We start from the raw sequence: 72,089 nt of genomic DNA, 5'->3' as shown, positions 1-72,089 counted from the left end.
CTGGCTGGCAATCCCTGCATGTTCATTGGCTCTGTAAAGAGCGCCAAACATGCAGGGCGGAGACCCGAGCTCCCGCCCGAGTAACCCGGAAATGCTCGGTGCTCGCCGAACATCCCGAGTAGCGTGATGCTCGGGCGAGTACCGAGCAGTGTCGAGCATGTTCGCTCAACACTAATTAAGACATACAGCAGAATTTTCTCCTGCAAATCCTGAACGTGTGGACATTGTCTTAGTCCCTATCCTGTGGTCCCCCAATTCATTAAAACTACTCGATAGCATCATAATGAATTTGGGGGTGGGAGGAGACATTATCAGGTACTTAACATCCTCTGCCACCTCCCAATTCATTACAAGTCCCTGACAGCATCTTCTCCCACCTTTCAATTCATTATAAAGTGTCATATGCACCTTACCCCCTCGTCTCCCACTACCCAATAAATTTTAAGTCCCTGATAGCTTCTCCCCCATGACACTGTCAGGGACTTGGCACCCTCCTCCACCACACAATTCATTTTACATCCATATCTAACGTTCTCCTCCCCTTCCCTCTGTTCATAAGTCCATCATAAGTCCCCCTTACTCCCATCCCAAATCCCCCGTCCCTCATTGTCCACTCCCCCACATCCCATCATTGTCCTCTCCCCCGCATACCATCATTGTCCTCTCCCCACTCTCATCATTGTCTTCTCTCCCACCCCATCATTGTCTTCTCTCTCACCCCATCATTGTCTTCTCTACCACCCCATCATTGTCCTCTCCCCACCTCCATCATTGTCCTCTCCCTCACATCCATCATTGTCCTCTTCCCACTCCCATCATTGTCCCCTCCCCCACCATTGTCCTCTCCCCCACCTCCATCATTGTCCTCTCCCCCACATCCATCATTGTCCTCTCCCCAGTATACTGTAAAAAAAAAAACACACTCACCTCTCTGTGTCCGTTCCCCCACAGCATCGCTTTTTCTTCGTTGCTGGCAAATTTCTAAATGACACAGGCATGCGCTGCATTCTGACGTCATTAAGCCGTTTGCACCTGTGTCACTGAGAAAGCGCCGGGCAGGAAGCTGAGGGCAATCTGGCCATGGGCTCTACGGAGTCTTAGGCATCGAGCAACAGGCCAGATTCCCCTCATTATTACTACACTGCAAGGGTCCCCTCCACCTCCAGGCCCCGGAGCAGCTTCACCAGCTATATGTCCGCCTCTGTATGAATTGTGGCATGGCGATAACGCTTTAGCACCCTCCTCCACCACCCAATTCATTTTACATCCATATCTAATGTCCTCCTTCCTCTGTTCATAAGTCCATTATAAATCTCCCTTACTCCCATCCTAATCTCCCACCCCTCGTTGTCCTCTGCCCCACATCATCATTGCTCTCTTCCCACTCCCACTATTGTCCTCTCCCCACCCCCATCATTATCCTATCCCACACATCCCATCATTGTCTTCTCCCCCACATCCCATCATTGTCCTCTCCCCCACCCCATTATTGTCTTTTTCCCCGCCCCATCATCGACCTCTGCCCTGCTCCCATCATTGTCCGCTTCCCACTTCCATCATTACCCTCTCCCCAACCCCATCATTGTCCTCTCCTCACTCCCATTATTGTCCTCTCCTTCACATCCCATCACTGTCCTTTCTCCACTCCCATCATTGTCTTTTCCCCCACTTCCATCATTGTCCTCTCCCCAGTATATTGGGGGAAAAACACATCTCTCCGTCCGTTCCCCTGCAGCATCACTTCTTTTTTCATCACCAACAATTTTGTAAATTAGACAGGCGCTGCATGCTGACGTCTTCAAGCCACGCGCCTCTGTGTCACTGAGAAAGCGCCGGGCAGGAAGCTGAGGATGGGATCCTGTAGCTCTGCTGGCATTTTCTCTTGTAGGCAGTGGAGCTGCAGGATCATTAGCTGCCCAGCACGCCGCACATGATGAGGGCAATCTGGCCTTTGGCTCTATGGAGCCTCGGGCACAAGCAACAGGCCCGATTCCCCTCATTATTACCATGCTGCAAGGGCCCCCTCCACCTCCAGGCCCCAGTGCAGCTGCATCGGCTATATGAATGAATTGTGGGATGAGGATAATAGCATTAGTCCTTACTGGTAATTCGGTTTCTATAAGCCTTCCACGACAGCTTTGGAGGATGTTGTCCACACCCTATTGGGGGACAGGAACATAGAGAGTTTAAAAGCCCCTCCCCACCGTCAATCCCCAGTGTTTACCAAGATCACCTGGAAAAAGGGTTACCTGACAGTTATATGGAATCCATAGGGAGGGAAATTCGTGCTGTCGTGGAAGGCTTCTAGAAACCGAATTACCGGTAGGGACTAATTCTATTTTCTCAATACGCCTTCCACGACAGCATTGGAGGAATACCAACAATATTTTATTAGGGAGGGACAATAGCTTGTAGGACTTTCCTACCAAAGGCTAAATCCCTAGTGGATGGTAAGTCTAATCTATAATGTTTAGAAAACGTATGAAGGGAAGACCATGTAGCCGCCCTGCAAATCTGCTCAGTAGAAGCGCCGGCTCTTTCGGCCCATGAAGTTGATGTGGATCTGGTAGAATGAGCCTTTAAGGCAATCGGTGGATTCATTTGTTGGTTATTATAGGCTTCCCCAATTGCCTTTTTGATCCAGTTTGCTATAGTGGATTTAGCTGCCTTCCTTCCTCTGTTCTGCCCTGAGTGCTGTATAAATAGGTTCCCATCCAATCTCCAAGACTCAGTTTGTTGAAGATAATAAAGGACAGCTCTGCGGACATCTAGGACGTGGAACTCTGCTTCCTTTGGATTGGAAGGTTTCTGTCAGAAGGAGGGAAGAATGATTTCCTGGGAACGATGGAAATCCGAAACTACCTTTGGGAGAAAGGAAGGGTCCAGGCGAAGCGTAATTCTATCTTCGGTCACATTCATGTAAGGTTCTCTGATAGAAAGGGCCTGTAGTTTTCCTACTTATGAGAGTCTTATGAGAGAGAGTCTGTATTGTGCTAGAGGATAGAGGCTCAAAGGGAGAGAAGGTTAAACCCTTGAGTACCACATTTAGATCCCAGAATGGGACCTGAGACTGAATTCTTGGGTGAAGTCTGAGTGCTAAAGTTATGAATCTCTTGATCCACCTATGAGAGGCCAAATCTTGGTCGAATATGGAACTTAGGGCTGAAATCTGCACCTTAAGAGTGCTGGGTTTGAGACCCAACTCCAATCCACTCTGTAGAAAATCAAGGATCCGAGCAATGTTGGGATGTGAGGTATCAGGAATATCCGGGGCGTACCATGATAGGAATTTTTTCCATATTTTGCCGTATATCGCATTGGTTACTGGCTTCCTACTCTGTTGAAGAGTTTTTATAACTTCTTCCGAGAGACCTTTGGATCTTAAGATCTCGGCTTCAGTAACCAGGCTGCCAGGTTTAGCCACTGAGGATTGGGATGGAACAGGGGCCCTTGAGAGAGAAGGTTGTTGACTTGTGGTAGTATCCCCGGACTCTCTAGGCAGAGTTCTGTGATGGCCCCAAACCAAGGCCTTTTGGGCCACAGAGGGGCCACCAGAATTGTTGCCACTCTCTCTAACCTGACTATCTGGATGGTTCTTGCTATCAGCGGTATTGCAGGAAACGCATAGACCAGCTTGAATTGCCAGGGATGGGCTAGTGCTTCCAAATTCATGGCATTGTCTCGCCTGTCCAATGAAAAGAAAAGGGGAAGTTTTGCGTTTAACCGACTGGCAAAGAGATCTACCTCGAGGAGACCGCATTTTGCTACTAGCGACTGGAAAATCTGAGGATTCAGGCTCCATTCTCCTGGCTGGATATCTTTCCTGCTTAGAAAGTCTGCTTGAACGTTGTTTGAGCCTTTCAGGTGGATTGCTGAAAGTGATAGGAGATGTTGTTCTGCTCACAAAAATATTCAGCCTGCAATCTGCTTTAGGCTGTGTACCTTCATACCTCCTTGATGATAAAGGAAGGCAACTGTAGTCACGTTGTCCGAGAGAATCTTGATGTGAGAACCCTGGATTAGGTTGACTGCCGCTCTGAGCGTTTTTTCTACCACCATTAGCTCCCTGAAGTTGGAAGATCTGGCACTGATCTCGGGACTCCATCTGCCGTGAAAGGGAATCTGGGCCACCATAGCTCCCCAGCCTCGTAAACTGGCGTCGGTAGTCACTGTACTTAGTGGGTCCTGGGTCCAAGAAATCCCCCTCTGAAGATTTCGGGAGCTTAGCCACCAAGAAAGAGAAGCTTTTATCTGACCGGGGGTCCTGAACCGTTTGTTTAGTGAGTCCCTTTGTTCCAGGATCTTAGGATATGATCCTGGAGGGGCCTTGAGTGACCTGGGCCCACAACACTGACTGGATACAGGCTGTCATAGACCCCAATACAGACATTGTCACTCTCAATGTTGGATTCTCTTGGTGTCTGAAATTTGAGATTGTGGATCTGAGAGCTGTCTGATGCTCCAATGGTAGAAAGGACATCTGTTTGTTGGAGTCCAGTAAGACACCAAGGAACTTCCTCCTTAATGAAGGGAGGAGTTCCGACTTTTTTAGGTTTGGAACCCAACCTAATGACCGAAGGGTTTTTAAAGTTGTAGAGACGTGAAGATTGAGAGTTGCTACTGAAGGAGCGACAATCAACATGTCGTCCAAGAATGGAATTATGCAGATGCCCCGTTTCTGGATGAGTGCAATGACTTCTGCCATAATCTTCGTAAACACCCGGGGTGCTGAAGAGATGCCGAAGGGCAGTACGTTGTACTGGTAATGAACTGATATATTGTCCCTGAGGACGGCAAACCTCAGGAACTTCCTGTGGGATGGATGAATCGGCACATGGTAGTACGCATCTTTTAAATCTATGGTCGCCATGACGAAGTCTTTCCCTATTAGGGGAATAGTTGATTTTATAGACTCCATATTGAATTGTCTGTATTTGATGCGATGGTTTAGGGACTTCAGGTTGATTATGATGCGTTTGGTCCCTGATGGTTTCCGTATTAGGAATATTTTTGAGTAGTGACCCGTCCCCTCCCGGCCAGGGGAAACCAGAGACACCACTCCCAAATCCAGAAGGTTTTTTAGGGCGACCGATAGGAGTTCCTGAGCCCCCCGAGAAGGAAGGGACGTGACCCTCAGGATCTGAGGGGGGTGACTCTCGAATTCCAGTAGAAGACCCTCCTCGATGGTATTGAGGATCCACTGGCAGGAAGATATTGCCCGCCACTGGGGAAAGAAATTCGAGAGACGCTCCCCTACATGGACCAAGTCATTGCCTGTCCTGCTGCTGGTGTTGTTGCTGGGGTACAAGGATGTTGCGGCCCTTGCCGCCTTTAGGATAGCTCCAGCGTCCAGATTTTCCCTTTCCTCTATACTGTGAGGGGTGACTTTGGGAAGGCCGAAAGGAACGTTTCTTAGCCTGTTTCTGTTCGGGAAGGGTTTTCTTCCTGTCTGAGGCCTTTTCCAGGATTTCATCAAGGGCTGGGCCAAATACATATATTTTCCTTGGAATGGAATGGAACAGAGCTTAACTTTAGAGGTGACGTCCCCACGCCACGTTTTGAGCCATAGTGCACGGCGAGCAGTATTGAACAGGACAGCTGCTCTGACCGCGATCCGGACTGACTCAGCCGAGGCGTCCACTAAGAAACCTGTTGCTTTTTGAAGGAGAGGGATGGAGTCAAGCAGGTCTGCCCTGGCTGTGCCCTGAGATAGATGTTCCTCCAGTTGTGTCAGCCATTTGAAGAGGGATCTGGCCACACAAGTCGAGGAAATATTGACTTTGAGAGAGGCAGAGGAGGTTTCCCATGATTTTTTAAGGACACTTTCCATTTTGCAGTCCAAAGGATCCTTTAATTGGGACGAGTCCTCAAAGGGAAGTGAGGTTTTCATAACTACCCTAGCCACCAGGATGTCCACCTTAGGGACTTCCCACTCAAATCCTTCACCCTCTAACGGAAACCTATGTTTTAATTCCGAAGGGGTGGTGAGACGATTTTCCGGGGATTCCCATTTTTGTCGGATGAGATCTCTACCTCATGGACTGGAAAACCAGTCTGCTTTTTTGTTTTAAGGCCCCTAAACATCTCGTCCTGAACAGAACAGGGAACCTCCACTTCCTCCAGCCCCATAGTGCCTCTAACTGCGTCCAGTAGTTCCTCTAAGTTGTCCGAGGAAAAATAATATCTACCGGTTTCTACTTTTTTGGCAGGCCCTACGGATGCCAATTCCTCAAAATCATCAGAGGCTGAGCTACTAGCGTCCATAGAGACCACATCTGAAACTAATTCTTGAATTTTTCTCTTCTTAGGGGGGAGGGCCTGGACGAGGAATAGACAGGTAGGGCAGCAAAGGTAGCTTGGACCTCCTGTCTAACAACCTGGACCTCCTGTTTAACGAGTGATCTGAGCTCCTCGGTCAGTGAGGGGTTTTCTTCTCTAATTATTTTATCCGTACAGGGCTGACACAACTTCTTCTTATAGGATGAGGACAGCTTTTTTGTACAGATGCCACTTCTACGGGGCTGGTCTTTATCCTTCTTAGAAGCGGGGGCCTTGTCTTCCTAAGAAAGGGGAAGAGAAGGGAACCCATGTGAATAGAAGGAGGGGAGATCTAGTGTCATCTAAAAAAGGAGGCCGAGATAACCCCATAGTGACCACCCAGGTACTACTCACTGTAGCCGAGGGCATGCTGGGCTTTGCAGATGCAGGGGTACTGGACCTGTCACCTTCCATAGTGGGAATATGGTGGGAATAGCCTTACCTTTTGGTGTCTTCAGGCGGGTTTTAAATAAAAAAAAACGTGCCTCCCAGCTAGGGACCTCAGTCCCCTCCCCTTTCCGGTCACATAAGGGCCAATCCAGGGTTGGTATGGGCCTTGATGGTCCTGGACAAACATTCAGTGTCCCACGTGGAACGCTCTGCCGGAGCCATGGGACCCGCAGTGATGTCACCCGGCACACACGCCCAAACCGCCCGTCGGCTCACGAGCGCCCCACCACACATCTCAGGCCGGAGCGTCAGGGCCCGCAGCGACGTCACTTCCGGCGCGCGCGCGGGGAAGCCCCGTGCGCGGGGCGACGTCCGCGCTCCCCAGGCCGCCAGGAAAGAGGAGATGCCGGAGAGCAGGAGCGGCCTCCGGCATGAACGATCCCCTGGCTAGCTTTACCCTCTGTGGGGCGCAGGAAGCTAGGGTGGTCCCAAGAGGGAGCAGCGTGGAGAGAGCACCCCAACTGACCACTGCCCGGCAACACAGGTAAAAAATACAGTGCTGCCCTGCCGGCCCGACAGCACTGCAGGATCTCTCTATGCCCCAAGGGGGACCGGAAAACACTGGGGATTGACGGTGGGGAGAGGCTTTTAAATTCTCTATGTTCCTGTCCCCCAATAGGGCGTGGACAACAGCCTCCAATGCTGTCGTGGAAGGCTTATTGAGAAAATGCTATTAGGGATTTAGCACCCTTCTCCACCACCACCTTCATTTGACATCCATATCTAGTGTCCTTCTCCCCTCCCCCTGTTCATAAGTCCATTAAAAGTCCCCTTTACTCCTGTCCCAATCTCCCACCCCATTATTATCCTCTCCCCCACTTCCATTATTGTCCTCCCCCCACTCCCATCATTGTCCTCTCCCCCCACTCCCTTCATTGTCCTCTCTCCCACCTCTATCATTCTTCTTTCCCCTGAGTGTTGGGGAAAGAAAACCTCTGTTCGTTCCCCCGCAGCATTGCTTCTTTCTTTGTCACCGGCAACTTTCTAAATGACACAGGCGCGTGCTGCATGCTAACGTCATCAACCCGCGTGCGCCTGTGTCACTGAGAACGCATCGGGTAGGAAGCTGAGGACGGGATCCTGCAGCTCTGCTGCCATTTTTTCTTGAAGGCAGAGGAGCTGCAGGATCGCTCCCTGCCCAGCACGCCGCACATGATGAGGGCAATCTGGCCATGGGCCCCACGGAGCCTCAGGCACCGAGCAACAGGCCAGATTGCCCTCATTATTACCGCCCTGCAAGGGCCCCCCTCCACCTCTAGGTCGCGGTGCTGCTGCACAGGCTATATGTCCGCCCCTGCATTTAGTGTCCAAATCCACTGCTGCGCTGGCCAAAACTTGTATTCAAAATACAAATGAGGTGTCCTGTGCATCTTCGGCATGGCTGAGCTGTTCTTTGCACCTTCCCATCTATTTGTTATCCAACCCTCCTCAGTCTTCTGTAGAGCCCGAGCTGTCAATCAAGAAAGAGAAGGGCAGTGATCTTGGCATTCTGGTATCTTTGTAATGTCATGGTCTGTTTTTTAAACCCTTTTGTGAGATCTTGCACGTTTCGTAGAATTTACAGGAAATGTCATAACAGGTTTAAATTACGGTAATAATGTAAAAGCTGTACGCTTCCTTTTCATAATGGATGAAAACGACTAATAGAAATGCTGGAACCTAATAGAAATGTGTAAACTTCAGAATAGAAAATACATTTAAAAATTAATAGCAAAGTAAACTGAAGATATCCGAACATCTGCCAATGTTTTATAAGCAATTTAAGTATCATCGAGCTCCATCTGCTGTGGGTATAATGAAAATACAGCTGCATTACTGATGTCACATTCAATATTAACAGACCTATTATATCAGATGCAATTTTTCTCAATATAGCATTAAAGCATTTTTTCTATTACAGAACACATTGTTTCCTTCAATACCAAAGCTTAATTTGCGATTAAAACTCGTCATTAAGCTACATAAAGCATTCAAATATCACTACATTCGCAGGGACACAAACATATAATGACTCTGTTCAGCTTTCAAGTAGAAAAAAAGGTATAATATGGTGCCCATAGAAGTAGTGTATGCCTCAAATTTCATATGTTTAATTCTCCATGAGAAATGTGGCATTTTGAAATATCTCCAAAATATGGCACTGCATGCAGCACTTATCGGTGTGTATGAAGCTCAATGCTACTCATAATTGTCCAGGTTCTTTCTGGTCTACATGGGCTAAGTTCACACACATGAGTATGTTACAGACTTTTGGCATAAATGTACAGTTAAACCAAGGAGAATGAGATTTAAAAAACCCTATAATTTAATGCCAAACTACAAATTTGTAAATCTACATGATCTACTTTGCTGTTTTCATCCAATTAATAAAAATAGGTGAAATTATTGCAGCTTTTATTGTTATTATTATTTATTTTTAGAGCACCATTGATTTCATGGTGCTGTACAAGGAGTTACATACAAGATACAAATATAAAATATGGTGAACAAACTAACAATTGCACACTGGTACAGAAGAGAGAGGGCCCTGCCCTTGCAGGCTTACATAATGGGAAATGAGACAGGAGGTTATGAGGTTGTAGCAGCTTCGATGGTAGTGGTGAGGTGGCAGGGGATCATTGCAGGCTGTAAAGCTTTCTTGAAGAGGTGGGTTTTCAAGTTCCCGTCTGAAAGTTCAGAGTGTGGCGGATAATCGGATGTGTTGAGGCACAGAATTCCAGAGAATGGAGTATACAAGGGTGAGGAATGTATGAGTGTGGAGGAGAGAAGGAGGTCTTAGGAGGACTGAAGGTTGCGTGTTGAAAGATGTCGGGAGATCAGTTCGGAGATATATGGAGGAAACAGAATATGGACAGCGTTGTAGGTCAGCTTTCGTCGTTTGAACTGGATATCTTGGGGAATTGAAAGCCAATGAAGGGATTTGCAGAGGAGAGAATCAGAGGAGTAGCATGGAGAGAGGTGGAGTAGTCGGGCAGCAGAGTTAAGGATGGACTGGAGAGGTGCGAGAATGTCAGCAGGGAGACCACAGAGGAGGATATTGCAGTAACTGAGGCGGGAGATGAGGGCATGCACTAACATTTTACTAGCTTCAAGGTTGAGGAAAGGATGGCTTTAGGAAATATTTTTGAGTTGAAGGCAAGAGCTTGGATGTGTGGTTTGAAAGACAGCACAAAGCCAAAGGTTACTCCGAGGCAGTGGACTTCCGTTACTGCGGAAAGCGTGTTGTCATTTATTGTGATATAGATTGGGTAGGGGGGGTAGATGAGATGGAGGAAAGATGATCAGTTCAGATTTGTCCACATTGAGTTTTAGGAAGTGAGAGGAGAAGGAGGATATGGCTGATAGACACTCTGGGATTCTGGACAGCAAAGAGGTGACATCTGGGCCCGAGTGGTAGATCTGAGTGTCATCAGTGTATAGGTGGTAATGGTAGCCATGGGACTTTATGAGCTGTCTCAGGCCAAAGGTATAGATTGAGATGAGTAGGGGACCCAGGACAGAGCCTTGAGGGACACCAACAGAGAGAGGGTGGGATGAGGTCGTATGGGAGTGGGAGATGCTAAATGGCGGTTAGATGGGTATGAGGAGATCCAGGAGAGGGAAAGTTCTTTGACGCCAAGGGAAGAGAGTATTTGTAGTAGGAGGGAGTGGTCGACTGTGTCGAAGGCAGAGGACAGATTTAGAAGGAGTATAGAGAATTGCCGGTTAGCTTTGGAAGTAAGTCATTAGTAATTTTGGTTGGGGCACTTTCAGTGTAGTGGTGGTTCGGATGGAAGCCGGACTACAGGTTATCAAAGAGTGAGTTAGATGACAGGTGGGTGGAAAGGTCGGCATGGACATGTTGTTTGACGAGTTTGGAGACGAACGGGAACAGTGATCTGGGAATGTAAAGGTTGGGTCAAGTGATGGTTTCTTCAGTATAAGTGTGATTGTGGCATGTTTGAAAACAGAAGGGAAGGCACCGGAAGTTAACGACAGGTTGAAGAGATGGGTTATGGCCGGGATAAGCTTGGTGGTGAGGTTGGGGAGGAGGTGATATGACATGAGGTCAAGTGCACAAGTGGTGAAGAGGGATTTGGAGAGGAGATGAGAAAGCTCTCCTTCAGTGATAGAGGGGAGGAAGATTATGGGGGAGGGGCAGTGGTCTGTTATAAGTAGGGGTTGTGCAGTAAAGACTTGCCTTGTTTGGTCGATCTTATTTTGAAATGTGCAGCAAAGTCTTCTGCAGAGATGAAGGTGTTCAGAGGCAGCGGTTGTCAATGAATGAGAGAGTTGACTGTTGAGTAAATGTTTGGGGTTGTGGTATAAGGAAGATACAAAGGTTGTGAAGTAGAGCTGTTTAGCAGAGGTGAGGGCTGACTTTAATGTGAAATGTGAATGAGAAAAATGTTGCTTTTTTTAAATGAGGTGAAGTCTTCTTGCAAGTGTTTTCTTCCAGAGCGGCACCGCAACCCTGGGCACTTGCCAAAGCTTTTAAGTGTGGTTGTTGTGCCAGGGTTGTCTATTGATTGGTCACATTCTGCCATGCACAAGAGGGGCGACCATCTCAATAGCTGATGAGAGTATAACATTCTAGAAAATGGTGGCTGTGTTTGTGTCATGAATTGAAGGACAACGATAGAATAGAATCAGAGAGTATGTGAATGGCTAGATGTGCGAGGTTTCTGCGAGAGTGCGTTAGTTACTGGTCATGGGGGGCAAGGGTGAAGGATAGGGGATGAGAAAGTGAGTAGATAGTGGTCGGATAGGGGGGAGTGGTGAGGTTAGATGGGGAGCAGAAGCGGGTGAAGAGAAGGTATAATGTATGTCCGTTCATGTGGGTGGCTGCGGAGGACCACTGGATAAGACCAAAGGATGAAGCAAGCGACAGGAGTTTGAAGGCTGCTGACTGGCAGATGTCAGTGTGGATGTTGAAGTCATCCATGATGATGGTGTGAATGTCAGCACAGAGAGAGTGTAGCAGCCAGATGGAGTGGTCAGCAAAGGCAGGTACCGGACTGGGGGATGGTATAGGACGGCAACTTGTAGGTTAGAAGGAGGGTAGATGTTACGGGTCCAGGTGGTGGAACCTCTGTGCTTCAGTGCAAGGAGGGACCAGAGGGGTGTGACTAAGTGCCTACTCGGCCTGACCAATGTCGCACGGCGGCTCAATCGACTCCGTGAACCAGGGAGGGACCGAGCAGGGGGACCAGGTGCCAATCTGGGACCGACCTTGTGTGAGAGCAGGTGACTCCCACGGGTCAGATGGCAGGAACTGACCGATACAGCGGATGAGCACAGCAGGAAGGCTGACGGGTGGTCCGGGTATATAAGCAGGCTGGTTCGGCAGATAGCCAGACGGGTGCTCCGGGTAGGCGAGCTGGCGCGCACGACAGGTAACAGGCAGGTGCTCCAGGTAGGCTGGCTGGCGGAAATGACAGGTAACTGGCAGGTGCTTCCAGGTAAGCAGGCAACTGACAGGTGCTTCCAGGTAAGCAGGCTGGCAGGCAGAACTATAGACAGGCTGGCGGGCTGGACTGTAGACAGACTGGCGAGCAGGACTGACAGGCAGCGGGACCTGAGGGCTGAAGCAAGTGTTAGCACACAGAACAACAACCTTGCACAGGCACCTCCATTTTGGAGGAGGTGCCTTATATAGGAGAAGTCCTCCGGCCATTGGCTGGGGACTCTTTAGGATGGCGCACGCGGCCCCTTTAAGAGGGAGGGAGCACGCGCCCTAAGCATAGTGCCCGGGAAGCTGCGTGCCACAGCAACAGGGGAGCGGGAGTACGCCGGACTTGGACCGCGGCAGTGAGGGGAACGGCGTCTCTGCCAGACAGGAGGCAGAGACGCCGATGCTACAGTAGATGCTGACAGAATGTACTTAAAAGAGAGGATGAGGTAGTGTAGAGGTGGGATGGGGTTTAAGGTGCAGTTGTTAGACAGAAGACCCACTCCACCACTGTGTCTATTACCAGGGTGAGGAATATGGGTGAATTGAAGGCCACCGTAACACAGTACAGCAGGTGGGGCCACGTCGGAGGGTGTCAGCCATGTTTCGGTGAGGCTGACAGAACGGGCGCTCCAAAATGCTTCAGAAAAAGGGAGCTGTGGAGTGGGGGTCAAAGGAATGTTGCAGAAACTGCGGTAGGCTCCAGGAAGTGGGGAGTGATAGGAGGGAGAATTAATGGGGCATACCAGCTGTGAAGGTCCAGGATTGAGAGATATATTGCCAGGAGTGAGGAGAACAGAGAGAAGAGGTGGGAGAAGGAGAGTGGCTGGCTTGTTTTGTGTTGTAATAGGAGGGATGTGAGGTTGAGGAGCAAGTCTGCAGATGAGGTCAGATGGGGAGGTAAGAGGGAAGATGAGATAATTATTTGTTTGGAGAATGCTGGGGTTTTGGGATAGGGAAGGAGAGTTAGGATTAGTGGAGCAAAAACTGTAAGGGCATATGCAAGCATTGTGAAAGTATTTGTGGGAAAATAAGTAGGGGCAATCAGTAAACAGGTCTAGCTCTTACCTTATGGTCACTTCTGGGACATTTCTGGTATATTCTGCTGTGCACTTAAAATCTGCACTTGAAGATGCGTTCAGCGATCGAGCTTTTAGTATTATGGGAGATGGGGGCATTTTTCCACTCTTAATATGGCTTTAGGGTAAGAGTTGAGCAAGATTCTCAGGGTACTACTCCAGCAGCTCCATCAGAAATCTATGGCTATTGGACCAAAGATTTGTAAAACTCTTCCTGTCTGCTGGAATCCTCAGACGCTTTTTGCAATTAGTAAGCCAGGCAAAACATCATGTGTGCATCACACTGCAATAATTATGTCATTCTGGGCCTACTAATCCGAGGACGCGCTGGGGATGGCGCAGGTAGAAAAAAGTTTTCAGAACTCTTGGCCAGTGTCTATGGACTACTAACATAGTAGCTGGACCATTGTCTTGCAAATATTTTATGCAACTCTATTTAGGATGCATGTGAATAGCAAATGGGAAATGGAGACCATATATACACTGAGAAGTGACAGCTAAACAAACTTTGTTAGGTATTATTAAGCTGGATATTTAGATACCAGGGGAGGAGTCCTGAGGAGATAATTTGCATATTCCCACTGCATTTTGGGGTAAGTGAAGAGTCTCCGCGAGCTCAAAGAACACTGGATTTTGGCTGTTGGAGCTGAAAAGAGGACATCGGTAAACCAGGGGAGGAGTCCTGAGGAGATAATTTGCATATTCCCACTGCATTTTGGGGTAAGTGAAGAGTCTCCGCGAGCTCAAAGAACACTGGATTTTGGCTGTTGGAGCTGAAAAGAGGACATCGGTAAACCAGGGGAGGAGTCCTGAGGAGATAATTTGCATATTCCCACTGCATTTTGGGGTAAGTGAAGAGTCTCCGCGAGCTCAAAGAACACTGGATTTTGGCTGTTGGAGCTGAAAAGAGGACATCGGTAAACCAGGGGAGGAGTCCTGAGGAGATAATTTGCATATTCCCACTGCATTTTGGGGTAAGTGAAGAGTCTCCGCGAGCTCAAAGAACACTGGATTTTGGCTGTTGGAGCTGAAAAGAGGACATCGGTAAACCAGGGGAGGAGTCCTGAGGAGATAATTTGCATATTCCCACTGCATTTTGGGGTAAGTGAAGAGTCTCCGCGAGCTCAAAGAACACTGGATTTTGGCTGTTGGAGCTGAAAAGAGGACATCGGTAAACCAGGGGAGGAGTCCTGAGGAGATAATTTGCATATTCCCACTGCATTTTGGGGTAAGTGAAGAGTCTCCGCGAGCTCAAAGAACACTGGATTTTGGCTGTTGGAGCTGAAAAGAGGACATCGGTAAACCAGGGGAGGAGTCCTGAGGAGATAATTTGCATATTCCCACTGCATTTTGGGGTAAGTGAAGAGTCTCCGCGAGCTCAAAGAACACTGGATTTTGGCTGTTGGAGCTGAAAAGAGGACATCGGTAAACCAGGGGAGGAGTCCTGAGGAGATAATTTGCATATTCCCACTGCATTTTGGGGTAAGTGAAGAGTCTCCGCGAGCTCAAAGAACACTGGATTTTGGCTGTTGGAGCTGAAAAGAGGACATCGGTAAACCAGGGGAGGAGTCCTGAGGAGATAATTTGCATATTCCCACTGCATTTTGGGGTAAGTGAAGAGTCTCCGCGAGCTCAAAGAACACTGGATTTTGGCTGTTGGAGCTGAAAAGAGGACATCGGTAAACCAGGGGAGGAGTCCTGAGGAGATAATTTGCATATTCCCACTGCATTTTGGGGTAAGTGAAGAGTCTCCGCGAGCTCAAAGAACACTGGATTTTGGCTGTTGGAGCTGAAAAGAGGACATCGGTAAACCAGGGGAGGAGTCCTGAGGAGATAATTTGCATATTCCCACTGCATTTTGGGGTAAGTGAAGAGTCTCCGCGAGCTCAAAGAACACTGGATTTTGGCTGTTGGAGCTGAAAAGAGGACATCGGTAAACCAGGGGAGGAGTCCTGAGGAGATAATTTGCATATTCCCACTGCATTTTGGGGTAAGTGAAGAGTCTCCGCGAGCTCAAAGAACACTGGATTTTGGCTGTTGGAGCTGAAAAGAGGACATCGGTAAACCAGGGGAGGAGTCCTGAGGAGATAATTTGCATATTCCCACTGCATTTTGGGGTAAGTGAAGAGTCTCCGCGAGCTCAAAGAACACTGGATTTTGGCTGTTGGAGCTGAAAAGAGGACATCGGTAAACCAGGGGAGGAGTCCTGAGGAGATAATTTGCATATTCCCACTGCATTTTGGGGTAAGTGAAGAGTCTCCGCGAGCTCAAAGAACACTGGATTTTGGCTGTTGGAGCTGAAAAGAGGACATCGGTAAACCAGGGGAGGAGTCCTGAGGAGATAATTTGCATATTCCCACTGCATTTTGGGGTAAGTGAAGAGTCTCCGCGAGCTCAAAGAACACTGGATTTTGGCTGTTGGAGCTGAAAAGAGGACATCGGTAAACCAGGGGAGGAGTCCTGAGGAGATAATTTGCATATTCCCACTGCATTTTGGGGTAAGTGAAGAGTCTCCGCGAGCTCAAAGAACACTGGATTTTGGCTGTTGGAGCTGAAAAGAGGACATCGGTAAACCGCGCGCCTTACGGCGCGCGCATTTTTAAGCTTTTTTTTTAAGCCTTTTTCACTGTTTTCAGAACATTAACAATAAGAACATGGAAGAGTCCAGGAGCCATTTGGTGAGCTGCATATCCTGCTACATGTTCACAGACTTGCCAGTGGAAAAGCCAAACTTCACATGCCAGAAATGCAAGCTTGTGTCCCTGTTGGAGGAAAAGTTGCGAAATCTAGAAGAGAGGTTAACTACGTTGAAAATCATTAAGGAAGGTGAAGAGTTCTTAGACAGAGCAGAATTATCTCTTCATGATTCAGAAAGAGAAGAAATTCGAACTGCACCTGACGAAACAGAGGAATGGAAGCATGTGACCCACAGAAGCAGGAGGATCGAGAGGCAGTCAGCACCCATACTGCTCAGGAACCAGTACCAGGCTCTCACGCAGGAGAACCATGAAGAAATACAGCAAAATAAGACTTTGCCAGCAATGAATAACCTTGTAAGCCCTCAGAATCCTCCTGGATGGAGAAAGAAGAATGTTGTGAAGAAAAAACGGAGAGTGGTGGTCATGGGGGATTCCCTGTTAAGAGGAACAGAGGCCGCTATCTGCAGACCAGACATAACCTCAAGAGAAATGTGCTGTCTTTCAGGAGCAAAAATTAAAGATGTGTCGGACAGGATATCAAGACTCTTCAGACCTACAGATCACTACCCATTCCTGCTAATACATGTGGGGACAAATGACACCGCAAGAAAGGACCTGGAAACCATCTGCAGTGACTTTGAAGACTTAGGCAAGAAAGTGAAAGAATTGGGAGCGCAGGTGGTCTTCTCATCCATCCTCCCAGTGGATGGCCATGGAACAATGAGGTGGAATAAGATTCTACAGGTGAACAACTGGCTACGTCGATGGTGCCGTCAACAAGGATTTGGATTTCTGGATCACGGAATGAATTACCTATACGATGGACTACTTGCTAGAGATGGGGTGCACCTTACGAAGACTGGAAAACATGTATTTGGAAGTCGCCTTGCTACACTCATCAGAAGAGCTTTAAACTAGAACAATGTGGGAAGGGAAGCAAAAGGCCAGAAAAAGCCATACAGCTGACAAATACTATTGAGATCTCTGCTACTGGAAGTGGAAAGGAAGAACAAAGACAAAACAATTTAAATAATAAAAATATGGGAGGAAGAGAAACCAATCACAAACTAAAATGTTTTTATACAAATGCACAAAGCATGGGCAACAAACAAGGAGAATTGGAACTACTAATGCAGGAAAAGGAATATGATGTCATTGGAATCACTGAAACTTGGTGGGACGATACACATGATTGGAATAAAAGGCTAAAAGGATACAACTTATTTGCAAGAAACAGACTTGATAAACGAGGAGGAGGTGTTGCATTGTATGTTAGAAAAGCGTATATCTGCACAGAGATTGAAGCTTCAGAGACTGGGAGTTCTGTGGAAACTGTTTGGGTAAGAATACAAGGAGAGAACAACGGAAAGGACACCATTGTAGGCATTTACTACAGGCCACCTGGGCAAGCTGAAGATATGGATGAACTCTTTATGTATCAAATGACCAAGTTCTCCAAAAAATATGACGTAGTGGTCATGGGAGATTTCAACTATCCAGACATTTGTTGGGAATCTCTCTCAAGTAAAACTAACAGGTCAAGCAAATTCTTATCCTCTCTTGCTGACAACTTTATCTTCCAAAAGGTAGGGGAGAAAACAAGGGGATCTGCTACTTTGGATCTAATCCTTATAAACAGGGAGGAAATGGTTGAGGAGGTAAAGGTGGCTGGGACCCTAGGAGGCAGCGATCATGCTATTATAGAATTTTGGATAACTAGAGGAGGAAGACATGTGAAGACTCAAACTTCAAGGTTAGATTTTAGAAAGGCAGATTTTAAGAGACTCAGAAAGAGAATAGGAGGGATCCAATGGCTGGATGTCCTTAAGGACAAAAATGTCCAGGAAGGATGGGAAATTTTTAAAAATGAGATTCTCAAAGCACAATCGTTAACAATCCCGAAAAGTAGGAAGAATGGGAAGCATTTAAGGAAACCAGGATGGATGAACACAGAACTTAAACACATGCTAAAAAGAAAGAAAGAAATGTTTATTAAATGGAAAGAGGGAGGCATATCTAAAGAAGATTATAATGCAGTCTGCAGTTCCTGTAGGGCACGTATCAGGGTAGCTAAAGCTGACAATGAATTAAGGCTTGCAAGAGATGTCAAAAGCAATAAAAAAGGATTTTGGGGGTATGTCAAAAGTAAAAGAAAAGTCAAAGATGCTATAGGATTTTTACAGGATGAAAATGGAGAAATGGTAAGAGAGGATGTTGAGAAGGCCGAACTTTTTAATTCCTATTTTGCATCTGTTTTCTCTCAGAAAGAAAATGTAACATCAACTGATCTTCACTGTCCTTTTAAAGGAATAGAGGAATCCAAGTTATCTGTAAACAGAAAGATTGTGAGGGAATATTTAGCTAACATAAATGAGTTCAAGTCTCCAGGTCCAGATGAATTACACCCCAGAGTACTGAAGGAGATCGTAGAAGAAATTTTAGAACCACTCTCCATAATCTTTGAAAATTCTTGGAGAACAGGAGAAGTCCCAGAAGACTGGAGAAGAGCAAATGTTGTTCCTATCTTCAAAAAGGGGAAGAAGGTGGACCCAGGGAACTATAGGCCGGTGAGTCTGACTTCTATACCAGGAAAGATCTTTGAACAAATTATTAAACAACATGTATGTAAGTACATGGATAAGAATGAAGTGATTAACCAGAGTCAGCATGGGTTTGTAACTAACAAGTCATGTCAGACTAACTTAATTTCCTTCTATGACAGAATCACTGACTGGGTGGATCAGGGAAATGCTGTAGATATAGTATATCTTGACTTCAGCAAAGCATTTGACAAAGTATCTCACACCATCCTTATTGAAAAAATGACCAAGTATGCAATGGACCAGGCAACTGTTAGGTGGATTCATAACTGGCTTAGTGATCGGACTCAAAGGGTGGTTGTAAATGGCTTCACATCCAGCTGGATGAATGTCTCAAGTGGGGTACCACAGGGCTCCGTCCTGGGACCTGTATTGTTCAACATCTTTATCAATGATTTAGATGAAGGAATTGAGGGTAAACTGATTAAATTTGCTGATGACACAAAGCTAGGAGGGATAGCTAATACTAGAGAAGAGAGAGAGAGGATTCAAAAAGACCTAAATAAACTGGAGCAGTGGGCAGCAACCAACAGAATGGTTTTTAACAGGGAAAAATGCAAAGTACTACATCTGGGCAATAAAAATGAAAAAAGCATATACAGAATGGGAGGAAAAGAGCTAAGCAACAGTACATGTGAAAAAGACTTAGGTATACTAATAGATCATAGACTGAACATGAGTCAACAGTGTGATGCAGCAGCAAAAAAGGCAAATACAATTCTGGGATGTATTAACAGAAGCATACAGTCTAGATCACGTGAAGTCATTATCGGTCTTTACTCCTCTTTGGTCAGACCTCATCTGGAATACTGTGTACAGTTTTGGGCACCACATTTTAAAAAAGACATAGACAAACTGGAGCAAGTTCAGAGAAGAGCGACCAGAATGGTGACTGGTCTGCAAACCATGTCCTATGAGGAACGGTTGCAGGATTTGGGAATGTTTAGCTTGCAAAAAAGAAGACTGAGAGGAGACTTAATAGCTGTCTACAAATATGTCAAGGGCTGTCACATTGTAGAAGGATCATCTTTATTCTCATTTGCACAAGGAAAGACTAGAAGCAATGGGATGAAACTAAATGGGAGGAGACACAGATTAGATATTAGAAAAAACTTTTTGACAGTTAGGGTGATTAATGAGTGGAACAGGCTGCCACGAGAGGTGGTGAGTTCCCCTTCAATGGACGTCTTCAAACAGAGGCTGGACAGACATCTGTCTGAGATGATCTAGTGAATCCTGCTTTGAGCAGGGGGTTGGACCAGATGACCCAGGAGGTCCCTTCCAACTCTACCATTCTATGATTCTATGATTCTATGATACAGACACTGCGCAGCATAAATGAGTACACCCAACAGATGTGTCAGAAAACTTTTAGTTTCCTTCCAGAATCAACATTTTCTATGTGATACCATACTACAAAATATTCTCACAAATGTTAATTTGCACTCCCTAAAAAGTAATTTTCTTAGCAAATTCATTCAAGAACATGGTACATAAATGAGTACACCCCAATGAAAGTCTTATGTGCAAACCTAAAGTTTAGACTACAAATGTCACGACTCTGTTGTCGAGTATCCCTGGACCAAGGGCTCCTTCCCTGTACATAATGTTAGGGGCGCCCTAGCTGGCCCTGTTCCCTGGATTACTTGTGAAGGTGAAGATGCTGGGGCCACATACCTTGTCTGAGCTCCTAAATCCTCCCTCAGTCTGTTCCTTACCCCCACCCAGGGAAGAGGGGAGTAGCAGTGTATCACAATACACCAACCAGACTAAAAAGTTAGTACAAACAGGGATAAAGGAACATACCAATAATACAAATATATGCACACAAACAACAGAGGATAACACCGGGGAGTGGAGGATGGGGGAAAACCAAAGTGGGAGAAGGAAAGGATTAACACACACCAAAACCATGCAACAGTCTTAGCTAAATGCACCAACGCCTTCTCAAACAACAACTCTCCACCAAGCTCCTAGAACCATGCAGCATGAGGCTAGCTCTGGCAATGACTGCTAGCTTAAGTCCAGTCTATAAAGGAGTGGCTAACAGTGAACAGCTGAGAACATCACCCTGTGAAGCTTCCAAAAGCTCTCAGCAGCAGACTAACCCCTGCACTGCTAAAATAAACCTGCACTGTTTAATATGAAGGTGAAAGGCTTCTAATGAGTGCAGGAATAGGAGGAATCAGACATTGCGGTATTTTGCTTCCTCTCTGTCGCAGTAAACCAGTGACAACAAAATTCTAATTAACAATGATTCAACCACAGATAAGTGTAATTATTCACCCCTTTCCATTTGATGCTGTGAGCAATGGCACCACCACATGGAAGAGAAATGTCACCTGATAAAGAAAATAATTTCATTACATAAGAAAGGTGAAGGCTACAAGAAGATCATACATATACATACACATATTTTTTTTCTTTTTTAAATACACATTTATCAAGGGTAGCACAATATTCAGAAAAATGGAGCAATGCTTGTGTGTTCAGAAAGACTGTCTTCTCCTCAAAAGACTTTGGGGTATGTGCCCATGATCAGGAGCCGCTGCGGTCCCGACTCTGCAGAATAGCTTCCGCCCTCATTATGTAAATGAGCGGCCACAATTTTTTTTTTTTTCACCTAAGGACTTTCCTTATTGATGCAAGTCTATGGGGAAAGTCCACATGCAGACCAGCAAGAGAAATTGACATGCTGCGGTCCTGAAAGATGAGCCGCATATCAGTTTTCGTGGGTGATCCACAGCCTCATATGCACGCATAGTGGACATGGGATTTCTAGAAATCCCATCCACGCTGCTGTAACATCTGAACGCTGTGGGTTTGACGCTGCATAAACACGCAGCTTCAAACCCGTAGCAATTCCTGATCGTGAGCACATACAGTGCATTGTGAAAGTATTTGGCCACCTTGAACGTTTCTACCTTTTGACACATTTCTGGCTTCAAACATAAAGATATAAAATTCTAATTTTTTGGGAAGAATCAACAAGTGGGACACAATCGTGAAGTGGAACGAAATTTATTGGATATTTTAAAATTTTTTAACAAATTAAAAACTGAAAAGTGGGGCGTGCAATATTATTCGGCCCTCAAGAGTTAATACTTTGTAGCGCCACTTTTTGCTGCGATTACAGCTGCAAGTCGCTTGGGGTATGTCTCTATCAGTTTTGCACATTGAGAGGCTGAAATTCTTGCCCATTCTTCCTTGTAAAACAGCTCAAGCTCATTGAGGTTGGATGGAGGGCTTTTGTGAACAGCAGTTTTCAGCTCTTTCCACAGATTCACGATTGGATTCAGGTCTGGACTTTGTCTTGGCCATTCTAACACCTGGATACGTTTATTTTTGGACCATTCCATTGTAGATTTTGCTTTATGTTTGGGATCATTGTCTTGTTGGAAGATAAATCTCTGTCCCAGTCTCAGGTCTTTTGCAGACTCCAACAGGTTTTCTTCCAGAATAGTCCTGTATTTGGCTCCGTCCATCTTCCCATCAATTTTAACCATCTTCCCTGTCCCTGCTGAAGAAAAGCAGGCCCAAACCATGATGCTGCCACCACCATGTTTGACAGTGGGGATGGTGTTTTGAGGGTGATGAGCTGTGTTGCTTTTACGCCAAACATATCGTTTTGCATTGTGGCCAAATAGTTCGATTTTGGTTTCATCTGACCAGAGCACCTTATTCCACATGTTTGGTGTGTCTCCCAGGTGGCTTGTGGCAAACTTCAAATGAGACTTTTTATGGATATCTTTGAGAAATGGCTTTCTTCTTGCCACTCTTCCATAAAGGCCAGATTTGTGCAGTGTACGACTGATTGTTGTCCTATGGACAGACTCTCCCACCTCGGCTGTAGATCTCTACAGCTCATCCAGAGTGATCATGGGCCTTTTGGCTGCATCTCTGATCAGTCTTATCCTTGTTCGAGATGAAAGTTTAGCGGGACGGCTAGGTCTTGGTAGATTTGCAGTGGTCTGATACTCCTTCCATTTCAATATGATTGCTTGCACAGTGCTCCTTGAGATGTTTAACCCTAGAACGCATACCTGGGGCCTCGCAGGCCCACCCTGTTAATTGTTTTCTATTTTCTGCAAGATTACTTTAGTTAGAATTTTGAAACTCTAGGTATTCCTCAGGTATATAGTTGTTTGTCATTTTTGTTTGAGTTATTCCATCTTATTTGCACACGGGCCTAAAAGGCCCCAGGTATGTGAAATAGTAGATTTTTATGGTCATGCGTTCTAGGGTTAAAACTTGGGAAATCTTTTGGTATCCAAATCCGACTTTAAACTTCGCCACAACAGTATCTCGGACCTGCCTGGTGTGTTCCTTGGTCTACTCTTCATGATGCTCTTTGCACTTGAAACAGAACCCTGAGACTATCACAGAGCAGGTGCATTTATACGGAGACTTGATTGCACACAGGTGGATTCTATTTATCATTACCAGTCATTTAGGACAACATTGTATCATTCAGAGATCCTCACTGAACTTCTGGAGTGAGTTTACTGCACTGAAAGTAAAGGGGCTGAATAATATTGCATGCCCCACTTTTCATTTTTTTTTTAAAGTTTAAAATATCCAATAAATTTCGTTCCACTTCACGATTGTGTCCCACTTGTTGTTGATTCTTCCCCCAAAAAAACGGAATTTGTCTTACCGGTAATTATGTTCCAGGAGTCCACATGACAGCACCGTAGGAGGAGTAATCCCATATCCTGTGTAGGGACAGGAAGCACAAGAGGTTATAAGCCCTCCCACCCCCAACCTCCTCAGTGATTTTCCAAGAACCACATTGGCTGGGTACAACAAAATTTTTATTTTAGACTGCTTAGACATATGTTAGAATCACATACAGTAGCAATATAGAGAGGGAAATAATGGTGCTGTCATGTGGACTCCTGGAAACATCATTACCGGTAAGAGTAATTCCGGTTTTCCAGTACATCCCCATGACAGCACCGTAGGAGTATACCCAAGAACTCATAGCTTAGGGTGGGATAACTGCCTGAAGTACCTTCCTACCAAACGCAGATCTCTGCTGTGAGAGAACATCTAGCTTGTAGTGTTTGCAGAAAGTAGTATGTCCTGACCATGTGGCTGCGGTACATATTTGTTCAATGGTAGCCCCTGCTCTATTTGCCCATGAGGTGGAAATTGCTCTGGTGGAATGGGCTTTGATAATTTCAGGGGGAGGCTGGCCTTCTGAAAGATATGCTAGATTAATCATGGATGTGACCCATCTAGCTAAGGATGGTCTTGAAGCCTTCCTGCCTCTATTTTTTTCCCCAAACTGTATAAAAAGGTTAGAGTCTAATCTCCAGTTCCGAGTGACCTCCAAATAGGCCAACACTGCTCTGCGGACAGCGAGATGGTGGAACTCTTCCTCCCTCTGATTCCTAGGTTTTTCGCAGAATGATGGAAGAACCACTTCTTGGTTTAAGGTCATTGATGCATACAAGGCTTGACGACAGATAGAGCCTGGATTTCATCCAACATTTTAGCTGTGGTGATTGCCACCAAGAAGACTGTTTTCAGAGTCAAGTTCTTTATTCCCAAATTATTAACTGGGCCGAAGGCAGGTTTGCAAAGGACTCTCAGGACAAGATTCAGATCCCACGGAGGGGAAAAAATTCTGTGTAGGCCTAAGTCTCTGGATTGCTTTGACAAACCTGATTATCCAGGGATGCGAGGACAATGATGTGTCGAAGAAAGCACGTAGTGCCAAATCTGCACCTTCAAGGTACTTGGTCTAAGACCTGCGTCAATCCTGCCTGCAAGAAATCAAGGATCGCAGGGATGTCTGGCTGAGAGGTGTCTACCGTCCTGTGGAAATGACAAAAGGTCCTCCAGACTTTTTTATATATGGCCTGGGTTACAGGTTTTCTACTAGCCTGCATAGTGTGAATCACTCTGGTGGATAAGCCCTTGTTGTTCAGGATTTCCCCTTCAGAAGCCAAGCTGAGAACTGGAGCTGTTGAAGATTCTGATGAAACAGTGGACCTTGCGTCAGAAGATCTTCCTGAAAAGGAAAAAATGATTGTGTCTTCCAATGCTAGATGACGTAGAAGGGAGAACCAACTTCTCCTTGGACAGAAGGGGACAGTCGCCCGATCTTCCTGAAATTTTTGCAGCATTCTCAGAATTAGAAGAGCAGGTGGGAAGGCATATGTTAGGCCCCCTCTCCAATATTGTGAGAGTGCGTCCACTGCCAGAGGATGATCTCCTGGGTCGAGAGAGAAGAAAGATGTCGTCTTTGCATTTGTTCTGGATGCAAAAAGGTCTAGGTGCGGCTGACCCCATCTGCGGGTTAATTGTTGGAACACCTTTTCCTTCAGTTCCCATTCTGAAGCCTTCTGAGGTAATCTGCCTCCTGATTGTCGGATCCCCGAAGGTGAACTTCTGAAATGGAGCTCACTATCTTCTCTATTCCTAAGAATATCCTGTTGGCCAGGGACTGGAGAAGTGGATGTCCTGGTCCGCCCTGATGTCTGATGAAAGAGACTGCCGTGATGTTGTCCGACAAAATTTTTACATGTTTGTCTTTTAAGACTGCCAGGCTTCTCTGTAGGGGTTCACAGATTGCCTGTAGTTCCCGAAAATTTGATGATCGGGTCTGAATCTCCGTGGAGATAAGAATCTCCCACTCAAGATCCCCATCCTGAGAGACTTGTGTCCGTGGTCACTAAACGACAAGGTTCCAGAATTCACTGCACTCCCTTCCGTAGATTCTTCTGGTTGAGCCACCAGTGTAGAGAGTCCTGGGCGTTTCTGGACAAAGACATCTTCCTGTCTAGGCAATTCTGATGTCAGTCTGTCACTTCCAGGATGCATTTCTGTAGAGGCCTGGAATGGAACTGGCTCCATCTGACGCAGGAGATGCATGACGTCATGATTCCCAAAATACTCGTTGCCTTCCGGATTGAAGGTTTCTTCTCTCTTGCAAAAGAACAAATCCTTTGTGGAATTGAGAGCATCTTGTCTTCCGGGAGACAAGATATTCGTATACGGGAGTCGAGATGGACTCCCAGGAAGATGTGTGATGTACTTGGGACAAAACTGGATTTTTCTGTGTTCACAATCAAACCCAGGCTGGTTAATGTCCATAGGACAAGTTCCAGATGTTGCGTCATATCTAGAGGAGATCCTGCTACCAACAGGAAGTCATTCAAGTACGGAATGATAGTAATATCTCTGACTGATACAGGCCACCACCTCTGCCATGATCTTTGTAAAGATTCTGGTAGCAGATGGCAGGCCAAAGGGAAGATAGTGTAGAATCTGACTGCCTGATGGCAGTGCAAACCTCAGATATTGCTGACTTTAGGAATGTATTAGCAGGTGGTAGTATGCATCCCTAAGGTCCAGGGTGCACATTACCGCATCCATGTTTATTAGAGGGATGGCTGATCTTACTGATTCCCTGCCGAATATCTTGTAGCGGACCTACCGGTTTAGGGCTTTCAGGTTGATAACATAAGTAACTCCCCTGACGGTTTCTTTATTGAAAACAGGGAGGAGTAATGGCCCTGATGTTATTCGTGTTCTGGAACTGGTACAATAACCCTCTGATGCAGTAGCTTCTCTATGTCTGCCTGCAGACGGGAAAGAGAGGTAGGGGAACCTCTCGTCAGGCAGAATTTTGAAGGGGATTTTGAGAAAATTCTATCCTGTAACCCTGCGCTATACTTGTTAGTATTCAGGGATTTTGAGTTACCCGATGCCAACTGTTTCTGAAAAACTTTATTTACTGGAGGGAAACGGTTTACGAAAGGGCTGCGCCTTCTTTTTATCGGACGCTTTTTCTAGAATGTCATCTAGTACAGGTCCAAATACTCTGAGCCTTGAAAATGGAATGGAGCACAGTTTGTTCTTAGAAGCTGTATTTACAGACCATGTTTTTTAACCAAACAGCTCTACGGGCTGAGTTGAAAAGCGCATTATTTCTGGTCGCAAATCTGACCGATTCCGCTGAAGAATCGGCCATAAAATTTGTTGCCATTTTTAATAGGGGCAATGATTGAAGGAGAGATTCCCTCGGGGTGCCATCTCGTAGGTGACTCTCTAGCTCTTCTAGCCAGACTCTCATGGATCTGGCAATAGATGTAGCAGCGATATTAGATTTAATAATTGCTACTGAAGCTTCCCAGGCTTTTTCAAAAGTCCATCCACCTTCCTATCCATAGGATCTTTAAGTCCTGACGAGTCTTCAAAGGGGATAGAGGTTTTCTTGACCACCTTAGCCACCAGGACGTCAATTTTAGGAATAGTGTCCCCTGGGTCAAAAGATAGTCGGGCGGAAGTCTCGTTGTATAGAGAGTCTCTTCTCCACATCCTCCCATTCCCCCAGTATCATGTCCTTCACATGGGCTTTTAAGAGGAAAAAACATGGATCTCTGGGTTCTAAGACCACCAAACATCTCATCCCCTGGGGGCTACAGAGAACAATAGAGCCTGAACTTCTTTGATTATATTACGCATCTCGTTTAATAAAGCCCCGTGCTCCTCCTTTAGCATGGAGGCTCTACATTCAGCACATAGACGCTTTGTTTCTGAGTCTGGAAGTCTGATGTTACAATCCAGGCACCTCTTGGATTTTACTGTGGCCTTTTTTCCCTGTATACTTCTATTTCTTAGAAGGAGGTGGTAACTGCCCAGATAGATCCTATAAAAAAATATGGAGGGCCTGGTAAGAGTAAGCTCCATTAACCATATAAAGGAGGTAATGGTACACTCACATGACTGTGGGGCGATCCAGGGAGGGTATCAGGGTGAGACATCTCTGCCATTTTGCTGTCAGGGGTGCCCAAGCTGTAAGCCTGTCTTTGTGCTCCCCAGCACCCCTTCCTATGCCTTACCTGGTCGCCCAGTCATTTTCCCTGCTCTCTGGGGTCTGGTCTTCACCACGGTTTGAATTTCCTGCGCGACCGCCACCGAAGTCGTCATCCCGAACTTCCGGTTTCGACGCCAGGCGGTTCCGGAGCCAGGAGAAGCCGGACCCGTCCGGAGCAGGAAGCCGAGAGCCCCGGCGATGGGGAAGCGGCACCCAGAGGCTCCAGCACACCGGAGGGCTGAGGGACTCCCGACAGGGAGTGTCGGCCTAGGACCCGCTTGGTGGCGGGAAGGAGAGAGCCGTGGCCCCCCCGATCCCCTCTGAGGTATCTCTGTCTTCACACCAGTGCTCCTGCACCAGCGCTCCTCCTGCACTCCCTGTCCTGTGTAGGGACAGGAAAAACACTGAGGAGGTTGGGGGTGGGAGGGCTTTTAACCTCTTGTGCTTCCTGTCCCTACACAGGATATGGGATTACTCCTCCTACGGTGCTGTCATGGGGACGTACTGGAAAATAGAATTTTAAATCTTTATGTTTGAAGCCAGAAATGTGGCAAAAGGTAGAAAAGTTCAAGGGGGCCAAATACTTTCACAATGCACTGTACCCTTAGCAAAAGCCAAGTTTCAGGGGAGGATGCCTTTTTGGGTCAGGATATCCCATGTAGGCAAATGGAAACAAAAGCTGATATATAGGGCATAATAGAAACACAGAACAAGTTTTCCTTGTTGGACCTTGGACAATTCACCGTAATGTAGAATGCCTCTCACTTGGAAAGGGAACACAGGCGTGAATTGCTAAGCAAGTTAATTTATTATAGGAATCCAGTATTAACATAAGAGGAGAATACTGTAGTTGTCTAAGTTTAATTTTACACATACTGTCATTAGCATTATCAATTGCAAGTGTGTAAAGCCCTATGGCTTAGTTTACAGACCCATCCAAGGCACTAAACGACAATGGATCAGTAATTATTTACCGATCAATAGTCAATTAAAAGCCTGTTTACAAAGATAGATCGCGCTAATATATCGCCCATCGTACATAAGCTGACGTTCTTCTCAAAGAGTTCTGTTTACAACTAACTGTGCACCGCCGAGAATAATGATTTTTAAGGTTGCTTAACAATTATCTCACCTGGTGAACAAGCATTTTTCTCAGCAGCCAGTTTAGACAGCAAGATTATCACAAAACAAGCGTTCCTAGGCTTTAACAATAATCTTGTAGTGTAAATGAACCTGTAAGTCAGGACAGCTAAGGAGGGCCAAACAGCACTGATTATACAGTGCTCAACAAAATAAAGGGAACACTTAAACAACAGAACATAACTCCAAGTAAATCAAACTTCTGTGAAATCAAACTGTCCACTTAGGAAGCAACACTGACTGACAATCAATTTCACATGCTGTTGTGCAAATGGAATAGACAATAGATGGAAATTATTGGCAATTATCAAGACACCCTCAATAAAGGAGTGGTTCTGCAGGTGGGGACCACAGACCACATCTCAGTACAAATGCTTTCTGGCTGATGTTTTGGTCACTTTTGAATGTTGGTTGTGCTTTCACACTCGTGGTAGCATGAGACGGACTCTCCACCCACAGAAGTTGCTCAGGTAGTGCAGCTCATCCAGGATGGCACATCAATGCGAGCTGTGGCAAGAAGGTTTGCTGTGTCTGTCAGCGTAGTGTCCAGATGCTGGAGGCTCTACCAGGAGACAGGCCAGTACACCAGGAGACGTGGAGGGGGCCGTAGGAGGGCAACAACCCAGCAGCAGGACCGCTACCTCCGCCTTTGTGCAAGGAGGAACAGGAGAAGCACTGCCAGAGCCCTGCAAAATGACCTCCAGCAGGCGACAAATGTGCATGTGTCTGCACAAACAGTTAGAAACCGACTCTATGAGGGTGGTATGAGGGCCCGATGTCCACAGATGGGGGTTGTGCTCACAGCCCAACACCGTGCAGGACGCTTGGCATTTTCCACAGAACACCAGGATTGGCAAAGTCGCCACTGACGCCCTGTGCTCTTCACAGATGAAAACAGGTTCACACTGAGCACATGTGACAGACGTGACAGTCTGGAGACGCCATGGAGAGCGACATCATTCAGCATGACCGGTTTGGCAGTGGGTCAGTAATGGTGTGGGGTGGCATTTCTTTGGAGGGCCGCACAGCCCTCCATGTGCTCACCAGAGGTAGCCTGACTGCCATCAGGTACCGAGATGAGATCCTCAGACCCCTTGTGAGACCATATGCTGGTGCGGTGGGCACTGTGTTCCTCCTAATGCAGGACAATGCCAGACCTCATGTGGCTGGAGTGTGTCAGCAGTTCCTGCAAGATGAAGGCATTGAAGCTATGGATTGGCCCGCTCGTTCCCCAGACCTGAATCCGATTGAGCACATCTGGGACATCATGTCTCGCTCCATCCACCATACACTGTGCAGGAGTTGGCGGATGCTTTAGTCCAGGTCTGGGAGGAGATCCCACAGGAGACCATCCGCAACCTCATCAGGAGCATGCCCAGGCATTGTAGGGAGGTCATACAGGCACGTGGAGGCCACACACAATACTGAGCCTCATTTTCACTTGTTTTAAGGACATTACATCAAAGTTGGATCAGCTTGTATTGTGTTTTTCCACTTTAATTTTGGGGGTGACTCCAAATCCAGGCCTCCATTGGTTAATAAATTTGATTTCCATTGATGATTTTTGTGTGATTTTGTTGTCAGCACATTCAACTTTGTACAGAACAAAGTATTCAATGAGAATATTTCATTCATTCAGATCTAGGATGTGTTATTTGAGTGTTCCCTTTATTTTTTTGAGCAGTGTAGTAAGAAAATGGAAACTAGCTCAATGGTAGAAAAGTCAGGTACAGCTAGCTGCAACTCATCTGGAGCAGCGTGTTTACCAGATTGTTTTCCAAGCCTCCGCTCCCTGGAGATGTGGCACGGTGTCAGATTCTGAGGCAACAATTGCATATGACAGTTCTGAAGAATACTTCAAGAAAACAAACACTGCACTGGCTCGTAGGTAGCTTTCACCTTGCATTGCTCTTAGAAGAGACCAGTATACCACATACATGCCAGCAAGTGGTAGGTCCACATCCAAGCATATTTCTATAAAAAGAAAACCTCATTCACATGAACGTATGCAAATGAAGCAAACATGGATCCAAATCAGACACCCCAAATGGATAGCTTTCATGTGTATTTTGTCCTATTTTGAACATAAAATACAAATCAAAGTATGAATATTTTTACAAGTTCTATTAACCATTATATTGAGACGCACGCCACTTAATGAATTAGGCGCATCATTTAAGTGCTGTGCGTCTCCACTAGGGCCATCACTGCCTGTGACCACGGGATTATGCTGCACTGACGGCATGCCTTACTTTCTTTGATCCGCGATGAACCCCAATGCCATTATTGTGGGGGAAACGTGTCTGGTTTTGGGTATGGGACATGCATTCCCGGGATATAGAGCATGTCATCGTGAAGATAAGTAGTCATGCATTTTGAAGTGTGGATCCTGGATGCTAAATAATTTATGTGCCTTGACTGTTTATAGCTGGATCCTTTTTGAAGGGTCTATTTTTCAGCTGCGTTAGAGATCGACTTTCCTCTCTCAATTGCTAATTGTATACTGCTTGATAGGGCGAGTTTCCCTATATGATATACTTTTAAATACTGCTTATAAATTTGTGGATGGTGGTTTATTAATGATATTGGACTGATATTGGCACACATCCAGGGTACTGTTTGATTATTCTACCTGTGCTGCAGTTTAGATTTAGGTGTGAAAGTGGAGTGGGGACGCCATATCGAACATATTAGGGTGCCAACCTCCGCTGACAGACCGTGACATTATAGGATTTACTAGGGCATGCTAGCCCTCTTTTGTATTTTATTCTGCTAATTGAAGGTAGATACACCTTTTCTATGAATATTTGTTGCATGGAGAGTTTTTAATTATAATAAATATAATAAATTAAAAAGTTATATATTTTAGGGGTTCATTTTTTCTTGGTTTGCCATTGATTGGGGCCCCATTCCACATTACGTTTTTTTGGCATAATGGACACACACCCCATGGCAAAGTTGGCTGGGACTAGCATGAAAATGCCCAAAGTAGCAAAACTGGTGAAAACACCTTGATAAATCGGACCCATAAACTAAGCACAACCGCAAAAACTTTATTGTATACTAAAAATAAGATCTGTAAAATACTGAAAAAAATAAACTGGCAGCCCTGTAAAGACCTGCGCCCGGCCCGTGAGACCTATGTGGCTGCAGAGTTCAGCCACTGCAGAAACCACAGTCCGTACATGAGCCGTGATACACAGACAGGAGAAACCAGCCTTATATGGCTCAAGATGACTGTAAACCATAGTAATAAACATTCTGTAAACACATTTATTCTATGACTGCAAAATCAAAGTTCTTTTGACAATTATCAAGAATTTCCAACTTTTCATCAGATAACAAGTTTTCTTCCTTTAACTGTCCAATAAGCTCCTCTAAAAACCTCAGGCGACCAAGCGTGACATTTTCCTGCACTTCTAGCAGTGCTATTTTGGACTGGAGTTTAGTTATGGTTTTCCAGAGACTGTTCCTGTCGTGTCTGCAGTATGAATGCTCCATTTCTAAAATCTCATCAGCTGTGTCCGAGTCATTGGAAGAAACGTGCTCCATATCGAGGTTTTCCACATGAGTGACTTGATGGTCCTGTAAGATGGGCTGACTTGTCAAAATACTTTGTTTTGCAAAGTCTTCTGGGACAATGATGGTTATGACGGATTCTTCGGCTGAGCCCTGTTGCTCTATTGTTTGTTTAATAGCAGGGAACACCAGTGAGCTGTCAGACGTCTGTGGTTCATTGCTGAAATATAGATGACATCTATGCAGATTTTCTGACACAGTGTCAGACGGCTCTGCTAATGGCACTTCAGAAGGCATATCTTCCAGGGATGATGCATGATGCAACTCGAAAGTCATTGTCTGGCAGGTTGGCATTTCACAGTCTGATTCTGTCAGTTTCCTGAAATGGTAATGCCATACATTAGTGTTCAGAGTATGCTGTCATGTTCAGGAACAAGGGTTTAAATGGGATGAAGGCATCTACAGCTGAAGAGGGTTATTCTAATATAGAATATTATCCCCTATGCATAGTATAGATGATAACTTTTTGGTCATTGTTGATCCAACTGCTGGGACTCCCAGCAATCCCAAAATCTGGGCTCTGCAGACCCCCGTCTTGAATAGAGAGAAAGGGCACATGCTCCATTCAGCACTCCACTATGCTTTCTCCAGAAGTCCTATAGACAATGGATGGAGTGGAGGCCAAGAATGAGCACATTCAATTCAAGGATCTGCAGAGCGCCCTTCTCGAGATCACTGGAGGTAGCAGCATTCTGATCCCCAACTCTATAGATAGGAGAAAAAAGGATATTACCAAAATAGTAAGTTAAGCCTGATATTAGATTATACGCAGGTAAAAGACAACACTTCATATTAGATCCTACCATAAAAGTCCTATGTACAGATAAATTAGGGCATGGGCTATATTTCTATACTCAATACAACAGCTGAGACAAAGCTTTGTCAGATTTTATTTACCATTTAATTTTCAATGGATCCAAAGTTTCCTTACACTATTAGTACAAGGTGCCATTGCCCTTCATCAAACACTTGGGGTGGATAAACTTTCTTACACAGGACATAGTGTTATAGGCTCTCATTGTCTGGAAACAAACAAGCATTAATGAAACAGTTTTTTATGCAGTTTCCTGAGCTGCAAACGGGAGGGATCCAAATAAAGATCATACTATAAAACATAGAATTAAGCAACAAGTTATGTTTATAATGGGTGTGTGTGTATGTATGTATGTATGTATGTATGTATGTATGTATGTATGTATGTATGTATGTATATATATATATATATATATATATACATACACACACATACATACATATACACACATACAGTATATATATTTTACAGACCAAAAGTTTGGACACACCTCATTTAAAGATTTTTCGTATTTTCATGACTATGAAAATTGTACATTCACACTGAAGGCATCAAAACTATGAATTAACATATGTGGAATTATATACTTAACAAAAAAGTGTGAAACAACTGAAAATATGTCTTATATTCTAGGTTCTTCAAAATAGCCACCTTTTGCTTTGATGACTGCTTTGCACACTCATGGCATTCTCTTGATGAGCTTCAAGAGATAGTCACCGGAAATGGTCTTCCAACAATCTTGAAGGAGTTTCCAGAGATGCTTAGCACTTGTTGGCTTCACTCTACGGTCCAGCTCACCCCAAACCATCTCGATTGGGTTCCGGTCTGGTGACTGTGGAGGCCAGGTCATCTGGCGTAGCACCACATCACTCTCCTTCTTGGTCAAATAGCCCTTACACAGCCTGGAGGTGTGTTTGGGGTCATTGTCCTGTTGAAAAATAAATGATGGTCCAACTAAACGCAATAAGGATGGGATAGCATGCCGCTGCAAGATGCTGTGGTAGCCATGCTGGTTCAGTATGCCTTCAATTTTGAAAAATCCCCAACAGTGTCACCAGCAAAGCACCCCCACACCATCACAACTCCATGCTTCACGGTGGAAACCAGGCATGTAGAGTCCATCCGTTCACCTTTTCTGCGTCACACAAAGACACGGTGGTTGGAACCAAAGATCTCAAATTTGGACTCATCAGACCAAAGCACAGATTTTCACTGGTCTACTGTCCATTCCTTATGTTCTTTAGCCCAAACAAGTCTCTTCTGCTTGTTGCCTGTCCTTAGCAGTGGTTTCCTAGCAGCTATTTTACCATGAAGGCATGCTGCACAAAGTCTCCTCTTAACAGTTGTTGTAGAGATGTGTCTGCTGCTAGAACTCTGTGTGGCATTGACCTGGTCTCTAATCTGCGCTGCTGTTAACCTGCGATTTCTGAGGCTGGTGACTCGGATAAACTTATCCTCAGAAGCAGAGGTGACTCTTGGTCTTCCTTTCCTGGGGCGGTCCTCATGTGAGCCAGTTTCTTTGTAGCGCTTGATGGTTTTTGCAACTGCACTTGGGGACACTTTCAAAGTTTGCCCAATTTTTCGGACTGACTGACCTTCATTTCTTAAAGTAATGATGGCCACTCGTTTTTCTTTACTTAGCTGCTTTTTTCTTGCCATAATACAAATTCTAACAATCTATTCAGTAGGACTATCAGCTGTGTATCCACCAGACTTCTGCACAACACAACTGATGGTCCCAACCCCCTTTATAAGGCAAGACAACCCACTTATTAAACCTGACAGGGCACACCTGTGAAGTGAAAACCATTTCCGGTGACTACCTCTTGAAGCTCATCAAGAGAATGCCAAGAGTGTGCAAAGCAGTCATCAAAGCAAAAGGTGGCTACTTTGAAAAACCTAGAATATAAGACATATTTTCAGTGGTTTCACACCTTTTTTGTTAAGTATATAATTCCACATGTGTTAATTCACAGTTTTGATGCCTTCAGTGTGAATGTACAATTTTTAAAGTCATGAAAATACAGAAAAATCTTTAAATGAGGTGTCTCCAAACTTTTGGTCTGTAATATATATATATATATATATTATATATATATATATATATATTATATATATATATATATATATGTGAATTATCTGCCAATCCTCAGCAGGACTCTTCCTCTACTACCCCTCCTTCTCCCTGTTTAATATCCTCCCTACTCACACCTCTCCCCTAATTCTCCAAAATTAACCCCTAAAGGACCTTGGGATTTTAAGTTTTTGAGTATTCGTTTTTTGCTCCCCTTGTTCCCAGAGCCATAGCGTTTTTATTTTTTGGTCAATATGGCCGTGAGAGGGCTTATTTTTTTGCGGAACGAGTTGTACTTTTGAACGACATTACTTGTTTTACCATATCGTGTATGGGGAAAAAATTCCAAGTGCGGTGAAACTGCAAAAAAGTGCAATACCACAGTTTTTTTTTTTTTTATGTTAACTAAATGCTAAAACTGACCTGCCATTCTTATTCTCCAGGTCATTACGAGTTCGCAGACACCAAACATGTATAGATTTTTTTTTTTTTTTAAGCAAAGTTTGGATTTTTTTTCCACCACTTAAATAAAAAATAAAGGCACCATTTTCTGAGACTCGTAGCGTCTCCATCTTTTGGGATCTGGGGCCAGATGAGGGCTTATTTATTTTTTGTGTGCCAAGCTGACGTTTTTATTGATACCATTTTGTGGAAGATCCGATGTTTTGATCGCCCTTTATTGCATTTTATTGCACTGCTGCGATGACCAAAAAAACGTAATTCTTGCGTTTAGAATTTATTTTTTGTTACGCCGTTTACCAATCGGATTAATTATTTTTTTATATTGATAGATCAGGCGGTTCTGAACACGGCGATACCAAATATGTGTATGTTGTTTTTTTTTTTTTTATTATTTTATTTTGAATGGGACGAAAGGGGGGTGATTTAAACTTTTATTTTTTTCTTTTTTGAATATTTAAAAAAAAACATTTTTTTAATCCTGAAAGCTTATCTTCCACGTCTAATTCATGGTTTATTGGAGGATGATCCAGACAGGCGGCTGCAATTTAGTGAGATTATGCTTAACAAAATTGAAGAAAATCCAGTAATTTTAGATAACATTATGTGGAGTGATGAAGCTTCTTTCAAATTATCCGGCCATATTAACAGACATAATTGTATTTACTGGTATAATGAGAACATGCATTTAACATTAGAGCAACAACTAAATGAGTCTGGTGTCAATGTTTGGGGTGGTATTTCAAGTTTTGGTGTTTTAGGACCAATATTTTTTGATGGAACAGTCACAGGAGAGAAGTATCTCGAAATTCTAATCAATCAAGTTGTTCCCCAGATACAGAAACAGCCTAATTCAAATGACCTTTATTTCCAACAAGATGGGGCCCCTCCACATTATTCAAGAGTAGTCCGCGAGTATCTTGATGAAACATTTCCTAATAAATGGATTGGTCGAAGAGGCCCACTTGATTGGCCGGCACGTTCACCAGACTTGACCCCAATGGATTTTTTCTTTTGGGGAGTACTCAAGGACAAAGTTTATAGTCGAAAAACCAAGAAGTGTCAGTGATTTGAAAAATTACATAAGAGATGCATTTCAAGAAATTAATACCCAAAGAGACTTGTGCAAAAAAGTTTGTCGAAGCGTAAGAGGCAGACTTCAAAGCTGTGCACATTGTAATGGAAAACAGTTTGAGCACCTGCGTTGATAAAATTTAAGGGCTTTTGTATTATTGTTCAGAATAAAATTTAATTGTCAATGTTATGTTTGTGTTATTAAATATAATTTTATATATAAATCAAAATAAAAGTTATTTCTGGCCACCTACTTTTGGATATATCGATATCTATATCCAAATATAAAATCCAGAAAAAAAACAAAACAAAACAGTAGTAAGACTAATGTTTCTCTTCTCTTTATTACTCACCTATGCTTGGCTTAAAAATCTGCAGGGGAAAAACTACTACAAAAGCACAGCCTTAACCCCTTTACAACCCAAGGTGGTTTGCACGTTAATGACCAGGTCAATTTTTACAATTCTGACCACTGTCACTTTATGAGGTAATACCTCTGGAACGCTTCAACGGATCCCGCCGATTCTGAGATTGTTTTTTCGTGACATATTGTACTTCATGATTGTGGTAAAATTTCTTCAATATCACTTGCGTTTATTTGTGGAAAAAAAAGGAAATTTGGCAAAAATTTTGCAATTTTCAAAATTTTAATTTTTATGCCCTTAAATCAGAGATACAGTACAGACCAAAAGCTTGGACACACCTTCTCATTTAAAGATTTTTCTGTATTTTCATGACTGAAAATTGCACATTCACACTGAAGGCATCAAAACTATGAATTAACACATGTGGAATTATATACTTAACAAAAAAGTGTGAAACAACTGAAAATATGTCTTATATTCTAGGTTCTTCAAAGTAGCCACCTTTTGCGTTGATGACGGCTTTGCACACTCTTGGCATTCTCTTGATGAGCTTCAAGAGGTAGACACCGGAAATGGTTTTCACTTCACAGGTGTGCCCTGTCAGGTTTAATAAGTGGGATTTCTTGCCTTATAAATGGGGTTTGGACCATCAGTGGTGTTGTGCAGAAGTTTGGTGGATACACAGCTGATAGTCCTACTGAATAGACTGTTAGAATTTGTATTATGGCAAGAAAAAAGCAGCTAAGTAAAGAAAAACGAGTGGTCATTATTACTTTAAGAAATGAAGGTCAGTCAGTCCGAAAAATTGGGCAAACTTTGAAAGTGTCCCCAAGTGCAGTTGCAAAAACCATCAAGAGCTACAAAGAAACTGGCTCATATGAGGACCGCCCCAGGAAAGGAAGACCAAGAGTCACCTCTGCTTCTGAGGATAAGTTTATCCGAGTCACCAGCCTTAGAAATCGCAGGTTAACAGCAGCTCAGATTAGAGACCAGGTCAATGCCACACAGAGTTCTAGCAGCAGACACATCTCTACAACAACTGTTAAGAGGAGACTTTGTGCAGCAGGCCTTCATGGTAAAATAGCTGCTAGGAAACCACTGCTAAGGACAAGCAACAAGCAGAAGAGACTTGTTTGGGCTAAAGAACACAAGGAATGGACATTAGACCAGTGGAAATCTGTGCTTTGGTCTGAGGAGTCCAAATTTGAGATCTTAGGTTCCAACCACCGTGTCTTTGTGCAACGCAGAAAAGATGAACGGATGGACTCTACATGCCTGGTTCCCACCGTGAAGCAAGGAGGAGGAGGAGGTGTGATGGTGCTTTACTGGTGACACTGTTGGGGATTTATTCAAAATTGAAGGCATACTGAACCAGCATGGCTACCACAGCATCTTGCAGCGGCATGCTATTCCATCCGGTTTGCGTTTAGTTGGACCATCATTTATTTTTCAACAGGACAATGACCCCAAACACACCTCCAGGCTGTGTAAGGGTTTTTTGACCAAGAAGGAGAGTGATGGGTGCTACACCAGATGACCTGGCCTCCACAGTCACCAGACCTGAACCCAATCGAGATGGTTTGGGGTGAGCTGGACCGCAGAGTGAAGGCAAAAGGGCCAACAAGTGCTAAGCATCTCTGGGAACTCCTTCAAGATTGTTGGAAGACCATTTCCGGTGACGACCTCTTGAAGCTCATCAAGAGAATGCCAAGAGTGTGCAAAGCAGTCATCAAAGCAAAAGGTGGCTACTTTGAAGAACCTAGAATATAAGACATATTTTCAGTTGTTTCACACTTTTTTGTTAAGTATGTAATTGCACATGTGTTAATTCATAGTTTTGATGCCTTCAGTGAGAATGTACAATTTTCATAGTCATGAAAATACAGAAAAATGTTTAAATGAGGTGTGTCCAAACTTTTGGTCTGTACTGTATGTCACACAAAATAGTTAATAAATAACATTTCCCACATGTCTACTTTACATCAGCACAATTTTGGAAACAATTTTTTTTATTTTTATTGGGGAGCTATAAGGGTTAAAAGTTGACCAGCGATTTCTCATTTTCCAACAAAATTTACAAAAACATTTTTTTTTTTTTTTTTTTTTTTTTTAGGGACCACATCATATTTGAAGTCACTTCGAGGGGTCTTTGACAGAAAATACCCCAAAGTGACACCATTCTAAAAACCACATTCAAGAACTTTATTAACCCTTCAGGGGCTTCACAGGAATTTTTGGAATGTGGAAGAAAAAAAATTAACATTTAACTTTTTTCACAAAAAATGTTATTTTAAACCCATTTTTTTTTTCATTTTCGCAGGGGTAACAGGAAAAAATGGACCCCAAAATGTGTTGTGCAATTTCCCCTGGGTACGCAGATACCCCATAAGTGGGGAAAAACCACTGTTTGGGCGCACGGCAGGGTTCGGAAGGGAAGGAGCGCCATTTGACTTTTTGAATGTAAAATTTGCTTGAATAATTAGTGGACGCCATGTTGCATTTGGGGAGCCCCTGATGTGCCTAAACAATGGAAACCCCCCACAAGTGACACCATTTTGGAAACTAGATCCCTCAGGGAACGTATCTAGATGTGTGGTGAGCACCTTGAACCCCCTGGTGCTTCACAGAAGTTTATAACATTGAGCCGTAAAAATAAAATTTTCACATTTTTCCCACAAAAATGTTTTTCAGTCCCCACTTTTGCATTTTCATAAGAGTAACAGGAGAAATTGCACCATGCAGTTTGTTGTGCAATTTCTCCTGAGTAAGCAGATACCCCATATGTGGGGGAAAACCACTGTTTGGGCATATGGCAGGGTTCGGAAGGGAAGGAGCACCATTTGACTTTTTAATTGTAAAATTTGCTTCAATAATTAGCGGATGTGCCCCTGATGTGCCTAAACAGTGGAAACCCCCCACAAGTGACACCATTTTGGAAACTAGACCCCTCAGGGAACTTATCTAGATGTGTGGTGAGCACCTTGAACCCCCAAGTCCTTTACAGAAGTTTATAACATGGAGCCGTGAAAAAAAAAAAAAAACTTTCCGCAGAAATGTTTTAGCCTCAATTTTTTTATTTTCACAAGGGTAAGGAGAAAATGGACCCCAAAAACTTTTGTGCAATTTCTCCTGAGTAAGCCAATACCCCATATGTGGGGAAAACACAGTGTTTGGGCGACGGCAGAGTTCAGAAGGGAAGGAGTACTGTGTGACTTTTTGAACGCAAAACCGGCTGGAATTGAGAGCGGACGCCATGTCGTGTTTGGAGAGCCCCTGATGTGCATAAATAGTGGAAACCCCCCACAAGTGACCCCATTTTGGAAGCTACACCCCTCAAGGATTTTATCAAGGGGTATAGTGAACATTTTGAACCTAGAGGTACGACACAGAATTTGATAACATTAGGTCATAATATTAAATAAGTTGTCATTAGTCTTGCGCGCTACTTGAGTTTGCATCGGGTACTGAGGTATGCACCATGTATCACGGGTGCTCGAGTGACATGCTCGAGTCCCCACCAGCATGTTTCACGGTTATTAGACACCCAAAAAAAAAAAAGATGCGGGGATCGCTCGTGCATGGCAGGCAATCCCCGCAAGGTTTTCTTGGCCGCGAAGAATATGGGGCGGAGACTCAAGCATGTCACTCGAGCACCCACGATACTCAATGCATACCCAAGCACCCGATGCAAACTCAAATGACGAGCACTTGCGCTCAACACTAGTTGCCATATCGTCTTTTTTTTTTTTTTAACTTTTGAAAAAAACAAAAAAAACAAAACACAACCCTAGCGTTTATTTTTTATGCCGTTCCTAGTGCGGTATGAGTGATTAGACGACTTTATTCTTCGGGTCGGTGCGACTACAGAGATACCAGAATCATATCAGGTTTTTATGATTGACAGCTGTCACACACTAAAAGATGCATTTTTTTGTAAAATCTAGTTTTTGCATCGCCATATTTTGAGAGCTATAATTATTCCATATTTTGGCCGACAGTCATGTGATGGCTTGTTTTTTGCGGGATGAGTTGACGTTTTTATTGGTGCCATTTTCAGGCATGTGACATTTTTTGATCGCTTTCTATTCCAATTTTTGGGAGGCAGAATAAACAAACCAACAATTCAGGTATTTTTTTTTTTTTATGCTGTTCCGCGTGTGGTAAAATTGATAAGGTAGCTTTATTCTTCGGGTCAGTACGTTTACAGCGGTACCACATTTATATTGTTTTTCTATGTTTTGGCGCTTTTACACAATAAAAGCTATTTTATAGAAAAAATTATTTTTTTGCATCGCTTTATTATGAGAGCTATAACTTTTTTATTTTTCGGCTGATGGAGCTGTATGGTGGCTTGTTTTTTGAGGGACGAGATGACGTTTTCAGCGGTACCATTTTTATTTATATTTGTCTTTGATTTTTTGATTGCGTGTTATTCCATTTTTTGTTTGGCGGTATGATGATTAAGCATTGTTTTTTGCTTCGTTATTTTTTTTTTTACAGTATTCACTGAAGGGGTTAACTAGTGGGACAGTTTTATAGGGCACATCGTTACGGACGCGGCGATACCAAATATGTGTACTTTTATTGTTTGTTTTTTTTTCATAATATTTATTGATGGGTACATTATATTTTTATTTTTGGTCGATTATTTTTTTTTATATTTTTACAACTTTTTTTTTATTTATTTTTTTAACTTTGAGTTTTTTTATTTGTATACTTTGTCCCACTATGGGACTTTCACTTTTTTTATTCTGATCGCCAGCATAGCATAGGAATGGAGCACCATCCCTGTGCCATGCAGGCTGTCAGCGCTACACAGTGAGAAGATAGTTTGGTCATGTACTGCGCATGACCAAAAAAATCTTCCTGCTGTCTGGTGACCAGGATGTTGTCATGACGACATCCAGGAAGCCGCGGCAGACAGTGCTGGAGGCCGGGAGAGGAGGCGAGTATACCGATCACCACCCAGTAGCCACCGCAATGCTGCGATCGACTTCGATCGCAGCATTGCGGGGGTTAATGTGCCGGGAGCGGTGCGGGACCGCTCCCTGCATTGTCACAGCTGACACCCGGTACTGTCAGCTGACACCCGGCGACGATCGTGCCCGCACAGCCTGTGTGCGCGCACGATCGCCATGACGTACTAATAAGGGTCAGGCGCTTAAAGCCCAGGGCACAGACGCGTATTAATACGTCATGGGCTTTAAAGGGGTTTTCCCCATGAACAAAAGTTGATTTTAATCAACAGATCTTTGAATAATAATAATAATAAGTTCCACAATTGGATGTGTTAAATAAAATGTTCCTGTGCTGAGATAATCTTCTAAATGTGCCCCTTCTGTGTACTGTGTAATGGCTGTGTCTGACCATGTATGGAACACGGTCTGATCATACCACAGCTCCTGGGAGGAAGCAAAAGAGTATACAGACATTACATGTATGGAATCACAAATCATTCTTTCTTTGAGGTAAAACATTGATTAAAAACAGGCAGTGAAATGTTGTACCACACAAAAAGAATCAGCTGTGATCCCGTGCAGTAATGTCTGTATACTCTTTTGCTTCCCCTCCTGCCCAGGAGCTGTGGTATGATCAGACCATGTTCCTGCACGGTCACACAAAGCATCACACAGTACACAGCAGGGGCACATTTATAAGATTATCTCAAACACATCCAACTGTGGAAATTATTCCAAGTTCTATTGATTAAAATGAACTTTGTTTGTGGGAAAACCTCTTTAAGCATCACAGCTTTTCACTAGGATATACTTCTTCAGTTTTATTAGTGGGGGTCAAACTTCCAACATGAAGGGGCCCCAGTGCACAGACACTTGTAAGTAGGGGACAGATTCAAACAGTATACCCTAAGTACAGTACAGACCAAAAGTTTGGACACACCTTCTCATTTAAAGATTTTTCTGTATTTTCATGACTGTGAAAATTGTACATTCACACTGAAGGCATCAAAACTATAAATTAACACATGTGGAATTATATACTTAACAAAAAAGTGTGAAACAACTGAAAATATGTCTTATATTCTAGGTTCTTCAAAGTAGCCACCTTTTGTTTTGATGACTGCTTTGCACACTCTTGGCATTCTCTTGATGAGCTTCAAGAGGTAGTCACCGGAAATGGTTTTCACTTCACACGTGTGCCCTCTGTCAGGTTTAATAAGTGGGATTTCTTGCCTTATAAATGGGGTTGGGACCATCAGTTTTGTTGTGCAGAAGTCTGGTGGATACACAGCTGATAGTCCTACTGAATAGACTGTTAGAATTTGTATTATGGCAAGAAAAAAGCAGCTAAGTAAAGAAAAACGAGTGGCCATCATTACTTTAAGAAATGAAGGTCAGTCAGTCCGAAAAATTGGGAAAACTTTGAAAGTGTCCCCAAGTGCAGTTGCTAAACCATCAAGCGCTACAAAGAAACTGGCTCACATGAGGACCGCCCCAAGAAAGGAAGACCAAGAGTCACCTCTGCTTCTGAGGATAAGTTTATCCGAGTCACCAGCCTCAGAAATCGCAGGTTAACAGCAGCTCAGATTAGAGATCAGGTCAATGCCACACAGAGTTCTAGCAGCAGACACATCTCTTCAACAACTGTTAAGAGGAGACTTTGTGCAGCAGGCCTTCATGGTAGAATAGCTGCTAGGAAACCACTGCTAAGGACAGGCAACAAGCAGAAGAGACTTGTTTGGGCTAAAGAACACAAGGAACGGACATTAGACCAGTGGAAATCTGTGCTTTGGTCTGAGGAGTCCAAATTTGAGATCTTTGGTTCCAACCACCGTGTCTTTGTGTGACGCAGAAAAGGTGAACGGATGGACTCTACATGCCTGGTTCCCACCGTAAAGCATGGAGGAGGAGGTGTGATGGTGTGGGGGTGCTTTGCTGGTGACACTGTTGTGCATTTATTCAAAATTGAAGGCATACTGAACCAGCATGGCTACCACAGCATCTTGCAGCGGCATGCTATTCCATCCGGTTTGCGTTTAGTTGGACCATCATTTATTTTTCAACAGGACAATGACCCCAAACACACCTCCAGGCTGTGTAAGGGCTATTTGACCAAGAAGGAGAGTGATGGGGTGCTACACCAGATGACCTGGCCTCCACAGTCACCAGACCTGAACCCAATCAATATGGTTTGGGGTGAGCTGGACCGCAGAGTGAAGGTAAAAGGGCAAACAAGTGCTAAGCATCTCTGGGAACTCCTTCAAGATTGTTGGAAGACCATTTCCGGTGACTACCTCTTGAAGCTCATCAAGAGAATGCCAAGAGTGTGCAAAGCAGTCATCAAAGCAAAACCTGGCTACTTTGAAGAACCTAGAATATAAGACATATTTTCAGTTGTTTCACACTTTTTTTGTTAACTATATAATTCCACATGTGTTAATTCATAGTTTTGATGCCTTCAGTGTGAATGTACAATTTTCATAGTCATGAAAATACAGAAAAATCTTTAAATGAGGTGTGTCCAAACTTTTGGTCTGTACTGTATATATGGAACGATAATAAGAAATAAGAAAAAACATACACAAGACTTCAAGAGCCTCAATTACCAAGACTCTCAGTCCTTCTTGCCCATAGCACCTCATTAGATCTGCACTGTCATTGGGTGCAATGGACAAGGGCACATTTTCTTGCAACCCTTGGCTACATCTGATATATACCACACTACTAGGGGGTGGTGGGGGGGGGGGGGGGAGTCGCATACATACATGGTGATGTGTTCAGATGCCCTTACGTTATCCACAGCAGGTGTCAGCAGTCTAACCATTTAGATGCCGTGGTCAATAGCAACCATGGTATTTAAATAGTAAAAGAAAAAGGGTTAGCCCTACACATTTGTGTGGTGCTGATTATTCTCGCTGCCATGAGAACTTACGAGGGTCCCCAGGTATGCCATCATTGTACTAGATGAATGAATTAACTCATACAAGGTCAAGTTCCCAAATGGGGCCAAAATAACAACACTTTATGTTTAAAAAATAGTAAGTTTTCACAATTATTATTGCGGAGTTTGCAGCAGCCCAACAGTGTTCGCTTCCCCTTGTTGCAGTGGACGTGTGTGGCCAAATAAGCCTTTCCACAGCCATGACTTCTGAAGTGTTCAGAAAACAACTGATAGAAAATAGTATGAAACGAATGGGACACATTGGGGCAGATCCACTAAACCATGAAAAATCCCTCAAATCTAAGTAGCCTATGCCGTTTGATAAATTTGGCGCATCTTCAAATTGCAGAGCCTAAGGCCCTGATGCACCAGAATTGTAGAGGAAAACTGCTTGAAATGTCAAATTCTGTGACTTGAGGTTTTTACGCTTCCTCCGCCAACTTTTCAAAAAGTGGGTAGTATTTAGCATGGAGGGGACATGGCCTAGACCAGGAGTCTCAAACATGCGGCCCGCCGGCCGCATGCAGCCCCTCCGGCTGCTTCTTGCGGCCCGCAGGCACATAGACCCCGTAGCGATCGCGGCTCTTTCCAGCAGACGCCGACATCAGCGCTGTAGTGTAGTGTATTGCCGCGCCGAGACCGGCTCTCTGCACAGCAATACCAGTGTCAGCCGTCGGCCTATCAGAGTCCAGAAGCTGACATCTGCGCATGGCAGTGACGTCATAAGCCGCTGCGCTGGGACGCAGATGTCAGCTGCTGGCCTCTGATAGGCCGGCGGCTGACACTGGTATTGCTGTGCAGAGAGCCGGTCTCGGCGCGGCAATACACTGCACTACAGCGCTGATGTAGGCGCCTGCTGGAGAGAGCCGCGATAGTTATGGGGTCTGTGCCTGCCGGCCACAGGTGCAGAAAGGACGCAGAAGGAACGGAGGACAGGTGAGAATCTTTTCTTTTTTTTTTCTCTGTCATGTGAAATACAGTGCACAGTATGGGGGACCTGGAGGGGAGACCGTGTCTGCAATACGGGGGGACCTGGAGGGGAGACAGTGTCTGCAATACGGGGGGACCTGGAGGGGAGACCGTGTCTGCAATACGGGGGGACCTGGAGGGGAGACCGTGTCTGCAATACGGGGGGACCTGGAGGGGAGACCGTGTCTGCAATACGGGGGGACCTGGAGGGGAGACCGTGTCTGCAATACGGGGGGACCTGGAGGGGAGACCGTGTCTGCAATACGGGGGGACCTGGAGGGGAGACCGTGTCTGCAATACGGGGGGACCTGGAGGGGAGACCGTGTCTGCAATACGGGGGGACCTGGAGGGGAGACCGTGTCTGCAATACGGGGGGACCTGGAGGGGAGACCGTGTCTGCAATACGGGGGGACCTGGAGGGGAGACCATGTCTGCAAGATGAGGATCAGTTCAAAAGGTGTATAGAAAATAAAATGGCATCACTAAAAATGTCACTTTGTCATTCAAATAATGCGGCCCCACCAAATTAAATGTTTTTCCGTGTGCGGCCCATATGCCCAGCTGAGTTTGAGACCCCTGGCCTAGACTGACCGAAAAATTCCTCCTAATTTATTCCCCAAAAGCAGCATAAAATTGCGACATATATGCTCCAGACTGAAATATATTTCTCACCATGGTGCATGGCAGCTAAAAGGTACGCCAAATTAAAAATAATTTACTTCATCGTACTCCTGCGCACCCTTCACACACAACACCAGTGTTGGTGAATCGGGGCCTAACTTTACATGACCTATTGGTTGGTTACTTTGATCCACTAAGCTAACCTACTTAAGCCACATCCACAAACCACTCTCCTTTACATAGAAAACCCACATCTATGACATACGCCACGTAAGGCAGTTTTTGGCTCCATGTAAGAATTGTAGTGCATGTACACCAGCCCCACTGCAATACACTGATGTGCCATGTCCCCCAATCTTCTCAGTGGCTGTAGACTCAAGGTATTGGATACCGGCAGGCTTATCTGATACTACATCCATATTCTCTAGAAACCAGAGGTTGTCATCTGAAAGATAGCCACAGATGTAAATGCTTAAAGGCAGGGCTGTGGAGTCGGTAAGCCAAACCTCAGACTCCTCAATTTCCCTGACTCCCGATACCTCACTACTCAGCATGTACATAAAGTGCAGCACAGATTCATCTCAACTAAAAGTCTAGACCCTCAGATCAGGAACAGAACAGACATTTATAGGACATTTCATAACTTTCCCAAATTCTTATGAAAACATTTACAGCACATCCTGCATTGTACTGCTGTACCCAATTTATTATTATATATTTTAGGAGTTGGAGTCATTTGATACCGACTTCACCAAAATGGACACAGACTCCAAAGCCCTGCTTAAAGAGAACCTGAAAGCTGACATTTGCTGCCTGATCCATGGGCAGCATGTAACAGACACTGGCTTTATAACAAACTCCGAACGTCTCAGCATTTCAGAATAAAATATAACTTAAAAGTCACCAGGGACCGAGCCACGCTGCGACTAGTCGGACAGGTAGGTCCCCGGCGGTTTCTCCCCGTCCGCTGCCCTAGAGTGACAGGACTCTGTACAAGTACACGCAGAGACCTGTCAATCACTGCCAGTGGGCGGGGAGAAACAGCCCGGGACCTGCCTGTCTGACTAGTCCCATCATTGCTCGGTCACTGGTGGCTTTTAAATAGTTTTCCCCTTAAAAAAAACAAAACAAAAAACACTGCAGCATTTCAGACTTCCACACATATATGGCTGAAATCATACAGCCAGTGCCTGATACATAGATAAACAAAGGTTGGCCTTTATATCTATAATCTGGTTGGCAGGTCATCCGTCATTACGTTATGCCTGTCACCCATTCGCCTGCTCAGTTACACATGAAAAAACAGGAGAACTAGTGAGTACATATGGCATAAAATAGATCTTTATATATAAATAATTAAAAAGCATCTATCAAAAGTTATAACATGCTCAATCATCAAAAATTCAATCTTCAATAAGAAAGGTGCAAAATGTAGAAAGGACCATTGTATCACCCAAATAGGTAATCCCCAGTGGTATATGAAGTTCCAGCTAAAAGCTGGAGTATGCACTGTGCATAAAAATTACATCTAAAGTCAAATAAATCCTACTTACCACTAAGTGTAGTGGGGAGCCAAAAGGGGGGACAATAGTGACCAGTTTCCTGGCAGAAAAGGAGCCCCAACGCACGTTTCGCCGCTGAAACAACTGGCTTTCTCAAGAGGCGTCGCCTGATACATGCTGTCTGCGGATTGGGTAGTATTCATCAGCTGTCAGGTTCCCTTTAAAGGAGTTTTCCTGGGCAGGTTTAACATTAACCAGGGGAGTGTAACATTGGGAATGCTAAGGGTATGTTCAAATGGCATTTTTTTTTTTTACTCATCATATTTGGTGCAGCGTTTTACAGTACCAGCATTATCAGATTTGAAAAGTCTTTTGCACATGCTGGGTTATTTTCCAGGCTTATTTTGAGCCCATTAGTGCTTTTGAAAGTAAGCAGCATGTCAGATCTTTCAGGCTAAGTGCCCACGATGCAGAAATGCTCCGGATTTTTCCTGAGCGTTTCTGCATCTCCCTGGCAGAAAAAACGCATGCGGATTGTACATGCATTTTTTTCTGCCAGGGACAAGTGTATGTCAAGCGTTTTGATCATGCGATTTCGCATGCGGGTTGACAAGCGCTTTCCAAGCGATTTTAGCATCACTTGGAAAGTGCTTGACAGCTTGGTCACACTCTATAAATCCATGCAACCGGCATGGATTTATATAGTGTGACCAAGTTAATAGTTAAAGAATAAAAATGGTAAAAAAAACATTATACTTACCTTCCGATGGTCCCCAGTCTCCTTCTCCGATGCGTCCGGTGTCTTGGGCGGCTCTCGGTGTAAAAGGACCTTCCATGACATCATTTAGTCATATGCCAGGTCACGCGACCGTCGACGTCATCGGTTGCATGACCTGTCACATGATTAAATGACGTCATGGAAGCTCCTTTTACATCATCGCAAGCCGACGGGCAGCCAGGACACACCGGAGAGAAGACCGCGTCACTAGCCATCAGAAGGTGATTATAATGTTTGTTTTATTTTCATTTTTTTATACAGGTAGTATGGTACCTGGGTCTGGATGAGAGTCTCCTCTTCTCCAAACCCAGGTACCATCCGTGCATTGAATTGCTTAATATCCACATGTAGTCATGCGGATATTAAGCGATTCAATGCAAGTCAATGGCTGCGGAAACTTCCGCAGCACATGCGGATTATCATTGGGGGACATGGTAGACCTTCTACCAAGTGATTTTTACGCGTTTCTGCGGCACGATTGCCGCTGCAGAAACGCTTAAACGCATAGTGGGCACACAGCCTCAGCGTTTGTGCAGCACTTCTCACCTATTCCAATAAAAATGCCGCCATCACCATCAGAGCCATAATAGGTCCATTCTCAGAGCTGAGCACAGGCCCCTATGACGCTGCAGGTTCCCAGCACACTTCTGCTCCAGTACAGCCGCTCACCGGGACTAGAGCTGCAGGTCAGTGCACTGCCGCCATCACCACAGCCCCTTCCATACACACCTTGCGCCGCCGGGCTATACCACTATATACACAGAGCCGGCCACCGACACGAGGGCTGCGAGGGGCACAATACCCACGGGGCAGCGCGCCTGCTCTTCCGCATCCGGGCACCTGACACCACGAGCATAGCCTGCGCTCACCTGGCGCTGGTTGTCAGAAGGAGCAGACGTTCAGCTGCCATCTTTGATGAGGGCATAACCTCACACCTAGTGACCCCCGTGACTGTGTCTGCCGGTTCATCATTAGTTAGTTATAACACGCTAGTGTACATCTACAGAAGCCGGGCGGAAGCTGCTGACTCATCCCATAGAGCCACACAGAGCCCGCTAGCACTCCTCCAGGTAACAGATCACATGGAGTAACTCCGCCCACGCTCCGCTCTTCCCGCGCTAATGACGCAGGGCCTCGGCGGAAGTGACGCCCCCATTCTCTGTAAGACAACAGCCTTCCACGTGCGCTTAAAAATCACGTGAGTGGTTCTAGCCAATAGTAAAGCGTGTCGTGTAGCAGAGCTCTAACGGAGGTGTGGCTCGGGTCGGCGCTGATAAGTCAGTGCTGCTAGCGACTGGTTGTCGGCGGAAGGCTGGTAAGTAGCTCTGTGCGCGGAGGGACCTTTGTGGGGTGACGAGGATTCCCTGGGGTCGGGAAACATTATGGAGCTGATACATAACAATTGCTCCCTCTTTAGTGCAGGCACACCCGCTGCGAATAACGGGTTACCGGCCGTAAAGTGTCACTGTAAGGGTAGTCACATATACTTGTTACGGCGTGGAGATGACACCAGCATCCACAGTTATGTCCACGGGAGAGGCTCCCTCAGTGCTCGGCCCCTGTACACTGCTATGGGGTGACCCACATGTGGGGTTGGGGGGATAGAGCGCCCCCTGCCTGAGGTGCCCATTTCTATGACAGTTTTGGCTTATGCTTTCGGGTGGTCACACGGGTGTGTTTCATCATCCATACAAGTCCTGGCCTGACTGTCCATGGCCTTACAGCCGCATACATTATGGACTGTGAAGTCTGCTCATGTGAACTTGGCTTAAGTCTTTGAATTATTAAAGATGTTGAGCAAGAAAATGTGTTTATAGTGAAAATTGAAATAATTTATTGATTGAAATCTCCTACTATTGAGATTGTGTCCGCTCCTGGTGGCCCCAGTCTAAGCTTCTGATTAGAGCGCAGCCAGTAAGGGATCCATCCTGTGCTCTGTGCTGTGGGGCAGGTCTTCCAGGGTAAAGGGATCCATCCTGTGCTGTGGGGCAGGTCTTCCAGGGTAAAGGGAGCCATCCTGTGCTCTGTGCTGTGGGGCAGGTCTTCCAGGGTAAAGGGAGCCATCCTGTGCTCTGTGCTGTGGGGCAGGTCTTCCAGGGTAAAGGGAGCCATCCTGTGCTCTGTGCTGTGGGGCAGGTCTTCCAGGGTAAAGGGAGCCATCCTGTGCTCTGTGCTGTGGGGCAGGTCTTCCAGGGTCTGCTGAGGGCTGCCAATATCTGTAAGCTTCTTCATTAAGGGTCTGCTCACCTGTCACATATGAGGATCCCCATTGTAAGAAATCCGGTAATAACACGGATGTGAAGGCAGCTTATGTCTCTGGTGACTTTCTATTTGGCTGTGGAAAGGATGTGGCAACTGTTCTTAAAGAAGCACTACCGTCAGTTTTACGTTATTACATAGCACTGTGCACTTAAAATTGCTAATTTTGCCTTTCTTCCCAGTTAATCTGTTTTCCATTAGGTCTATGACATCACCTGATGAAAAGCTGACTAGTGAATCCTACTAAGCTATGTGTAGAAACAGGAAGTCTTTTTTTTTTTCCCCTTTCCTCTGCACAAGTCCACACCACCACCTTCCAACTCCTGACCTAGTTGCTCTGCTCCTCCCCTTGCCTCGGCCTTTGCAATGATGACTCATGCATGGAAATAGACTTCTGTTTCTATATTGAGCTTATAATGGGGAAAAGAGAAGAATTAACTGGGTAGAAGGGCAAAATGAGTAATTGTAAGTACATAGTGCTGTATAATGATTGCAATATATTTAGAGCATAAAACTTTCATGGGAGGAGTGATTCTTTAACTTGGCTGTGGTTCAGGAACTTGGTAGTCAGTGATTGGAAGCTGGTACACTTTCCCCTATTGGATGATGGTATTCTGACTGCAGACTTTCACCCTGCTCAGTTAGTAATGTGGCTTGTAGTGTGCAGTTCTGGCCGCACACAGCCCTCCTGTCACTCCAAGCTCGGAGTCTTCCTTGTGGCTGGTAACTTGGCGCCATTGTAAAGGTGTTAATCTTCAGACTGGTCACAGAAAGATGTGCCAGGGGCTCTTAATATGGGAAACAGGTGCTGTACTGCCCAGAAAAACCTGTGGATGTTATCCCTTTATTTAAAAAAAAGTAAAAGCCTTTTTATATGCCTAAAAATAATCTTTATTTAAAGGGTTTGTCCAATCTTAAACATCAACTCTGTGACTGCAGACTTGTGAATGCTCACATCGCATACGCTGTGAAGACTTGCTGATGCTGGGAACGGTGGTCATGTTACCGCAAGTAAGCAATATGCATACTCCCAGCTACATTCCGACTAGATGGGTACGGCCTTTCTTCCAGGGTGTGGAGTCTATGTCCATTTTGGTGGTGTCTGTATTAAATGGACAGACTCTTAAAATATATAATAAATAGTGTATAGTAGTTCAATGCAGTATGTGCTGTAAACTTTTTCATAAGAATTTAGGAAAGTTGGGTTATGTGCCCACGGTCAGGAAATGCTGCAGGTTTGACATGTGTTTATGCAGCTTCAACCCCACAGTGGCCAGATATTACAGCATAGTGGAGGGGATTTCTAGGACTCCCATGTCCACTATGCGTCTCTGTGCACCTGCGGATCACCCGTGGAAACTGACATACTGTGCATTTTTCAGGATTGTAGCATGTCCGTTTCTCTTGCGGGTCTGCATATGGACTTGCATCAATGAGGAAATTCCGCATGTGGGTAAAAAAAAAACCCACGTCCGCTCCTTTGCATAATTGGGGCAGAAGTGGTCCCGCTATCTTGCAGTGTCCGGGCTGCAGCGGCTCCTCATCGTGGGCACATACCCTTATGAAATGTGCCCTAAATGTCTATTTTATTCCAGATCTAAGGATCTCAGCTTTTAGTTGAGCTGAATCTGTGCTGCACTTTATGTGCATGCTCAGTAGTGAGGCCGTGCTGTGGAGTGGGGGAAATGTTGAAGTCAGAGGTTTGGCTTACAGACTCCACAGCCCTGCATTCTTCAATGCAAGTGTATTGAGCAAGTCTGGAATGTGGCCGGGAGTATGCTTATCGTATCCTTGTGGTCACATGACCAGTGCTGGGTGTGCACAAAGTGAAGATTCACAAGTCTGCATTCAGATAGTTACTGCAGACTTGTAGTTTAAGATCGGACAATCCCTTTAAGGTTGAATTACAATTTCAAAAGTAATACATGGAGACCATCAAGTATAGGGGTAGCCAGAGGCAAGTTCAGCTCCAGCGTAATACAATTTAAAAGGAATCCATCAGTATGATCCACCTTCCTAAGCCATCTATATGGGCATGTAGGTCATAGGAAGCTAAATAAAATGATACCATAGCATTGTTGAAAAATTACCTGGAATTTTTTTTTTTCAGTTTCAATGTATTTTATTGGCTTTCTTTCATCAGTCTTGGCATTATTGTCATCACTGCCGGTGTCGTCCTAATTTTAGTTTTCATTCTTGTATGCTTTATTAGCTTTTATGGTTTGTTCCTTTCAAGCGTTGGACTGTCAGTGCCCACATTTATACACAAGTAACATTAAATGGAACGGTAAATAATGCCGCTGTATATGTACATAAAATGGTAAGAACTGCCTGGTTTCTGCAATCCCCTCTAAGCTTACTCATGCTACACCTTGTACAGCCTCGGGGCCCACAATAGATCTGATGCAATCGTCCTCACACCTAACAAGACTTGTTTGTCTTCCAGGATCTTCGGCGATGGCTTCAGCTCAGTCTGTGCTCACATTTGCAGTTTGTATATTATTAATATCTGAAGTCATATTGGCAAAAAAGACTTATTATGACATCTTGGGGATTCCTAAAAATGCCTCAGAGCGACAGATCAAAAAGGCTTTCCACAAACTTGCCATGAAGTATCATCCTGATAAAAATAAAAGTCCTGATGCTGAAGCAAAGTTTAGAGAAATAGCTGAAGGTAAGCACCTGTAATATCCAGGCAATGTACTTTTTTTTTCCTTTAGGTATTCTTGACTGTTCTTTGGCAGTGTATAATATTTTACCTGCACAAGAGAAGAATGGGACCTCTAAGGATGGTTTCATGTAACGTTAATGTTGCTGCATTTTCAGGTTTACATTAAATTCCGATGATCCAGATTTTTCTCCTTACTGAACCAATTGAGGATCATGAAAGGGCTGTTAGTTTTAGTGAACCAATTTTAAGAGCAAAAGTTGCAGCTGCAGTATGGGTACTAACATGCAGTAGCCTGATGCTGTATAAAGCGATCCTTACTGAAGCATGTCTGAGCCTTTCACTTTACTGCACAGGTTGTAGTTAATAAGCAGATAAGGGAAAACACTGCTCAATTTCCAAATGGTTTTGCTTCATTCACTAATAAAGGCAAGTTTTATCCTGTGAAGCTGGATTCCTCCCTGACAGGTTGTAGTTGGCAACACTGAGATTCTAGAAGCATACCATGTGGAGATTTAAGGGAAACAGTCTCATTATATTCTCTTGGTCCCATTTGAAAGTATAATTTTTGTAGTAGTGTCAACATGAACAAACAGACTAAACAGTGACTGTGAGGGGAGAAGTGCACAATGGGGCAAAACCCTAATATAGGTGACAGTAAAAATACTCGGTGGCTGTGTGAAGGCACAACCGCTATAAAGGTTTAGATGGCCTGCTGACACTGCCCCGTGGCTGGGGGAAAGATCCGTCCGATGGGAATTGCCAAAACTGGATAAAAACAAGCTTAAGGCTATGTGCCCACGATGCAGAAATGCTCTGGATTTTTCCTGAGCGTTTCTGCATCTCCCTGGCAGAAAAAACGTCTGCGGATTGTACATGCTTTTTCCTGCCAGGGACAAGTGGAAGTGAAGCGTTCTTCACATACATTTCTGCATGCAGGTTGTCTAGCGCTTTCCAAGCGATTTTAGCTTCACTAAGAGTGCTTGACAACTTGGTCACACTATATAAATCCATGCAACCGGCATGGATTTATATAATACTATGGTACCCGGGTCTGGAGGAGAGTTTCCTCTTCTCTAAACCCGGGTACCATCCGCACATTGAATCGCTTAATATCCGCATGTACACATGTAGTGATGCGGATATTATGCGATTCAATGCAGGTCAATGGTGGCGGAAGCGCCGTGATTCTGCAAAATAATTGTTAGTTCTGCGGATTTTTCCGCAATGATAATCCGCAGCGGAAATTTCCGCAGCATGTGCAAAGCACATGCGGATTATCATTGGGGGACATGGCAGACCTTCTACCAAGCGTTTAAGCAGCGGAATTGATGCTGCGGAAACTCTTAAACGCATAGTGGGCACACAGCCTAAATCTGCGCTGGTTTAAAGTCTCTTGTGGCAATGTTCTTTAATATCAACTACGCGCTTCAATGTTGTACTGGCATCTTCATCAAGTAACTTTTTTTTTTTTTTTTTTTTTATTTTTTTTTATACACACATACTGGTACATAAAGATATTTATAGTCCAAAATGGGTGTCAAAAAGCCCAGGGTACCACCCACTGAGGGGGTTGAGGTTCAAATTCAAAAGGAGGCCTAGAAGACAGAATGAGGAAGAGGAGGGGGAAAGTGTGTGCAAGTACAATAAATACTACCAGAAAGAGTTGATGGGACACATAAGCAAAAAGTATGTTACTATAGCAAACTGGGCATTAGAAATACCAGTAATGTAAAATTGTCAAAGGTGATTTAAGAATGAATAAAAACAATGAAGGAAGCAGGATTAGAACCTGGAAGGACAACATATAAAACCTGAAAGGGAGGACTAATACATAGCGCCATGTCAGCAATTGAATGAAGAATGGGGGACAGACAGACAGACAAGGATTGCTTGAAGCAACAAAGTGGAAACCAAGGATATGGACAGGACAAAGAGTCAGTTGGTGAGGAGAAAACAGAGCTCCAGGTGGCTGACCCGAAAAGGGGCTGAACTGATGGAAGTGGAAAGGGGAGTGTGAGTGCAAACTACCACATGGGCAATTCCAGTTTGGATGCGAGATTGCATTGCAGCGCAGACCATTTTTAAATGTGTTTTTATCCTGTTTTGGTAACCTGAGCAGACTAGCTCAATGTAAAATAGAATGAAGTGTCTTTATTAAGATCCCCAAACACTTTAGGTAAGTTCTGTATATTTAAAATATGACAAACCAAAAAGTAGTCCTAATATAAATCTGGTAAACATGACCTTCAAATATATATGCTCAAATAATGTTTTAACAGCATGTGTAGCATGCAAACATTAACCCTTTCTTACTCTATGATTTCATTACAGCATGGAGTGTCGGGGACTTTAAAGTTGGCTCAGGATCAGAACTCGCTCCACACAGGGCAAATGCCGGCTTTATTATATAGCTGTCATCTGTCTTTCAAATGCTGCTGTTAATCACTAGCATTAAGCGCTGCAATCTGTCCTGGACATGAGCTTTCTATGACAGCTGAGAGCTAGCTGGATGTCCCTGTGCCTGTCATACTATAGATGGTGGGAGGGGAAAAAATCCTATATACAGCATTAATACATTATAGCTGTATATAGTACAAATGATCTAACTATTGCAGGTTCAAGTCCCCTAGCAAAGTAATAAGTTTTTTTTAAAATAAAAAATTCTAGTCGCCCCAGTTAACAATCATGAAAAATACATATTTATCGCTGCGTCCAGGAAAGTATGTTCTACCAAAATATATAAAATTCAGCCACTTGGTAAATGTCAAAACACCCCTTTTTTTTGTTTTTTTTTTTTAGCCATAAACTGTAAAAAAGTTGTTTGTTTTTTGTAATCGTGTTGACCTGGGGAATGTTTCAAGATCACTTTTTATGGTCACTAAACATCTAAAATGAAAAACTATAGCTGAATTGCATGGTTTTTTTTTTTTTTTTTGCCATTTCACTTTACTCTATATGGTAAAATTAATTGTGTCATTCAAAAATACATCTGGTCTCTTCTCCACCCCCTCCCAAAATACAAACCACAACAAAAAAAATTTGTCTGTTATGGCTGTGTAAATAAAAGAAAATTAAACTAAAATTTGCTACAGAGGGGAATGATCAATCCAAAAATTACAGTGATATACAAATAGACAAAAGTGGAAATCTAAGTTTGATGTACGTGATAGAGCATATATACGCTACTCTAAAAAATAAAGGGAATACAAACACAATGCAACTCAAAGTCAATCACACTTGTGTGAAATCAACCTATTTGTTATAAAGCAACACTGATTGTGAATCAATTTCTCCTGCTGTTGTGCAAATAGAGCAGACAACTGGTAGAAATGATAGGCAATTAGCAAGATACCCCCTATAAAGGAGTGGTTCTGCAGGTTGACTGATGCTTTTAAGCTAGGTCTGGGAGGAGATTCCTGAGGAGAACATCCGCCACATCTTAAGGAGCATGCCCAGGCGTTGTAGGGAGGTCATAAGGCACACGGAGGCAACACACACTACTGAGCATTTCCTCTGAAGTTGGATCGGCCTGTAATTTGATTTTCCACTTTGATTTTGAATATCAAATCCAGATCTCCATGGGATATTAACTTTTTTGCTCTACATTGATCACTTTTATCTTATTCTCAACGCATTACACTATGTAATAAAGATTCAGTGATGTCTAGAATGTGTGGCATTTTAGTGTATCCTTTTTATTCCTGAGATTTCATACTGCCTAATGGGATCCGCCAGTCTAAGAAATTGGGAAATTAAAGTGCCCAGTACATCAAAAAAGACTTTGTTCATATCTGTAGACATGGCAAGGCAGGCAAACTGCTTATTTTATTGGACCATTCTCGCATCGGTGTATGGGGTATCTCTCAAGTCTTCCATGACTGATTGTTGGGGAAATGAAGATTGCACAGCTTGAATACGAACTCCTGATTCTTTCAATATGCCAATGAGAGCCTAACTCTGCTTTCTCCATTGAGAACACTTGAAACCTTGGTGGGAGTGTTCATGTATACGAGGGAGTTTGGAGAGATGGCTGTCAAAGGGGTATATGGGAATCTTCTTGTCTTTGTTACTGAATACTAGATATAACTATGAACTTAGCGTGGCATGTTTAGCAAGCTAAACGCTCCAATACCCTTTCTGATATGACTCTCTCCATATTTGTCTTAATGCCTTGTACAGCAAGACTCACAATCTCTCGCTCAAAATTGTTAAGGGATTCGTGCCAAAACTAAATGCACCAAAATTTGGGAGCAGTTTTCTGGCACAAAGTAAGCCAACTAATAAGATTGGTTCCCTAGAACTTTACACTGTCAACCCATTTTTAGCGATTCTACTGGCCCCAGTGTTAGTGATGCAAAGAAAAGCTCCCAGTATTAAAGTAGGTTTTAAAAAAAAAAAAAAAGTGAATAAGAATGGTAAAAAATAAAGATTATACTTACCTTCTGGTGTCCTCCTGATGTTATCTCCGCTGCGTCCGGTCTCTTGCATTGCTCGCGCTGTTGTGAAGGACCTGCGGTGACATCATTCAGTCATGTGTCAGGTCACATGACTCAATGACATCATGGCAGGTCCTTCACAACAGCGTGAGCAATGCAAGAGACCAGACCAGACAAAACACCGGGAGGACATCTGAAGGCAAGTATAATCTTTATTTTTTTTTTTATATTTTTTTTTTTTTTTTTTTACAGTTTCTATGGTAACCAGGTCTGGATGAGAGTCTACTCTCCTCCAGACCTGGGTACCATCCGCACATTGAACTGTGTGATATCCGCTTATTCACATGTAGTGATGCGGTCCAATGCAAGTCAATGGATGTCCACAAAATTAATGGACATGCCGCGGAAAAATCCGCAGCATGGGCATTGACATTGCGGCTCGTCATTGGGGACCATGGGAGGGGGCAGATTACCAAGCGTTTATGCTGCGTAAATTTTGCAGCATAAACGCTTGGAAAATGCTTCGTGGGCACGCAGCCTAAAGGGAACGTGTCACCTCGTTTTTAGCCAGTGTGTTGGTAGTGATGGAATGTGCATCACTAACAATTTTTTGCCAAAGAAAAGATCCCAGTATTTTTTTTTTTTTGTTTAGTCATAGGGGTGGCGACTATCTTTTTCAGTGACAGACTTAAATTAGGCACAGCCCACAGCATTGCATTTGATTGCAGTGACTGGCCGGACGTCACGGCAGCCACGTAGTACATCCCGCGCTTGTGCACTGCCCATCCGCCCCCCCCAAGGGATAAACACTGACTGAGTGTACAGCCCCAGCTTCATGTCAGATGCGCACGAGCACATTGTGGAGAAGTAACAGTGATGCGCATAGAGTGCGTGCTCACACGTCATGTAGCGGCAGACTCCGAACAGCTCCGGAGTATGCATGTATCTGACATGAAGCTGGGGCTGTACACCCAGAGTCAGTGCGCATGCCCAGGATATGCTACGTGGTTGCTGTGACTGACCTGACGTCATGGCAATCAAATACAATGCTGTGAGCGTGCCCAATTTAAAAAGTCCATGACTGAAAAGATAAAAGTTGCCACCCCTATGACTGAAAGAAAAGAAGTGTATGTGAAGGGATCCCCCTAATGATAGGTTTTTTAAAAAAAAAAAAAAGTAAAATAAAAAATAAAGATTATACTTGCCTTCTGATGTCCTCCCGGTGTTTTGTCTGGTCTGGTCTCTTGCATTGCTCACGCTGTTGTGAAGGACCTGCCATGATGTCATTGAGTCATGTGACCTGACACATGACTGAATGATGTCACCGCAGGTCCTTCACAACAGCGCGAGCAATGCAAGAGACCGGACGCAGCGGAGATAACATCAGGAGGACACCAGAAGGTAAGTATAATCTTTATTTTTTACCATTCTTATTCACTTTTTTTTTTTTTTTATTATATAACTTGGTCACACTACTATAAATCCATGCCGGTTGCATGGATTTATAGTGTGAACAAGTTGTCAAGCACTTTTCCATGTGATGCTAAAATCGCTTGGAAAAGCGCTTGATAACCCGCATGCAGAAATGCATGCAAAGACGCTTGACAAACGCTTCTACCTGGCAAGAAAAACGCATGCAAAATCCGCCTGAGTTTCCTGCCAGGGAGAAGCATAAAAAATATGCAGCATTTCTGCATCGCAGGCACACAGCCTCAAACATGCACCAGGTTTATCAAACTGCCTGAACAACTATGGTAAACTTGGCACATTTTAAGATTGTATAGTCTACTTTAGACTAGATGGCTGTTGGCTGAACAAGCACTCATGTGTGCCCTATGAGAAAGCATGCTGACTTATCTCTGGAAAAACCAATACGATCAACATTCCAAAATTGGACATGTGCAATCAACATGTCTCCTGATTATTAGTCGGCTGGCACTCCCAAATACTAGCGTGTCAGCCAACGTTAGTCTGTGTATGGGGGTCTTAAAGGGGTTGTCCACTACTTGGACAACCCCTTTGTGATGAACCTGTAGCCGCCATCTTGGTAATGATAAATCATATCCAGGGATGGCCACACTTCAGCAGCCCCCACCCTTGGGACCTTCTGTTAAAACGTCAACTAGATAGTTTCCCCCCATCCAGGCTCCTGTAAGATAAGAAGCCTACTTAACACTTGAATGCTAGGAGCTTCAAAGACTTCGAGAGGAAACACAGCCAGCAGGGGGGGGTGCTTCGTCTATCTGTACCTGACCATTTGTCCCATAGGACTAGTTTCTTTGTCTGTCACAAGCATGGAGGCATAAGATATAGAAACATGAAAAGTACACGCATGTTGCATGGGATGGGCCAATAAAAAAATATCACGGCGTCCCGGAGCCATTGCGCACACAAGCCTCCGCGGTAGACGTTTGTACGTGCTCTGGAAGCCAAGATATAGCGCGGAGCCATTCCTGAGGACCGTATGGTATCATAATTGATATCAAAGGGTCGGTTACGGCGGCCCGAATCCATGGGAACCCCTGGGGGTATCATGAGACCATCCCAGAAGAAGTTATTGGGTTCCATAGAATTTGGGCTTCTGATCGAAGTTAGACCTGAGGGTGGAGACTGAGCCAGCTGACCTCACCAGCAGTGGGCGGGACGGGGCAGGTAAGATAGCAGGACAGACAAGAGACAAGTCAGTCTTGACCCAAGAGTGGGGTGCTGAACATCTGAGCACCAGCTGAGGCCACCAAGGGGAGGAGCAGTTTGACCATGCGGTGGTAGGCCTCAGCCTGTAACAAAGAACCGTGCCTGCGACCGCAGAATCCTCTCCCTGCGTCACAAGAAAATCAAGAAACCGGTAACTGATATGCTGTGGTGATTCTGTGTGTTGTATTCCATTGTTGTATAGTTTAGCCTGACCTTATACCTGTGTATATTTAGTTGTATATCGTGTATCTAGTGTATTATTATAATCAATTACCTCAAGTAATTGTGGGCCTGCCTTTTATTCTGCATAACGAACGCACGTCCGTGTGAGCTCGGCTCAAGCCAAAAACGCTACCCAGGGTTGGTTCCTGACCCGATATAGGCCCATTCACGGACTGGGCGTATATCTAAAATAGGGACTGGTGGCAGCATACCAACTGGGGATTGGGGAAGGCTGGTAGTGACGGTCGGAGGTTCAGATATATATATTCCTGGCGCGGCCAAGGAAGATATATATACCGCCCTCACTACAGAGGGCCCCGATACCCAGTAGGTTACAGGACAGTCTCCCTGGCGACCGCTTATCCTAGGTGCAGTTCCTTGACTGACCTGAGGCTAAGAGGGCGCTAGCGAGTTGTGCTGTGTAGTGACGTTACGGTTTAGTGACGTTGAAGGGATAACACACTACCGTGTTCCCTGCGCTGGTTGCAGCTACCTGGCACTACTTTCTCTAGGTGCAGTACCTTGACTGACCTGAGAGGTAAGGGGGCGCCAGAGAGCTGCACCCACCGGCCGGCTTTCATCACATTGGTGGCAGAGCGGTGGGATTGCAGAATAATAGTGTTGTGGGACCCCTACTCCCAGGCACTAAAGACTGCCAGTGGTAACTTCCACTGCTGGAGTCTTAAGGTCAGCCCAACGTTAGACGGTCAGGCTAAAAGTATAACAAGGTGTGTGCAAACTCAGGGTTGCAGCGGTGTCGGTTACCAAGATGGCAGACGGCACCAGGAGCAAGACCCTGCAGGAGGCTAATGCTACGGTCCGTGTGGCAGGAGGGGAGGACATTGTTACTCATGGCGAGGAGGAGTCCAGCCCGGGCACCTCAGGGAGCCAGTCCCCAGTATACGGTCCCGCAGTGGGCTGCCCACCACCTACCCAGCCCAGCCTGTCCAGATCACAAGCCCTTTTACAAGCGGCTATGGCAAGTCTCCAGTCTCATGGCGATGCCGTCTACAAAACCCTCCTGGCAGCATCAGAGAAGGCAGCGGAGGAGGAGCGCGAAGCTGCAGAGCGCCGGGAGGCTGCGGAGCGTGAAGCTGCAGAGCGCCGGGAGGCTGCGGAGCGTGCAGAGCGAGCTGCGGAGCGCCAGCACCAACTGGACCTGGCCCAGCGGGGGCTTCCGCTAGAGCAACCAACCCATCAGGAGACCAAGTCGTCCAAAGTCCGAGCTGAGGACTTCCCTCTACTGGAGAAGGATGGGGACCTGGACTCCTTTCTGGTGGCATTTGAACGGACCTGTCTTCAGCACCATCTGGCCCGGGATCAGTGGGCCAGATACCTGACCCCCCGTTTGAGGGGTAAGTCCCTGGATGCCTTGGGGGACTTACCTGCCGGGGAGGTACAGAACTACGACTGCATCAAGCGGGCCCTGATCCGGCAGTACAACCTCACTCCCGAGTCGTACCGCCAGAAGTTCCGGAGCCTGCTGCGTGGCCCCAAGGACACCTGGACCGATCATATGCGGGCACTGTTGAGAGCCGCAGAGCACTGGACCTCGGGTCTAGCGCTTACTACCCGCCAGGAGGTCCAGGAACTGTTCGTCACGGAGCAGTTCTTGTGGAACTGCCCAGAGGACCTCCGACAGTTCCTCCGTGACCGAAAACCAACAGGGGCTTCTGCTACAGCCGCCCTGGCAGACGAGTATGCCAATAACAGGGCGCCTGAGCTGAAGAAGTCTGCCAGCAGCACCTGGAGAGGGGGTAAGCCCAGTCATGCCCCTGTTTCCCCGGCCCCTAGAACACAAGGGGTGTATCCCCCTGTTGCCCTCTCCAGGCAAGGACCAGACGTAAGACGTCATCTATGCAACAAACCAGGACACTTTAGGGCTGAGTGTCCCCAGCGCCAAAAGACCCCATCCCAGTCCCAGAGAGCGCCCAATGTTTTGTGTGTGGGAGGGGGTGGTGGTAGGTCCCTGGACAACATCCAACCCGTCACCATAGGCCGTTCTGCGGTCATGGGACTGCGGGACACGGGCGCTGAACGAACACTGGTACGGCCTGAGGTGGTGTCCCCCCAGGACTTGGTACCAGGAAAGACTCTTTCCGTCTCCGGGGTTGGAGGCGTGGAGCCGGCACTTCCCGTTGCCATGGTGTATTTGGACTGGGGTGCCGGAAGGGGGATGCGGGAGGTGGGAGTAACGCCAAATATTCCCGCAAATGTTTTATTAGGGACCGACTTGGGGCGTCTAGTATCGCAGTATGTACCCTCTGAACCCCCAAGTTCGGCCCCCCAAGAGTGTATTGATTTGTCTGCTGCTAATGCCAACCATGTTGTATGTAGTGTGTGTCCTGCTGAGGAGGAGGGAGTGAAACCTGAGGGTAACACCTGCACAGACACAACACAAACAGGGTTAGTGAAAGCAGGTGGGGAGTGTGGGGATGCCCGCAGAGGTGCTCAGCCGGCGTGCCGTGACCTCTTGTCCTCCGGTGAGGGAGGGGGCGGGCAGGATTCTGTAGAGGGAAGCTCAGGGATGGAGAGGGGGGCAGCTACCGGCAGTGTAGGGCTCCCAGGGGTATCCAGGCTGCTGAGTATAGGCCCACTGCAGGGGGAGGAACAGGCCATGGGAGGTGGGGGTGTCCCAAGAGAGGAGCCGCCAGGTAAGACCCCAGGGCAGGAGTTCCCCACATCCGAGATGTCCAAAGGCCTAGGAAGCCTGCCTGATCGGGCGGCTTGGTCAGAAACAGAGGGGAAGCAGGCACTACCCACGGTCACAGCGGTCATAGCCGCTGTCACCAGGAGTGGGAGCGCCGGAGCCCAAGGAGCCTTGCAGAGGTCCGACGGCTTCCCCACTTCTGACCAAGTGTCTGCCGGGTCAGACAGCGGCCAGGTGACATGCCCGGAGGGGCTGACGGAGGATGTGGCAGTTTCGTCGATTCTGGCCACATCAAGTCAGGAATTTCAGGCTGCGTTGGAAGCAGACGACAGCCTGAAAGCTCTCAAGGAACAGGCGGCACAGCCTCCCATGGAGTCAGACTGCGAGCGTGTGGTCTGGGACCAGGGACGGCTGTACCGGGTAACGGTCCAGCAGGGTTCACCGGAGGCGTGGCCCAGGGACCGACAGTTCGTGGTACCCTATCCGTTCAGGGCGGAATTGTTGCGGATCGCACACGAGATTCCGATGGCCGGACACCTAGGGATCGCTAAAACCAAGGCCAGGATAGCTCAGCATTTCTACTGGCCTGGGATGGGAGCCGCGGTGGGTGCCTACTGCCGTTCGTGTGACACCTGTCAGAGGGTGGGGAAGGCGGGGCCGCGCCCCAAAGCCCCACTGGTAACTCTGCCAATCATCGAAGAGCCTTTCTCGAGGGTCGCTGTGGATCTTATTGGACCTCTGTCCACTCCCAGCCACTCCGGGAAATGCTTCATACTCACGGTAGTGGACTATGCCACCCGGTACCCGGAAGCGGTAGCTTTGTCGTCCATTCGGGCCGACAAGGTGGCTACCGCCTTACTGGAGATCTTCTCCAGAGTGGGTTTCCCCCAAGAAATGCTCACCGACCGAGGGACCCAGTTCATGTCGCGGCTGATGGAGTCCCTCTGTAAGCAAATGCAGGTGCAACATCTGGTGGCCAGCCCGTATCACCCACAGACTAATGGCCTGTGTGAGCGGTTCAATGGCACCTTAAAGCAGATGCTTAAGATGTTGGTCGACTCCCACGGGAGAGACTGGGAGCGTTACCTCCCACACCTCCTATTTGCTTACCGGGAGGTTCCGCAGGCCTCAACGGGGTTCTCCCCCTTTGAGCTCCTGTACGGGCGACGGGTATGGGGCCCCCTGGCTCTGGTGAAGGAAGCATGGGAAGGGGATTTGGCCACCCCCGAGGTGTCGGTCATCGAGTATGTCGTGCGCCACCGGGACAGGATGATGGCCTTGGCCAAGCTGGTGCAGGACAATATGGCCCAGGCCCAGGCCGACCAGAAGCGGTGGTACGACCAGAATGCTTGTGAGAGGACCTACCAGGTGGGTCAAAAGGTGTGGGTACTGGTCCCCGTACCACAGAACAAGCTTCAGGCAGCCTGGGAAGGTCCCTACTTCGTGCACCAGAAACTCAATGCCGTCACCTATCTGGTCACCCTGGATCACGCCCGTGGAAGGAGGAAGGCCTTCCACGTGAACATGATGAAGGCTCATCATGAGCGGGAAGCGACTGCCCACCCAGTGTGCAACCTTCCCGAGGAAGGAGAGGTAGAAACCCTCCTGGATCTGCTCACCCAAGCCAAGGCGGGTGGGTCCATCGAGGATGTGGGGGTTGGCCACCAGCTCACGGAGGACCAACGGTCCCAGCTGGGGACCACCCTGCACCCCTTCCGGGGGCTGTTCAGCAGCCTGCCCGGAAGGACTGAGATGGCTGTCCACGACGTGGACACTGGCGATCACCCGCCGATCCGGCGTTCAGCATATCGGGTCTCTTTCGAGGTGCAGGGAAACATGCGCCAAGAGATAGACGAGATGCTGAAGCTGGGGGTGATCCAGGCATCCAGCAGCGCGTGGGCCTCGCCTGTAGTCCTCGTACCAAAGAAGGACCGAACTACACGGTTCTGCGTGGACTACCGGGGGCTCAACGCTGTAACGGCCACCGATGCGTTCCCCATACCACGCATCGATGACCTGCTCGATCGGATGGCCGGGGCTAAGTACCTGACCATCATGGATCTGAGCCGGGGGTACTGGCAGATTCCTCTGACCCCCGCGGCAAGGGAACGCTCTGCCTTTATCACCCCTTTTGGACTGTACGAGTCCACAGTGATGCCATTCGGCATGAAGAATGCCCCTGCCACTTTTCAGCGGATGGTCAATACGCTGCTTGAGGGACTTGAAGGGTACGCGGCTGCGTACTTGGACGATATTGCAGTCTTCAGTCCCACTTGGGAGGATCACCTAGAGCACCTGCGGCAGGTGCTCGGTCGGATCCACCGGGCAGGCTTGACCATCAAGCCGGAAAAGTGCCAGCTGGGCATGAGTGAGGTCCTCTACCTGGGTCACCGGGTAGGCGGGGGGGTTCTGAAGCCAGAACCGGGGAAAGTGGATGCCATCGCATCCTGGCCCACTCCTAGGACCAAAAAGCAGGTGATGTCCTTCTTGGGGACCGCCGGGTACTATAGGAGGTTCGTCCCACACTATAGCACCCTGGCCAAGCCCCTGACGGACCTCACCAAGAAGAAGCTGCCCGTCGCAGTCGACTGGACAGTCGCCTGCGAGACAGCTTTCGGGGCACTCAAGGCCGCCCTAAGTAGCTCCCCTGTACTGCAAGCTGCCGACTTCGACCGGCCGTTTGTGGTACAGACCGACGCCAGTGACTTTGGCCTCGGTGCTGTGCTAAGTCAGGTCAACACGACAGGCCAGGAACATCCTGTCTTGTACCTGAGCAGGAAGCTACTGCCCCGGGAGGTGGCTTACTCCACGGTGGAAAAAGAATGCCTGGCAATTGTATGGGCCCTGCAGCGTCTGCAGCCCTACTTGTACGGGAGCCATTTCACCGTGGAGACGGACCACAACCCCCTCAGCTGGTTACACACGGTCTCTGGGTCGAATGGCAGGTTGCTACGCTGGAGCCTCGCTCTCCAGCAGTACCACTTCTCCATTCGCCACAGAAGAGGCCGTGACCACGGTAACGCTGACGGGTTATCCCGGCAAGGGGAGGGTGCAGAAGGACGCACGGGGGAACACAGGAATGTGCTACCCCCTCGCGCCCTCGTATAGGGGGAGGTGTGATGAACCTGTAGCCGCCATCTTGGTAATGATAAATCATATCCAGGGATGGCCACACTTCAGCAGCCCCCACCCTTGGGACCTTCTGTTAAAACGTCAACTAGATAGTTTCCCCCCATCCAGGCTCCTGTAAGATAAGAAGCCTACTTAACACTTGAATGCTAGGAGCTTCAAAGACTTCGAGAGGAAACACAGCCAGCAGGGGGGGGTGCTTCGTCTATCTGTACCTGACCATTTGTCCCATAGGACTAGTTTCTTTGTCTGTCACAAGCATGGAGGCATAAGATATAGAAACATGAAAAGTACACGCATGTTGCATGGGATGGGCCAATAAAAAAATATCACGGCGTCCCGGAGCCATTGCGCACACAAGCCTCCGCGGTAGACGTTTGTACGTGCTCTGGAAGCCAAGATATAGCGCGGAGCCATTCCTGAGGACCGTATGGTATCATAATTGATATCAAAGGGTCGGTTACGGCGGCCCGAATCCATGGGAACCCCTGGGGGTATCATGAGACCATCCCAGAAGAAGTTATTGGGTTCCATAGAATTTGGGCTTCTGATCGAAGTTAGACCTGAGGGTGGAGACTGAGCCAGCTGACCTCACCAGCAGTGGGCGGGACGGGGCAGGTAAGATAGCAGGACAGACAAGAGACAAGTCAGTCTTGACCCAAGAGTGGGGTGCTGAACATCTGAGCACCAGCTGAGGCCACCAAGGGGAGGAGCAGTTTGACCATGCGGTGGTAGGCCTCAGCCTGTAACAAAGAACCGTGCCTGCGACCGCAGAATCCTCTCCCTGCGTCACAAGAAAATCAAGAAACCGGTAACTGATATGCTGTGGTGATTCTGTGTGTTGTATTCCATTGTTGTATAGTTTAGCCTGACCTTATACCTGTGTATATTTAGTTGTATATCGTGTATCTAGTGTATTATTATAATCAATTACCTCAAGTAATTGTGGGCCTGCCTTTTATTCTGCATAACGAACGCACGTCCGTGTGAGCTCGGCTCAAGCCAAAAACGCTACCCAGGGTTGGTTCCTGACCCGATATAGGCCCATTCACGGACTGGGCGTATATCTAAAATAGGGACTGGTGGCAGCATACCAACTGGGGATTGGGGAAGGCTGGTAGTGACGGTCGGAGGTTCAGATATATATATTCCTGGCGCGGCCAAGGAAGATATATATACCGCCCTCACTACAGAGGGCCCCGATACCCAGTAGGTTACAGGACAGTCTCCCTGGCGACCGCTTATCCTAGGTGCAGTTCCTTGACTGACCTGAGGCTAAGAGGGCGCTAGCGAGTTGTGCTGTGTAGTGACGTTACGGTTTAGTGACGTTGAAGGGATAACACACTACCGTGTTCCCTGCGCTGGTTGCAGCTACCTGGCACTACTTTCTCTAGGTGCAGTACCTTGACTGACCTGAGAGGTAAGGGGGCGCCAGAGAGCTGCACCCACCGGCCAGCTTTCATCACACCCTTCTTGATCTAAATGTTTTGCCTCGATAAAATAAAGCCTATACTCACTTCCCGTGCCGGCGCGGTTCCATCGGTGTCTGCACTCGTGGTCCTAGGGCTCATGTTGTTGTGACTTCGGCGCCCAATCAGCACTGGCATTCCTGTCCCTGCATTCGGACAAAGCCAACATTAAGAGGAAGTCTGGGCTGCGACTGTTCTGACTTCTGCTTCATGTTCAATTTGACAAGAGGCAGGGACAGTGACTCCAGCGCTGATTGGGTGCTGAGGTCGCGTATCACAATAGCACGAGAGCCCCGTGGAGTGCCAGTGCCGACACTGCTGGAACGGCGCCAGCACAGGAGGGGAGTGTAAGCTTTTTTTTTTATTTTACCGGGGTATGACCACTTTAAGTTTGCATTGATTAACAACAAGGCATTTGATTTGTGTTTTTAGTTTTTTACTACAAATAATGGCCTTACCTGCTGAGGTGAATGGCAGCTATAAAACCAAAGAATAGCTTCTTCTGAGTTATCCTGTCATGCCTTTTTGTATATAGTTTAGTTTTCACTGCAATAAGCATACATGTATTGTAATATTTTTTTAACCAACTTTTTTTTTTTCTTTTTTCTAACAGCATATGAGATTCTATCTGATGAAAATAAACGCAAGGAGTACGACCAGTTTGGCCATGATGCTTTCACCACTGGAGGAAGAGGTGGCAATGAAAAGAATTTCCACAAACATTTCAACTTTAATTTTGATGATCTGTTCAAAGACTTTGAATTTTTCGGAGAGAGCCAAAGCACCAGATCAAAGAGACACTTTGACAATGCCCATTTTAGAAGTCAGCAAGATCCTTCACATAGGCACAGACGCCATTTTGATGACTTTGGTTTTGGGGGCAGTTTATTTAATGACATGTTTGAAGATATGGAAAAGATGTTTACATTTAACAATTTTGGTAACTCTCAGCAGCAGAATGTCAAAACAGACAGCAGATTCCAGGGATCGAGCAAGCACTGCAGAACGGTCACTCAGCGGCGAGGAAACATGGTGACAACCTATACAGATTGTTCAGGGCAGTGACAGCCTGACATGTGAGAAGCCTATGAACTCTACCCAATAAAGCTTTACCTGTAGAATCAAAAAGTGCAACATTGAGCAGCTAAATGGAGTATACAGCAACTAGCAGGAAAACTGCTGCCGCATGCATTGTGATCTAGCAAGATAGGATGCTATTGACTTCCACTGTCATATCATTAACTTATTTTAGGTTGGGTGTATAACTGCTAACCAGGTATATAAAAGGTAACCATGCACTAAGCATGGCATGCACCACTAGTTTTCCTTGGCTATAATACATACTCAATCTGGGTCACTTTAGGTTTGGCTTTCAAACTTGTTTCTGATGAGTAATCTAAAGTAATGGTTTCCGCTTTTATCCTAATCCATTCACTTTTCCTACTTTGCTTGTCTTACAAAGTATTGTAAACTGCATAATTTGCATTACTTCTGACTTAATGCTAATCAGTACAGTAATTTGAGAACTTGCTGGGGAAAAATTTCTATCCAGATTATCTCTTTGAAGGGAAGCTGTCACTTAATTTATGCTGCCCAAACCGCAGGCAACATGAATCGGAGCCTGGCTGCACTATTCTATGAACCGCCAGTGTTGGAGAAAACTGTTTAACTGTCCACATGGGAGTTTGATGCAGAGCTGCCCTCTTGCATTGACTGGCCAAGTTACTCCCTATGTAGACACACTTGGCATCTAGTCTCTCCTGGCTGGATCTTTAAACTGTTTTCTCTGAAACACTGGATGATTTCAGAGGAAAATGTACCTGACTGCAGGTGATCAGCATGAATCCAAGGGACAGATTCCCTTTTAACAGAAAATCCTTAAGTCAATCTGCTATAACTTCTACTTAGTGATTTATCTGTGTGCCAATGTGACCATCTAGGGCTAGGTTCAGAAGGCTGTATTTCACATTCCATTTACAAAGCTGAATGTACAGACTGACCTTGGGTCTCCCGACCTGAACTTATAGCCTCATGGGCATATAGAGGGCATTGAGTTTGTGTCTGGAGATCCTTGGTCAGTCCGTGCATTCCGCTTCATATATGGATCTTGAAATACGGCTGTCTGAGCGTTGCCTAAAACTATTGGCTCTGTCTTCCTGAGGCTAGCTCATGTTCTGCTTTTTACAACACCCCTCTTTTTCCGCAATATCCTATCATAGGAGGTAACCTAGCTTCCATGATACAAGCAATACATCTTTGGCTTGGCCAGATGTTGAACACTTAAGATGTGCAATATTTTTACACTTCCCACTGTGTGTAGTTTAATTTGTGTGAAAGTTCAGATGTTCTATTTTTGTGTTTTTATTACTGCACCTTGCTTGGCATACTCCATATGACTATTAATCCTATGGATATTAATGCCACTTGTCTTTACTCATGTAACATGAGTGAAAATAAATGATCATTACTTAAACTGGGTTCTCGTGTAATTTGTGTCTGTTTTTTGGATAAAATTAGAAACTACATTTGAATGCTTTAAAAGTGTTTACATGGGATTTCTCAAACTCTTGGCATCTGATTTATTTCTCATACCCATAGACTTGAATGGGTGAGTCTCACCTGTTTTTTGTAGGAATATCGTTTTATTTTCTCCAATCCCCTCCACGACAGCACCACCTGGAGGTTGCCTCCCCATCCTAATTAAGGATGGGAAACACAAGAGGTTAAATAGCCACTCCCCTATTCTATCCCCAGTGTTTTCCTGTCCCTATGGGATGAAGAGGTTCCTAGGGTAGCTGTGGCCGGCGAGCAGTGCCCTAATAACATACCTGAGCAGGGCTGCAGGGATTGAGCACCTCTGGCCTTCCTCCCCTGTTAGCTCCCGTTCCCTCCGGAGCAGGACCTCTCCACTCTGCTGCGCCTTCAGGTAAAGCTGAGTGGGTGGTGGGCTGGGGGCCTTCTGTAGCCGGTGGATTGTCGTCCGGCGCGCCTGCAGGACGCACCGGAAGTATGCGGTGTTCGGCCAGAGATGTCACTTCCGGTTTTCGTTCCACAGTGGAACGCATGGGGCTGTGGTGGGAAATTTGAAACCGCTATTTTTCCCTAAAATGGAGAACTTCAACCTGATTGGTGGGGAGTCGGTGCTGGATCCCAGTTCCTTCTAGAAGAGGCCCAGATGAGAAGACACCGATAAGATAGGACAGAAAATGTCTATCTATGGAAGGTGTTGTCTCAAAGCCTGCATCTGCAGAGCCTAGTGTGAACCCAGCCCCAGTAAGTACTCCTGGGATAGGTTATTCCCCACTCTCTTGAGCAGGATCCTAAAAGTTTAAATACATCTTCCCTTCTAATTTTTTGGGAGATGAGGATCCTGCACCAAAAGTGGGTGACAGTACTACGATACACAAATGTGCCATTTGTAGAAAAAAAAAAGCTTGCCTCAGGCCATAAGAAACCCCTGTGCCAGAGATGTATGGAGAATATTGTGAAAGAGGAACAGCCGTCCCTTATGGAAGAAGTTAGGGGAATGGTCCGGCAGGAAATACAGTCCTCACTAGCTTCCTTCTCAGTCCTTCCCGCAAGCAAGGGCTGAGGGTCCTCCCCTGGCTAAAGAGAGGAAGTATCCAGTAAGGCAGGGTTCCCCAACTCCAGTCCTCAAGGCCCACCAACAGGTCATGTTTTCAGGATTTCCTTAGTATTGCACAGGTGATGGAATTATTGCCTGTGCAGGTGATGCAATTATCACCTGTGTAATACTAAGGAAATCCTGAAAACATGACCTGTTGGTGGGCCTTGAGGACTGGAGTTGGGGAACCCTGCAGTAAGGGATACTTCAGCCGGCGGGGAAAGTGTCAGGCGCAGCCCTGTGACGTGTTTCC

At 45.8% G+C, this 72,089-nt stretch overlaps 2 protein-coding genes across 7 annotated transcripts; one reads left to right on the top strand and one right to left on the bottom strand.

Moving 5' to 3' along the window:
- Positions 1-29,675: 29,675 nt before the first annotated feature.
- THAP5 (THAP domain containing 5) lies at positions 29,676-49,824 on the bottom strand. 6 transcript variants are annotated; one of them, XM_073651981.1, is made up of 3 exons: positions 49,551-49,824; positions 33,024-33,148; positions 29,676-32,445 (listed from the first exon to the last, which is right to left on the bottom strand). In XM_073651981.1, exon 3 carries the CDS (start codon positions 32,418-32,420, stop codon positions 31,821-31,823), a length of 600 nt encoding a protein of 199 aa, XP_073508082.1. In that variant the 5' UTR covers positions 32,421-32,445; positions 33,024-33,148; positions 49,551-49,824; the 3' UTR covers positions 29,676-31,820. The 6 variants fall into 6 exon arrangements, with proteins under 6 accessions (XP_073508082.1, XP_073508080.1, XP_073508083.1 ...); XM_073651979.1 differs by lacking the exon at positions 49,551-49,824 and adding an exon at positions 49,411-49,544; XM_073651982.1 differs by lacking the exons at positions 33,024-33,148; positions 49,551-49,824 and adding an exon at positions 49,228-49,346.
- Positions 49,825-49,851: 27 nt separating this feature from the next.
- On the top strand, positions 49,852-70,684 carry DNAJB9 (DnaJ heat shock protein family (Hsp40) member B9). Its single transcript, XM_073651983.1, has 3 exons — positions 49,852-49,996; positions 53,387-53,614; positions 68,825-70,684. Exons 2-3 carry the CDS (start codon positions 53,398-53,400, stop codon positions 69,274-69,276), a joined length of 669 nt encoding a protein of 222 aa, XP_073508084.1. The 5' UTR covers positions 49,852-49,996; positions 53,387-53,397; the 3' UTR covers positions 69,277-70,684.
- Positions 70,685-72,089: the final 1,405 nt, after the last annotated feature.

Source organism: Phyllobates terribilis, unplaced genomic scaffold (assembly GCF_046119375.1).
Source record: "Phyllobates terribilis strain yellow unplaced genomic scaffold, ASM4611937v1 Scaffold_11__3_contigs__length_659146591, whole genome shotgun sequence".
Taxonomy (NCBI): domain Eukaryota; kingdom Metazoa; phylum Chordata; class Amphibia; order Anura; family Dendrobatidae; genus Phyllobates; species Phyllobates terribilis.
The sequence above is the reverse complement of the archived record's forward strand: the minus strand, read 5'-3'. Positions and strand labels throughout refer to the sequence as shown.

Coding starts and splice junctions, on each gene's coding strand:
- THAP5 (XM_073651977.1), bottom strand. CDS start 49,606: ATGCCCTCATCAAAGATGGCAGCTGAACGTCTGCTCCTTCTGACAACC. Junction 32,446..49,550: donor CTTCTGACAACCAGCGCCAG/GTGAGCGCAGGC, acceptor TTACCATTTCAG/GAAACTGACAGAATCAGACT.
- DNAJB9 (XM_073651983.1), top strand. CDS start 53,398: ATGGCTTCAGCTCAGTCTGTGCTCACATTTGCAGTTTGTATATTATTA. Junction 53,615..68,824: donor GTTTAGAGAAATAGCTGAAG/GTAAGCACCTGT, acceptor TTTTTCTAACAG/CATATGAGATTCTATCTGAT.